A 65,227-nucleotide genomic window follows, 5' to 3' on the forward strand; every position below is an offset into this window, starting at 1 on the left:
TTGGACTCTCTGGACTTGGACCTAAAAAACAGTATTAGTAAATAAAAATAATAATATATAACATAATAATTATATACATAATATTATAATATATAGTATATATATAGACTATATAATATATAATATAAAATAATATATATAATATATACACTATATAATATACTATATAAAATAATAGATAATATGGTATAATAAAAAGAGATTCCGAACAAAATGGGTGTATACAACTATGTCGTTGGTATGCTGGAACTCAACACAAGGTTGAATTGTTGAAGAACAGGTTTGGGTTTGATGATGCTTTCAATTACAACGAGGAGCCTGATCTTAATGCAGTTTTGACAACGTAAAGAACAAGTGTCTGTCAAATGAGTTTTAATTCAGTTCAAATTTTGATTTAGATAATTTTCAGTTCAAGTTGAACGGCTTTAGATTGTTGTTTTGTTGTTGATGATATCAATACCTTTCGAAAACGTCGTGGGCAAATAGACGCAGTGCTTCTCAACATGAAGTCCATGGTCGCATTGCTGTTTGCGGGATGATCTAGCAGTACAATCGACCTCAACCGGAAGGGATACACAACCTGATGTCTATCGTTTACAAGAGAGGTTCGAATTGAAGGGTTCGCGGTATTCTATTACTATCCGAAATACTCTTGGACTTTATGTTACCCTGCATAAGAGAAGGGAAGATAAAGTATGTGGAAGACATTGTTGACGGCTTGGAGAACGGCCCCTCTGCTTAGTTGGACTGTTCAATGGTCGCAATGTGGACAAACAAGTTGTAGTTTCTCCGCAATGAAAATTTCTTAAATTGCAAAATCATGTATGCTCTAATTTAGTTTTAAATATGTCGAATGATATTTGTTAACGAATATTGATTTCGATCGTCATATTCATCATTCTCGTTATATTGAATTATTTCATCAGTTTTCTGCTACAAAGAATAAGAAAAAAATATAAAATATTGTTCCTCCTTGAGATATTCTTCGCATCTATATCAAACGGCACGTCAAACATAATCGAAGACAATTTTATTATTGTCCATATCGTTGTCTCCTAACAATTTAATTTTGTATAGCACTACCATTACATGATGATGGGTTGCGAGGGACATTGGTCATTATTTTGGTCATCTCGGTTAAAAGAACCAGCATCATTGTTTTCTTATTTGAAAAATAATCCCTCAACTTTTTTTTCCTGTTTTAATTATGAATATATATTTATAAGACATGTTTTAATTATGAATATATATTTATAAGACATGTTTTAATTATGATAATTTCACGTGATAAAATCCTAGAAGCTGTCCTATAAAATATCTTCAACTTTATTGTATTCTTCCTTCCCTTCCTGGCTATAAGATCGCCTTGTATGTGCAAGCTTTTCCACATTGAATCTCTTAGCTCTTGAACCTTGATGCTTTTGTTTCAAGCAACAGCAATGGCTACTGAAGAACCGGTGACCAACAAGCAGGTGCTTCTCAAGAACCAGGTGAGTGCTGGTTTGCCCAAAGAATCAGACATGGAGATAAAGGAACCAGCATCCAATTGAAAGTACCCGGAGGATATTAAAACGCGATTTTAGTCAAGAATCTCTACTTGTCTTGTGATCCTTACATGAGGAATCGTATGAAGAAGCTCGATGGTTCGTATGCTGCGCCTTCCAGATTGACTCGGTGAGTTAGATGATCGCAACTTAAAAAAAACTCCCCTTTTCTCATTTTTTTAAAAAATATTTTGATCTGTTTCTTTTTTTTTTTAGTAGTAATCATTGCATACATGTTTTGATGTTGACTTTTCTGGGAATTCTTGAGTCGATTAGGAGCTTGCTGGCTAAATTAAGTTAATGTATAGAGCTGTAGATAATATGTTCGTTAAAATGTTCATTCACTTTGAAATAAGTCGTGCTCAAATGGAAATTTCGGATTATGATTTTTGGGATGTGGGTTCTTTCAGATTAAGTTCATTGACTGTGAATAAGTCATAACTGGAATCATGGATGATAGATTAGAACTGCAACAACAGTGAATTAGATGTTCAAGACTCAAGAACAATGCTTAGATATAAGGTACTTGAATGTTCAGTGTTTCTGGAGAATAAATCATAGTTCAATCCATGGGTGAATCACAGCTGTTTAGCACTAAACCTATAACATCAGTACTTAAAAACTGAGGTCTCTCACATGCTCCTGATCCAAATGGAATGAGGTTTCTGATACTAACATTTACTTTACCTTCAAATGTGACATTGCACAGCCTATATCGGGTTATGGAGTGGCTAAAGTTGTGGATTCGACTCATTCGGAGTACAAAAAGGGCGATCTCATTTGGGGGACTGGTTGGGAAGAGTATACTCTCATAACAGCGCCCGGTAGTTTGTTCAAAATTCAGCACAGAGGTGCCTCTTACCTACTACACCGGACTTCTTGGTAAGTTCATTTCTAATTTGTGAAGATAACATCAAACTATGCAGAAAGGAATGCCACTTACTAGGCAGGCACTTATTGAATGTATTGTCGTTTGTTACTTGAACTCGAGTTTGTATCGGATATGGGTTATGTGTGTGACACGGGTATATTCGTTTTTATAAGTTGTTCGTGTGTCACAAATTCACAATGTTAAAGAAAAACGAAAAGCCGGAGCAATATTGTCGTAGCCACTGGCATTAGCCTTATGCTCAACTAATTGCTCTTCAATCTGTCATTATAGGCATGGCTGGTATGACCGCTTATGCTGGTTTTTACGAGGTTTGCTCCCCTAAGAAAGGGGAGTATGTCTATGTATCGGCTGCATCTGGAGCAGTCGGTCAACTTGTCGGGCAATTCGCAAAACTCTTAGGCTGCTATGTTGTTGGAAGTGCTGGAAGCAAAGAGAAAGTGAGTTTTTGGTTTCGTCATTTCTTCCTTCTTTTTCCACCCTTTTTTCTCTAAATATTGTGATAACTTCTGTATCGAAGATTGATTTGCTGAAAAATAAGTTCGGGTTTGATGCGGCCTTCAACTACAAGGAAGAACCAGACTTGGATGCTGCTTTAAAAAGGTCAGTAATATTTTAGTATAATTTTGAAAAACTAGGCTAACCAATCTTCATCCAATAATCAGCAATTCCGCTAATTCTGTATGATTTTGCCAGGTGCTTTCCAGAAGGCATCGATATTTACTTTGAAAACGTGGGGGGGAAGATGCTCGATGCAGTGCTGGCAAACATTAGGGTCCATGGTCGTATTGCTGCGTGTGGAATGATCTCGCAGTACAACAATGAGCAGATGCGGTGCACAACCTGATGTATACCGTGCCGAAACGGGTTAGGATGCAAGGGTTCTCGTCGGCGATTTCTATCATCTTTATCCAAAGTATCTAGAAATGATTATACCTTACATCAAAGAAGGGAAGATAACGTATGTCGAAGACATAGCAGAAGGCCTTGAGAGCGCTCCGCAGCTCTCATCGGCCTCTTCACGGTCGCAATGTCGGGAAACAGTTAGTTGTAATTTCCCAGGATTGATGCAACCATACCGAACAACTATTCAGAGGTAATCTGTGTAAATTAGTTGTGTTTCTTATTAAATGTTAACATAAATAAGGAAATGTCTTGAGTAATCGTATTTCGTTAATTGTGCTTATGGATTGTATTTGATAATTACCATGTTTTCTGTTGTGGTTGAATAAAATAATCTATGATTCCAATAACTTGAAAATTCTTCGAATAAGTATAAGATAATATTTGTTCAAAGATAAACTCTCAACCACTTGACATTGAATACTTATACCACGAGTTGTTAATGAGTTAAAGACGGTTCAAGAGAGTAATGCCCGTGAAGCTTAGGTGAAGAGTTTGAAAATTAAGTGAATGAGCTCAAGGAGCTAATAATATGCAAGGGAGTAACGAGTGAATGAGGTACGCTTAAGACCTTTTTGAAAGGACTTAGATCAGGGGTGAAGCTTGTAGAGGAGCATGGTGATGTTTAGAGACTTTCAGAAACCACAGTTGTAAATGAGAAGCTGACCGAGCTTGGAAGGGCCAGGCCAACTAGCATGGAATCGTCCGAACCCAAGCCGAGGGAAAGAGCCAATGGTGGGGAGATTATTTGACATTGAATACTCATACTATTGACATTTATGATGCTCGAACCCGAAATCTCAAAAATTAATAACAATTCTTTTACTATCGAAGTTGATTGATTCATGCAACTTGATGTTATCATGCTATCAAGTTTTTGCATGCAATACATGGAAGCCAGATTTTAATGAAAATGATGAGTAACCTACATGAATTTGGGCAATTCCAGCGGCATTACCCTAAATCCAACGCTAATGTATAAGCAGTCAGATATGAGAATATAGGATGAAGAGAATCATGGAGCTACAGGCTAAAGCTACTGCAAGTTGGTCATGGAAGTTACTCGATAATAAACAAAGAATACTAGAAGTATATGTATAAGCAGTCAATTATCTTATAAAAAAATAAAATATAAAGTTTAAATCTTCATTTTTGAAATAAAATAATGCACTTTGAAATATTCAAACAATTTACAACTCAATGATAGCAACAATAAATAAAAGGGATGGGCTGAAGATGAAAGAAAAGGGGATAAGAATTCCACATGTTAGCTTAAACGTGGTTTGTGGGGATATACCAATCCCCATGAGACCGACATTCATGGAGTTTTTTTGCAATTCAATTATTGATTCCTCCATTTCTACTTTTTCCACTTCACATGTGGCCTACATTTATCTAAATTATAAATTTAATTCAAATAAGTACGGTCAAGAGTTTGAATCTTGACGTTTGTGCATGTAGCAAACTGGGTTGGGAAGATGATCCCCATAATAGATATCTACAAAACTCGATCTAGTTAATCGATCAACATATCGAATACCAATGATTAAGTAAAAAGAAAGATTATAAATTTAAATATATCAAATACAATATTTTATATCAATCATTAACCACCGTTTCCTCCTATATGAAGCCAAATCAATTAAAGCAATGAAAGAAACGTTAGCTAAAGCATACAAAAGTTGATACAAAAGTTGATGTTCAAAAAAAAATACAATTAATTTATTTATTAGACTTTTCTAAGAGTTGGAGTCTAACTAAGTAGTCTTGATTAAATTTTATCAAATTATTCAAATGTAATAAGTTTTGATTAGATCTAATTTATTAGTTTTTCTTTTAGGTTAGGTTTAAATTAAATTAGATTTGAATTTAAGATGATTTTTTTTTATTGAAGATACTATTATATTTTTTATATTTAAGAATAATTATTATAATGTTCATCTCTGTATATTTTTAACCTTCTATTTTATAAAAAAATTAAAAAAAAAGTCGAATTCAAAACGGATACTATCAAAATACATATCAAATAAGTGTCGAGTGAAAGAGTATACTATTCGAGCCCATTCTAACTAAAAGCTTAATCTAACTCAAACTATAATTATTCCTAATTTTAATTCTATAAAAATGTCATTAACTTGAATGGACTCAATCAAATTTCATACTCAATAGTTTTTCACAGTATTAGTTGATACTTGAGAATCAACTCGGATAGAAGGATAGTTCAAGTATTGAAATAGACAAAACAAAGGTACTAAAATGGGAAATAGTATAACGTAGGGGCTAAACCGAGTATTAACCCTTTTATGTTAACGAACGCCATTTTCGGTGGTTTTCAGTTGAAACATGAACGAAAGACAGAGTATAGATAAAAGCCAAAGCTTTGTTGTCCATTGTTCCTCCTTTTTCTCTTTCTCCATTATTTCCATGCGCTTCCTTCGGATCTAAAGTCATCTTCTTTCGCTTACCATCTCCTCCTCCATTCGCTCACCATCACCGTAACATCATTTTTCCTTCCCTTGTTTCCATTATCGAGAGCCCCCCAAGCTTAATTCTTTCTCTCCCTTTGTGGCTCTCGATCTTAACCGGAATAAAAAAGAAGAACCCTTTTCACCATTCTCTAGAAACTAGAAAAAGAAGATGAAGATGAAGATGGACAGCTTAGCGTCGCAGCTAAAACGGGGGATCTCCCGCCAATTCTCGACGGATTCGTTTAAACGGACCTTGAGCCGTCAGTTCACACGGCAGTCGTCGCTTGAACCGTGGAGGAACAACCGACGGTTCAGCTTCGGCCGGCAATCGTCGTTGGACCCCGTTCGGAGGAAAAGCTTCGGGGATGAGACGACGGTGCCGCTCAACCTCGACTCGACCATGCAGCTGCTGTTCATGGCCTGCGGAGGAGATGTTAAAGGGGTTGAGGATTTGTTGAACGAAGGGATTGATGTTAACAGTATCGATCTTGATGGACGTACTGCTTTGCATATCGCTGCTTGTGAAGGTCACGTTGACGTTGTCAAGCTTCTTCTTAAAGGAAAGTTAATATCGATGCCCGTGATCGTTGGGGTAGTACGGTATATTTCTCGTTTAATAATGTTCATTTCAGTTATATATTTTTTTATTTTACCCTCTCTCTCTCTATATATATATCTGATAAAATTTACCAGGCAGCTGCTGATGCTAAATACTATGGCAATGTAGAAGTGTATGAATTTTGAAGGCCCGAGGAGCCAAAGTTCCTGTAAGATATTACATTTTCTTCATTTCTTCCATGATGTATCATTTTTGTTTGTGATTAAATGATTTATGTAATTATGCATGTATGAAGATTGTTATTTACATATCTGTCTTGATATTAGAAACCAGGAAGACGCCAATGACAGTTGCTAACCCTCAAGAGGTGCCGGAGTACGAGCTTAATCCATCAGAGCTTCAAATTCGGAAGTCCGACAGTATAACAAAGGTATGGTCCGATCCGAAAGACCAGTCGGTCGGTTTGCAGATAGTATTCTGCATATCGTCCCGGCGTTTCTTAACGTTAGAGTCGATTACAGGTTACTCTGGCTTATTACAATTGGCAGGGATCATATCAAGTGGCAAAATGGAATGGCACCAGAGTTTCAGTCAAGATATTAGATAAGGACAGCTATTCCGACCCCGAGAGCATGTATGAACTTGTCTTGTTTTCTTTTAGCCCCAATTTGTTGCGGAGCCTAATGCATAACTATATTTGTATCTCTTCTCTTAACAGAAATGCTTTCAAGTATGAGCTAACTTTACTAGAAAAGGTTCGACATCCGAATGTGATTCAATTTGTCGGAGCTGTTACGCAGAACATTCCCATGATGATTGTTTCAGAGTATCATCTGAATGTAAGCATGTGTTTTTGCTATGTTGATCTGTCCATTTTAACATCACTAAGGTGATGATGATCTTCATTTCAGGGTGACTTGGGAAGCAAGCTTCGAAAGAAAGGGCGTTTATCGCCGTCAAAAGTTTTAAGATTTGCCTTCGACATTGCCAGGGGAATGAATTACCTTCATGAATTTAAACCAGACCCTATCATCCACTGCAGTTTACAGCCAAAGTAAGGGAACCACTACAGAAGTTAACAAAATGCCTGCAGAATTTTAAGGTGATGAACTGTCCTTTAATATTTGAAATTTTAAGGTGCCAGAAATATTTTGCTGGATAGTGGTGGTCAGTTGAAGATAGCCGGATTTGGTTTGTTGAGATTGTCAAAATTATCCGCCGACAAGGTGAAATTAGCACGTCCAGACGAACAACTCGATCCACCGAGTATGTGATAAGAAATCTTCCTTCTGGATTTTCGGTACATTCATTACAAGTACAATACATGTAGTCTTCCAGCTAACAGTTGAACTACTAACGAGTTGTTGTTTTTTTTTTATTGTAGATATATATATGGCACCAGAAATTCGGAAAAATATGATATTTGATCGAAGTGTCGATGCATATTCTTTCGGTGTTATGCTATATGAGGTACATGGTATCCCAAAGAGTTCCATTCCTTGTGAATACCGGGATTTTCCAGGGTATTGACTGCTTTTCTTATATGTTCCTATATGAATTCAGATGACTGAAGGGGGAGTGCCTTTTCGATCTAAGCCTGTCGAAGAGGAAGTGAAATTGATGCGTTTCGAACAACAGAGACCGCCACTCAAGACCAAATCGAAAAGTTATCCTCCGGAATTAAGAGAGTAAGTCTAGGAGCTAATAGATAGTCTCTCGTCTAACCAGGAAAAAGTGCAGTTATCTTGTATAATAAATACTACATGCTTACAAATATTCTAAGCTTTACTCCTATTACCATATATGAACAGGCTTATTGAAGAATGCTGGGATCCAGAACCTCTTGTAAGACCGACATTTTCGGAAATCATCGTACGATTAGACAAAATAGTTTCGGGTTGCACGAAACAAGGGTGGTGGAAAGACACTTTCAAGCTTCCTTGGTATGCTCTGATCACCGAAGTTTTCGTTCACCGGTAGTTTGTACTTGTTACATATGAATGAAATGTTATTTGGAGTACCATGACATATCATGAACTCAAAATTTCCCTTTCAAATACTATTATAATCTATGTTGCTTGGACTCGGGTTTAAGGCGATGGTGGTAGACTTGGATTTATCCAAGAAACATAAATCAGAGTCTGTTGAAGACCTCCATTGCTCCTACTCTTCCGAGTTCTGAGTTCTAATGCATTCTTATCTTTGCAGGAAATAAGGGGAAGGATCATTAACTCTGAAACCGGACAAAGATTTCAAGTTCGAGTTCAAGCTCGAATTTTGGAAGCTTCATCTTAAAGAATGTATGATGTAGTAATACTTTCCAGCAGAGTACAAAACCACGTTGTCATTGAAAGAAAATGATGAACTCCCCCTCCCTGTCTCTTCTTTTTTTTGGTCCCTTTCTTTTTTGTGTACAACAGCTTGCATAATCATCTTTCCAATGGAATTATTAATCCCAAGTCCTTGGATTATCACAATATGATCCCTTTAATTAAATTATACTTCAAGAGCCAATAATGCAAAGCTATAACATTTCATTATATACTCGAATCAACAATTCAACCCTAAGAAGTCCTATTAATCGAGTATACACGAAATTGATTAAAAATATAGTTATTGCAAAGCTAAGCATGGGGTTTGCATGTAAGTTGAGCTGTAAACTCAATTATGTTGTTGTCGGAGCTTCCATCTTCACTGATAGCCTGTGTTGCTAATTTCTTCCAAATCATTGCATTCTTCTTTAGTTCTTCACTTGAATCTCCTTCCATGACTTCCCTTATACATCTCTCTATCTCTTCTTTGCCGATGATTCCTTTTCCATCAACCTCGACTCTGATCCCCACTCGCCGTACATCCCACAATGAATTTAGCATTCGTCATTTGATCCGACCATTGCGGCAGCGCCACCATAGGCACCCCCAAGCTCAATGCTTCCATCGTCGAGTTCCAACCGCAGTGACTCATAAAGCACCCCACAGATTTATGACTCAGCACTTCCAGTTGAGGGCTCCATGAAACTACAAGCCCCTTCTCTGAAGTTTCTTCCATGAAGTTGGCCGGAATCTTTCTCTGTTCAGATACTCTGACGACCCATAATAAGTTTCTTCCGCTTCTCTTTAACCCATTGCTAACTCCTCCATTTGATCCCCTCCTGGGGCCGCCAAGCTTCCGAATGATACATAAAAGACTGAGCCGGTTTGCTTAGAGTTCAACCAGTTGGCACAAATGTCTAACTCGGGCTTGAATAAGTGAATGCCGTAACGTTATCGTCATCAACTCTGTAGTCTAGGTACTTGGATGGAACCGTGGGTCCGGTTGTCTTGATCGGCCTCTGGTACGCCATTCACTTTACAACCTGTTCGACTAAACTTAATAAGCTCTAGTGCAATTAAACCCATTAGATTATAAAGTGATCAGTAAGTACAGATTACCTCATTTTCCAAGCTTGTGAACGTATTAAAGAAAACCCAGTCGGCTTTCTTGAAGCTGGAGAATTGATTAGTGAAAAGGTCCGTTAATGTCGGATAAGCTTTTATGTCAGAAACTAAAGATGGAAAGTCGTGAGGACGAAGCAAAGGCAAGCCCGCCATGGACAGACAAGCCTCAACAATGGGAACCTTAAGCAACCCTTGGTGGAGATTGTAGTAGATACTACTGACAGCACAAGAAAAAGTGAAGAATTCAGCTCCATAAACGCCTTGCTGCTTAGCTATATCCAGCGCCCATGGTAAGACCGAGTCGTAAACGAGGCAACTCGCTGCGTTCTCAGACTTTGACATGCCGAGTCTAGCCATGATTTGTGGTAATCTCAAGGTGACAACGGCTTCGAGGCGGCCGAGGTAATCGTCGATGCTTTTCTCCATAACGCTATCGGCTCCGAGGTCGTCGAATACGGGCTCGAGCTTAACGGAACCGTTGGCTTTGATTTCCATGGGTATGTTGCCACAGAAGGTAACGAGTGAGATTTGGAGTCCTTTTGGAAGCCAGGCGTTTTACGAATTGTAGCATCGGGTTGATGTGGCCTTGAGTTGGGAAAGGCAATACCAGGACCTGGGTTCCCCTAACATTTTCTTATTCATATCAGATACTCAGCTCTTTCCCTCAATATATATAGCACGAGACAACTTCATTATCTTTATAATTATATCTTGTTTAACCAAGTTAATCTTTATTTTAAATAGTTAGGGGCTCTTTGTTTGTCTCTTAATAGAATCATTCAGCGCTGAATGCTGAACGCGTTTGTTTTGTACCTTTGAATGATTCAGTACTGACTGATTCAGCAAAACAGTGTTGAATGATTCAGCAAAGAAGTACGTTCTGAATCATTCAGAGCCAGTTATCAAACAACATGTCACATTCAAAGCCAAACTATTCAGAGCCTCTGAATCATTCAATATTTAAATCATTCGACGCTTAATCATTCTGAAGTAAACAAACAACCCCTTAATCTTTTAAAAATATTGATATTGAATTGACCATTTACTTATTGCCTAACTCTCCTCCCTAATCTCGTACTAATGCAGTTTAAATATCTTGTAATAACAAAAAAGCCTAGTTTGTATATTTTTTTTTTGTCTTTTTTATCAGTGACAACATTAATTTTATTATTGATTGTCGACCGTTAATATTTTTTATTGTATTTTTCTTTTTATATCGTATCTTTATTTTATTTTCTTTTATTTTTTATTTTCGGTAAGTCTGTCTGTATCAAACGTTTTCATCTGTTTTTATGACACGTTTTCTTATGTTTTTTGATATGTTTTTCGGTTCTTTGGCCGATTTTTAGTTTATCTTTTTCCAATGATTGATTTGACATCGTCACAACTGATTAAGATGATGCTTATATGATATCTTGTTGATCTTCTTTGCTTTGGATCTCGGATTGGATTTTGATACCCGATTTACGTTCATGGATAGCTTTTCAAGTCGCTCGAGTTTGATTTAGGTTTGTCGGTGGTCTTTCAATAGTTTGATCTACTTTTGAGTTTCGTTTGCATATGCGATCAGATTTATTTGTATCTATTTTTTGAGTTTCTTGATTAAATTTTTAATCTTTTCTTGTATGGTGTTTATGTGATCTTAAGTTGCTAGTTTTGTTTCAATGATTATAGGAAATTTCCTAATTATATGCTTAATTTATCATTGTCATTGTAAATCTTATATGCATGCATGATATCTATAAAATTATTTAAACTCGTGATCAAATTTAGTATCAACTAATCACTAGTTCAATTTAAAATTATTAAAACTTTTTTTTTCATTTAAACAATTAATTTATTATAATATATTTATCAAATAGTTTACTTAAAAGATTATATAAAATATTATCTTTCACTTGTATTGAGGTGTGATGAAATCTAGTTTAAGTTAATAGTATGTCCATAAAATTTCTTATAGAAAAATTATTCGAGTTAATCAATCATCTGTTGATCTAATATGATAAGACATTAAGTCACTTAATAAGATTGTTATGATATTGTGAATAAAAAACCGAGTTGAGAGGGTTGTTTCCAAACACCGGTGGAAGATCAGAGCAATTTGTTATTTGTTTGCTAAGGCTTGGCCAAGTATCGGAGAAACTGGCGATGGTGTAGTGGTGTTAATCGTCGATGTTGATATTAGAGCTTTCATCTTCAAATTATTTGTGTTGACAAGCTTATGTTTGAACTGCCTGTGATTAGGCTTTGAAGGTAAGCTCTTAAAGAATTGCAGCATTTGGTATAGGCAAATTTTGTGTTGGAAATGCAATTTTAGAATGAACACTGAAGGCTTAATGATTTTTATTGTTGTAGACAGGGCATCCCTCTTTTCTGTTCAAAAAACTACGAGTATCGGAAACGATGATTGCATAAGTCGAATGAACAAAGTTCCGGAATTACCATTTTATGATCGCTTATATCGAATGAATGAAGTTCCTGATCTACCATTTTAAGAGTACTAACCCTATTTACATTGTGCCAGTATTGTAGAAACAAATACATCAATGTTCTTGTCTGAACTTCCACCTTCAGACACTGCTTCAACCGCCAATTCCTTCCATTTCTGAGCATTTCTTTCATTGCTTTCCCTTTCTCCCCTTCCATAACCTGTCTAATGCAACCCTCAATTTCATCTCGGCTCACAATACCATCCTCTCCGACCGCAACTCGAACCCCAACCTTCCATACGTCCTCAACCAGCTTAGCATCTGTGGTTTGGTCTGTCCATTGTGGCATTGCCACCATCGGCACACCCAAACACAGAGCTTCGATCGTCGAGTTCCACCCACAATGCGTGAAAAAGCACCCCACGGCCTCGTGTGCAAGCACTTTGGTTTGGGGAATCCAGTTAGCTATCAAGGCTTTATCACCCATTTCTTCGGCAAACCAGTCCGGGACTTTGGCCATCTCCGATAATCGAACCACCCACAAGAAATCAAACCCCGTTTGCTTTAAACCCCTTGACAATTCTTCCATTTGGTCAATGGATAGGTTGGCCATGCTGCCAAACGAGACGTAAACGACTGATCTTGGTTTCTTGGAGGTCAGCCAATGAGTACTGGTGGAGTCTAGTTTGAACAGATTAAGGTCATAATCGTTGTCGTTTCTGAGTCTTTGATCTAAATACATGGAGGGGATTGTCGGTCCGATCGTTAACAGTGACGGAGTCATCACTTTCGACATCGAGTCAACAACCTGTTCAACCAGATGGATCAAGGTAAATCAACCAGACTTTGCAACTATTAATATTGCTTACATATTTGCTTACGACAAGCCTGAGAAGTACAATGCCAGTTCATAGAAAATAAAACGTCATCATCGGTTTGGCCTTAAGTGAGCTCGAACATTAAAACTGAAACTCAGTTGAGTTCGAGCAGAGCTTTACGCCTCGAATTTGAACTTGAGTTCAACTTTTTTCGGCTCGGTTTGATTAAACCTTCTTACCATATACTTAATGTGATTAAATTAACTAACCTCTTGTTCTAACTTGTAGAAGGTGTTGACTAGAATGAAATCAGCTTGGTCTGCATTAGAGAACTGACTCAACACCATCTCAAAATAAGACGGATACGAGCCAGCGACGTAGATGAACGATGGCATGTCTCGAAGCTCAAGCAACGGCAAACCGGGGATGGTGATCGGCACCGCAGATGACGAAACCGGAAGACTCAAAAGCCCATGGTGAGCATAGTAATATATGTAATCCACGGCACATGCCTGCGTGAAAAAAGCAGCCCCGACGATGCCAAACTGCTTGGCAACATCGAGAGCCCATGGAAGGAAAGCGTCATAGATTATGCAGTCGATGGGATGGGGTGAGTTTCTGTATTTTACGACGAGTTCGGTTAACGTTCTTGACCCGGCATCTCGCAACCGTACGAGGTAATCGCCCACGCTCTTGGCTTCCGAGAATCCACCTTCATCGCAGCCATCCGATATAGTGTCGAAATCGATCTCGGAGCCGATTAACTCGGGTTTCATGGTTTGGGAGATGAAGATGGTGGTGACAAAGGTTGCTTTGAGTCCTTTGGAGGATAAGCGCTTGGAGAATTGGAGCATTGGGTTAATATGGCCTTGGCTTGGGTAAGGAATGGCCAATACATGGACTCTGTTAGTAGCTTTATTCTCCATTTCCCTCCTCATGATATTCAATGATATTGGAATAAGATATTTATAAAGGAAACAATGAATAATCAATACATATAGTACCGAAAATTAATGTAGTCGGTTGAATATTAATTGCATTAGGTTCACCATTATTTTTGGAGGAGATCTAATTTATAATTTTCGTCTCTATTATATTTTTGTATCAATTTAACTCTCAAAATTATTTAATTGTATCATTCTATATCATTCTTCTAACTTAAAATCTTAAATTATAAACTCTAAATTAATACAAAAATAAGATAATGTGAAAATGATAAAATACATCTATTACATAGGCAAAAATTACCGTTTTGCCAATATTAATTAACCTCGCCATGTAATGAGTGATTTGTAAAGTTTTTGGCTAATTATCTTATTAGTCACTAAATTATTAGGTGTGTTCTATTTTAGTTATCAAACTAAAAATATTGTAAATTTAGTCACTAACCTTCCACTTTAGTTTCAATTTGATCATTGACCATTAAATTGAAAACCGAAGTCATTTTTTAATTAAAATAATCAAACATTTAGTCTTAACACTTACATATCCTATATAATTATTTTTAATTTTAAATAATTTAATAAATCTAGTCTTTATGTTCATAAATTCTATCAATTTAGATCTCTACACTTACTAGTTTACCCTTCACGTTGATAATGCCCATTAATTTGATCCTAATCTAAAATGTTATAATTATAAAAGTTCAAAAAGCATAAAAGTTAAAATAAACATAAAATTACTACAATATTTTAAAACTTCAAAAATCAATTTGGTCCTTTAATTTATTTCTATTTTGAAAGTTCTTTGTACTATTATATAATATTTTAAACCTATCACCCAAAACCTCATGGATCTTACAGACCTAAATCAAAACCCTAATTGATGTCCAACGCTATAATATCAAACTATCTCTTTAAACAGAATCCATATCCATCACAAAACCTATCACCAAACTGCACACAAAAATTAATTAGGAAAAAAGGACATGTTAGAAGAATGAAGATCTAGGAGCCTTCAAAAGAGAGAGGGGCTAAATGCATAATTATACCAATTAAAAATTGACTCCGTTATCAATTTAATGGTTAATGGTTAAATTGAAACTAAAGTATAACATTGGTGACTAAATTTACAAGATCTTTTAGTTTGATGACTGAAATAGAACACACCCGATAATCAAATGAGTAACATAGTAGTTTACCCTAAATTCTATGGTTAATTCTTAAATTATGATATTATTTTTAAAAATGGTTTACGTTTATTAAGCATGATGTATTGGTATATTATATACCGTGGCGGAGCCGCACCTTAGTGAGGATGAGCTGAAATCCGAATTTTCTTCGATTAGTTACTTATTTTATTGATTGTGTCCACTTGAAATTTTTTGTGTCCATCTTGAAATTTGGGTTGTCTTCGATTATTTACTTATTTTACGAATGATACCCACCCTAGAATTTTATTTGTACCTATCTCATTTAAAAATTTTATGTTGTTATCATATGTGTGCTCACCCTAAAAGATATTTCTGGAACTGCATTGATTATTTTAGACAATACTTTTGAATAGTCCCCAGTGGGGTGATCTTCAATCCCACGAAATTGGAATCGGATAAAGAAATCATGTGTCCAACCTTTACACCAAACAGCAATACCGTGTGGTCCATTTATATGATATTTGCTTGGTCCTATTTTGGCCATGCAATATATAACAATTTTTTTTTTTGAAATTTTTTAAAATTTCAAGTGATTGGGAAAGATATGTTTTTAACGAAAAAGTTAGAATTTTGTTTAACATCTTTATAATTCCGTCCATTTCCGTGCAATACCTTTCATTTGTGCTGCGACTACTGACTAGTCTAGTGCATCCCTCTATCTCATATCGGCTCACAATCCCATCCTGGTCGACCTTAACTCTAAACTCGACCTTCCAAACATCTTGGACCAGCTTACCAACCGTGGCTTGGTGGTTCTGGGATGGGATTGTCAACAATGGGGGATTCATCACTTCCGACACCGCCTGTGTGTGTAAATCAGTTGGAACCAACGAAAAAGACTAAAACAGTCAATTAATTGCTTACATATTTGCTTACGCTAAACTTGAAAATTGCATGCCACTTCCTACAACACAAGTTCTCATCATCTCCATCACTTCCGTCTATATTTTAAATTTCCTTTTACAAGTTAATCCAGCGCAAGTGATTCAACTTACACTCCCCAAGATACTCTGCTGCAGGTGTGAACCTTGAGGCCCCATAATTCCTACTATATTACGTACAACAACAAATAATAAACTCCAACTCTACCTTAAATAAATCCATTTTTTTTATCTCTAATTAACTTCCAATGTCCAAAATTGAAAACAGCTCAAGTTTAAGCCAACCTTTTAGACTTGAACTTCAAGTAACTCGAGATTTTAACCACTTGAACTTGGTTAGAAACCATATTATACGTAGTTAAAAGTAAACTAACTTTCCACTTGTAGAAGGTAGTTACAAGAATGAAACCGGCTTTGTCTGCATTAGAGAACTGATTCAACACTAACTCCAAATAAGATGGATATAAGCTAGCGGCATGGATGAGCGACTAAATGTCTCGAGGCTCATGTAACGGCAAACCGGGGATACCGACGACAAAACCTGAGGACTCAAAAGCCCATGTGAGCATTGTAAAATATGTAATTCACGGCACATACATGCGTAAAAACCGGCTCCGATGATGCCGAATTACTTGGCAACATTGAGAGCCCATGGAAGGAAAGCGTAGTATATTGTGCAGTCAATGGGATGGGGTGAGTTTTGGTACTGTATGACGAGTTTGGTCCGTCCAACCACTTCAGGAATAGTAATAACTTTCCCAGGAAAGAGCCTTTGGTTCCTCGCCTTCCATATCATTGCTATATGATAGTTCCAAGCCAACTTCAGCACCCAAGCTCGAAACGACTTACCCTTCAAATTCCTACAAGCCCATCGGAGTTCACCCTCCCAGCTCATAACCGCCCTATTAACCTGGCAAAGGTCAAGGATATCCTGCTAAACCAAGCGAGACATCTCGCATTCAAAGAACAAATGATCTCTAGTTTCCTCATTATTCGCACATAGACCACAACCACCTTCAATGTCAAGGCCAAAGGAAATAAGTCTACTTCTAGTAGGCAACCTATTCAACACGGCCATCCAAGCAATGAGTTTTAGAGATATGTCCCAGATGCCAGATCAAACGCTCCCAAGGAACCTTTTACTTCTTATTCCGATTCTCCCTACATATCATCGATAACGACGGAAGAGTCAATAACCCTTGCACGGAACCCGCCTTGCCCCTAAGATGCAACAATGATCTCCAAGTCCAACTACAATGTTGAGGACAAGAGAGGTTCCAAAAGGAATTGTTCTTGATAATGTAAGAATGAATCCAAGCAACCCAAATTGAGCTATCCTTCAACAAAACCTTTCTAATAAGGGACAAAAAAACAACACAAAACCCTGTTAATGTGCACCCAGAGTATTTCTAATATTGTACCGCTCTATTTATATTTGTTTTATTTAGAAGCTTGTTTAAAAATATTTTATCATATTAAAGTTATTTGGATTATTTTAATTATAGTTGTAATTGTTTTCATGTAACACTATTTAATTATGTGATTAAATTTAATAAAAAATAATTATTTTATTGTTAAAATATGTGTAGGAGTTGGGCCTGGTGAACATGAATTGGCCTGACCCGAGCAAGTTGGATGGATAGTCCAAGTTTAAATTCGATTGATATTCCTTCTAATTTCTTTACTCATCGAATTTGTTTCCATAATTCTCCTTTCGACGGCTTCAATTGGGTATGTTTTTTTCCCTCTCAGCTCTACACTTCAATATATTTTCAATGGTTTTAGGGTTAATTGCACCATTTGTTCAAGTTGTTATTTGCTAGGGTTACGTTCAACTTTCTTCAATCTTATACAGGATCTGATTATAGGAGATTTAAATTAGGCGTATTCGAGGAGCGGGTAATTGATTTGGCTGATTTTAGCATCCCGAATCTGAAAACAGAATGGCGTTGAAGTTTCTGAACAAGAAAGGATGGCATACTGGAAGTTTGAGGAACATCGAAAACGTGTGGAAAGCGGAACAAAAGCATGAGGCTGAGCAGAAGAAATTGGAAGAGCTTCGCAAGCAGATTCATGAGGAGAGGGAACGCTCAGAGTTTCGTCTTCTCCAGGAACAAGCCGGCCTTGTCCCGTGCGTCCATTTCCCTGGTTTTCCCCGTTTTATCTTTCGAAATTAGGGTTAGGGTTTTAGTTTGAATTATTTTTTAATCCAATTCTGCAGGAAGCAGGAGAGGTTGGATTTCCTTTACGATTCTGGGCTTGCGGTTGGGAAAGGCGCCAGTAGCTCCGCAGCTGGAGGCAGCGGTGAAGGTTTTAAGGCTCTTGAAGAGGCTCTCCCTTCGTCTAAGGCTACGGATTCCTCAGCCAACCAGTCTTCTGCGCCGGGTGCCTTGTTCGAGGACAAGCCTCACTCGGCCAATGATGCCTGGCGCAAGCTCCATTCGGATCCCTTGCTTATGATTCGCCAGCGCGAGCAAGATGCCCTTGCCCGCATCAAGAACAACCCCGTCCAAATGGCAATGATTCGTAAATCAGTATGTTATCTATCTACTCTATTTCTCTAGCAGATTAAGTAGGGGTAGGGAATATGATTATATATTAAGTAGCGGTAGGGAACCCATCAATAGTTGCAATTACTTTTTGTATTGTATAATTCAATGAGATTAACCATTGCAATTACTAATCAGACTTCTGTTTCCGATTAATGGTTTAACAGGTTGTAGAAAAGAAGAAAAAGGAAAAATCCCCCGATCATAAGGAACACCGTAAGAAGCACCGGCAAAGTAGTTCCAAGCATAAAAAACATTCATCACGTCTTTCAGATTCTGAAGATCACATTTCTAAGGAGGACAAAAGAAATAGAGATCACCATCGCAAGAGGTCAGATAAAGAGGGCTGCTATCGCAGAACTGAGTCAGACTCAGAAGATGAATTGAAGGAAGCAGAAAGCCGAGAGAGGAGTTTCCACGGGAAGAAATATAGATATGAGGATCAAGATGATGTTAAGAGGAACCATGACAAATCTAAGCGTGATAAATATTCTACTCAAGCTCCACGAAGTCTTGATGCTGATAAAAATCATGAAAAAGTTGGACCAGCTTCTGACCATCTCAAGACGTCAGATAAAGAGGGCAACTATCGCAGAATTGAGTCAGACTCAGAAGATGAATTGAAGGAAGCAGAGAGTCGAGAGAAGAATCGCCGCAGGCAGAAATACAAATATGATGATCGTGATGATATTAAAAGGAACCATGATAAGTCTAAGCACAGTAAATATTCTTCTCAAGCTCCACGAAGGATTGAAGCAGATAAAAATCAAGAGAAAGATGGACCATCTTCTGACCATAGAGACATTGCAACTCGGGATAACAGACGCCGGGGTGGCACCTCTAAACTTTCTGAAGAGGAGAGAGCTGCCAGGCTTCGTGAGATGCTAGAGGATGCTGAGTTGCATGAAGAGCAAAGATGGAAGCGGTTGAAAAAGGCCGAGGAGAACGATACCCGAGAGGCTACAGTGTCCAGCACATCTATTGGCAGAAACTTCTTGGATGCTGCTCATAAAAGCATTTACGGTGCCGAGAAGGGAGGAAGTTCAACAATAGAAGAGAGTGTCCGTCGCAGAGCACATTATTCACAAGGCCGTTATGAATCAGAAAGAAACGCTTTTAGACGATGATGATATTCCTGATAAATCCAGGTATGCACTCCAGCAACTCTATTCATAGGCATGCATGGTTCATGCTATTGTTGATAGTGAATAGTAAGCCGAAATAGAGGTTTTTGGTCAAAAACTGAATTGTAATTATATGTTCAATTTTCAGCTCTCAGCGAGGTTTGAGTTCTTGTTGCACCATTGATTCTGCATGGACCAACATGCTGGTTATGGTCTCACGCGAGGACTAATGCATGAAACAATATCTTTCAGTGGAAGCTTATGTGAACGACTGGTATGTAATTACCCTTAATGTTCAATTATTCAATCGTATGTTTTGGACAAGTTTGAGTTGTGATTTCACAACATTTCCTTTGAAAATCATAGTGCGTCTCAGCAAGGTCCAGAGAGTAAGACTTGAGCGTTATTTTGCTACTCTTTTATCTTAATCGGCCACCTTGCTTTTTTTTTTGTTTGGATGCTTTGGATTTCATGTTTCATCTATGATAATGTAAGTTCTTTGGCTCATTACCATAAGGAAAAAGTTCGGTTGTTTATAGATCGGATAATTTAGAGAGTAACGGTGTACATGTTCGATGTACTTATTGTATACAGTCAATGATCTGGCAAGGACACATCAAAAATGAATTTAAATGACTTTTTTTTGGTAGTCTGGGTGATTACAAAGTAAAATATGTTCATGATCTTTTTTAATCATTGATAATGTACTCATATACCGTACACATAATTATTTGAACTCAAGATTTCATGGGATAAGTTTGAAAGAATGATAAAGAATATTCAGGCCAAATCAAAGGGATCGAAATATAAAAAACGGAAAATAACAAACCCCTAACAATGAAATCTATTAAATTGAGTGGACAGTAGGGTTGCACATAATTCGGATTTCAATCCGATCTGGATCGGTTTTTATCCGATCCGGATCGGTTTTTATCCGATCCGGTTTTTTCCCATAGAAAAAAAACCGGTTTATAAAATAACCGGTTCGGTTTCTAACCGGTTTGGAGGGCCGAATATCTTAACCGGTGTAACCGGTTTCGGTTTTAAAAAAACCGGTTTTTTTAAAAAACCGGTTATAAAAAAACCGATTTTAATATTCCATATTGCTCATAGGGAACCGATTCCCTCCAAGGGGGTACCGATTCCTCACTGAATGGTTTGGTTCCGAGATTTCCAGAATGCTCGGAGGGAACCGATTCCCCCTATTCAACGGTCGAAATATTTGAATTTTACACTTAGGGAACCGATTCCCTATGAGAGGGTACCGATTCCCCCACGCTCTAAGCATTTTTATTAAATGTTTTCACACTTAAACGGCTATATTATCTTCATTAATTATCACTAACGTTCAGAAGTGATTCAAGGTGTATTTAAGCAAGCTTAGAAGTCATTGATCAAAGACAAGAAACATCAAGCAACTAGAATCAAGAGAGAATAAAAGAGAAAGCATCAAACCTCAAGTTCGATAAATTCAAATACTTAATTGAAATACTTAATTAACTCAACATAATTGAAATACTTAAATACTTCCAAGTTTGATAAATTCAAATACTTAAAAACTTCGAAGTTCGATAAATTCAAATACTTAAAAACTTCAAGTTCGATAATTGAAACAAAGTTTACGATAATTGAAATAAAGTTATAAAATAAACTACATTGCCATCTCTTCTTCATCATCTTCGCCTTCTTCGTTTGGAGGGGATATTCCAAGTTCGACTTCTTCAATGTGTAAGTTTGCTTCCAAATCGGCATCAATTGCATCTTCTAGGGTGGTGATATGTTGCTTACGAGCCGCTCCATCCAAATAATCCTTTAAACAAATGCATACTTCCACCGACTCGGGACTTAGTCTTGATCTCCGTTGTGATATAACCCTGCCACTAACAGAAAAAGCGGATTCCGAAGCTACCGTAGAAGCTTGGACGGTTAGTAAATCACGGGCCATGGCGGCTAGAATCGGAAATTGTGCTTCCTTTTCTTTCCACCAAGCCAAAATATCCAAACTTTCAAACTCTTCAAATGTCATTTTTGATAGAAAATCGCATGACATGTAATTTCCCAACTCGCTACTTGGGGTGGTAGTACGTGATCGTTTGGATTGGGAATTTACAAGAGTGTTAAAAAGATTCAAATTTATGTTACTTGGACGTCTACTAGATGATTCCGCATTCATTCTCATTTGATCGTGTATTACACTACTTGATATGTATTTAGTTAAATAAATTGCAAACATGTCTCGAAAACATTTGTTAAAATAATTTATTTGGTTTTGGACAAAGTTGGGTTCATCATCGGTTAGATTAAAAGCAAACGCAATTTGTTCAATTAGTGTTTCAACCCCACCAACATTTAACGTTGGGTTTAAAGCGGCGGCACAAGTAAAAATGGGGGGAATCTCCTTAAAATATTTTAAAAGTTTTTCCTTCATTGCAAAGCCAATTTCTTGAAAAACTTCGGTTTCAAATTCAAAGTCATTTAGTCGGGTAGCCAACAAAAATATTTGATTAAGAACCAACGGGCTAGTAGGGTAATAAACACCGGATAAAAAAGTTGTTGCATTTTTAAAAACCTCAAGCAAATCGGTTATTTTGGCTATAGTTTCCCAACTCGAATCCGGATAAATGTCTGGGACATGACCCCTCTCGAAAAGCCGATCGTGAAATGTTTGCAATGTTTCCCTTTGCCTTAAGGCAGTATGCATCATCATCCAAGTTGAGTTCCAACGAGTTGGACAATCCAAATTAGGACCCAAAGCTTTTTTATTAACAGACTTACAAAATCGTTTATAATCATTTAGTCTTTTGTTGTTGTTACAAAGAATCGATTTTATCATTGTTTTAAATTCTAATCTAATTGGCTCAATAACCTCCAAACCGGCTTGCACGGATAAATTAATTATGTGTGCAACGCAACGGGTATGAAAAACGCACCGTCTAAAATCGGTGAAAGTAATATTTTCAATCTTGGAACCGCGTTTGTATTATTCGATGCATTATCAAAGGATATAGAAAAAATTTTATTTTCTAATTTATAAAGACAAATTACCCGTTTTAAAAGTGTAAATAAATTAGCACCGGTATGCGGCTCACCGAATAATTCAAACGCGATTGTTCTTTTCATCATTTGCCAATTATCTTGATCTAACCAATGTGACGTAACGGCTAAAAAGAATTTCCGGTATTATGAGGGGAACTCCAAACGTCACATGTAAGCGACACACCATAACGGTGTTCTTGGAATCCTAAAATCATTTTTTCCCTCGCCGTACGCCACATTTTTATAGCATCTCTTCTAAGGGTAGTACGACTTACTTGAGTATAACGTGGTTGCATTAGTTGTTGAATTGTTGTCGTGAAATCTTCATCATCAAAGTGGTCGAACGGCAATGCTTTTGTAATCACGAACTTTGTAAACGCTTCTCGTAATTTTTCGTTGTCGTAAACAAAAACACCACCTTGCGGTGTAAGATTCGATTGACTAGGATCCGATCTTGAGCGAAGTGCCTTGCATGATTTTGTCAAATGGTTCTTCAACGTTGTGTTTCCTTCCGATGCAAGAAACTTTAGACAAAGTTTACAACGCGCCCTCCTCGAGCCATTTGACATCTCACATAAATCGTAGTGATCCCAAATATCTTTGTTTCGAGTGTGTTCGATCACTCTCACGACTTCAAGGTTTCCCCCGACGGAAGATTCAGCAGTGTTACTCATGATGAATAAAAAATTACAAAACTAAGATTTGAGAGATGTTTAAGTGTTGTGTAATAAGATTTGAGAAAGTTGTAATCAACCAAATACATCCCCAACCTATTTATACATGTTTAGGATGGTAAAATAGTAATTTTTTAAAGAAAAAAACGGTCAAAAACGGTCACAAACGGCTATATTAACGGCTAGTTTTTTAAACCCAGACCGGTTTTTTTTTCCGGATAAAAACCGGTTTTTTAACCGGTTTTTTTCAAACCGGTTTTTTATTCGGTTAAAAAACCGGTCTGGGTTTTTTTCTCCAAACCGGTTAAAATAACCGGTTTAAAAAAATCCGATACGGTTAAAAAAAACCGGTTTTTCCCAAAACCGATTTCGAATATTTTTTTCGGATATTCGGATATTCGGATTTTTTGTGCACCCCTAGAAACTAGCATATCCTTGTCTTTCTTCAAACAGCCGAGCTTTCCACGCGATATCATCTATACACGTGTGCATGTAGTATTGGTCAGTTCATGTATGGTCGTGCGATGAATACGAGGTGGTCCCCACCTTCTATGAAACTAGTACATATGTCACACTCGCGTCCTATGTCTTCTCCTGATAAATTCAAAAGATTGTAAATTATAGGTAGGTCGAATTAATTGTTTTATTCGAATTTTAATACTAATATTTTAAAAAATATTTTTTAATAATTGAATTAACATTTGAATAGTTAGTAGCTCCAACTCTTAAATTATAATATAAATTTTAGCAGTGTGGTTTTTTAACTTCACAAATAGAATTAAAAATCATTATATATCTCATATTACAAATATTTTTACTCTCGCTTTTTCTTATATTTCGTTTTAGCTTCGCTAATTAAACTAATCGAACTATAATTTTTTTTATTTAATTGATTCATTTTAAATGATATTGATTAAATACTAATATCAAATTCTTTTTAAGAGGTCTAAAGTTTTGGCTTGAAAGGCAAAATAGTAAAGCTAATTGGGGGGGGGGGGAGTTTGCATCACAGTCGCTATTGTTTTGAGATAAAAGTTCACCGACATTACCAGTTTGAATGGCTCTGATTTTATCTCAGATCTAATATATATCTTCTTTTTTATTTATATTTGACGGGTTTAATCTTTGATTACTGAAATTAAATGTTATGATTATCTCTAGTTAAGTTTAATTCATAAGAAGTTTGAATTTGACTTGAAATTTCATTTAAAATGGATCAAATTTTACAAAGTTTAAGTGTTACGACTGAAATTTTTTATATTTTAGTAATTCGGATGGAAACATGATTAAAATTCAATGACTAAACATATGGTTTCTCATCAATTTTTATTACTGTAATATTTCAAAATAAAAGTACACTCTTAGTTCCTAAACTAGTACTTTTCTTCCGTTTTGGCACCTAAACTTTCAATTTTTTCAAAATCATACCTAACGTTTACTTTTGGTTTCATTTTAGTACCCCACCGTTAGATGTTCAGGTATTAAAATGAAACAAAAAGTTAACATCGTGATACTAAAATGAAACAAAAAGTTAACGACGTGTACTAAAATGAGACAAAAAGTAAACGTTAGGTACCGTTTTGTAAAAATTGGAAGTTTATGTACTAAACGGAACAAAAGTGATGTTTAGGTATTATACATGTAGTTTACCCATAAAAGTAACACATGATTTAAATATACCAATAGAAGCCTGATTTGTGAAGAAAAATGCTAATGTTTATACCTTACATTTCATAAAAATAATTAAAACGAAACATAAAATCCATGACACATCAACTTAAAGTTGAGATTTTTAAGTTTGGATCTTATTATTATAAGCGAATCAACCTTAGTCCTCAATGTTGAAAAGCTTTGTAGATCATTAAATACTCCGAAGAAGATCCGGAAAATCTAGACTGATTTTTCTTAGATCAATTACCAAATCTAGCCTTAAAGGTAGGCAACCGTTAAGAAATATTTATCAGTTGATGCTTTTCCTGTTTGATCTGTTAAGTTTTCAAGTTTAAACATTCCTTGTCGGATTAGATTTTGACATTAAACGGTGCAACCTTAAGATTCCATTTAATGAAATCCATATATTTGTATGAATTTGGTGTATATATACATACACATATATTCATCTCTCCAAGTTCATATTTATAAAGCTGATTAATTACTGAAGTTATTGCTCATTTTCGATTTTGTTTGATTTTTCTGTGCAGGTGTTCCGGTAAGAATTTATGTTTCATGGCTTCGGCAGCTATCGATTCTGCTCTGATGTCATCGCATATCCAGACCTTAACTTGGTCGTCGCCTGAACATGTAGAGGAAGCGAATCCGTCCGATACTTTACCCGTGCCGGAAGCTCCTGCGTGTTCTTTGGTGTCTAGTAGTTGCAACATCCCGAAACCGCCTCCTCCTCCGAGTAATATCGGTGCGAGAAGTAAGTATCCGAGAAGGCCGCTCGAGTGCTGCTTTGTCCCGAAGGAGACAACGGAGATGTGGGACAAGGTTTTCAAGGATGGTTATGGTGTAGATGTTTGCATCCTCGCCGAGGACAGATCATGTGTTCCTGCTCATTCTGTTGTTCTGGTCAGTTCAATCGTATTTGTGTTTAAATGTTTATCAAACTCAAACGGATTCGGAAACAGAAATTCGGGCTTTAATCGATTTATTTGTAAGTTGAAGCTATATGTATAATGGTTTTATGCAGAGAATTGCATCACCTGTGCTGGGTAGTATCATCGAGCAATCAAAAGTCAATCATGGTATGAGATACATCAAAATTCCCGGAGTAGCTCACGATGCGGTCCGAGTGTTCGTTCGTTTTTTATATTCATCCCGGTACGTTTGAAATCATTTTGATGGTAGTTTCATGTGTTTTCTAACCAGACATCGAAACTGAATACAGCAAGTTTGTGTATGTTTTGATGCTGTTATGTCATGATACTGCAATGAAATTTGTTGTCTCTTCTCTGTTCATTGCTTGATTGGGAAATTTTCGGTTTTCTCAGTTATCCGAGTTATAATCTGGTATGCTCATGTTTTTTCGATACGGAAATGCAGCTATGAAGAGAAAGAGCTGAAGAAGTTTGTTCTCCATCTATTAGTGTTGTCGCATGCCTACTCGGTTCTGCAACTGAAAAGAGTTTACATTAGCTTACTGGAGCAGGGCTGGCTTAACAGAGAAAACGTGATCGATGTACTTCAGTTGGCCCGGAATTGTGATGCACCTAGGCTCGCCTTTGTTTGCATTCGCATGGTCGTAAAGGATTTCAAGTCTGTATCATCGACTGAAGGGTGGAAAGTAATGAAACGTGCTAATCCGGCTCTCGAGCAAGAACTTGTAGAGTCCGTTGTTGAAGCCGATTCTGTAAGTCGAACGCTTCTCGGTTTACGCTTACGTTAGTAGACGGCTTGTTTTAAAAACCATCGGCTTTACTTATTGCTTTGTTTTCCTTGGAGAAAGCAAGAGAGGCAGAGGAAAATAGAAGAGAAAAAGGTCTACTTGCAATTACACGAGGCAATGGAGGCTCTCCTTCACATTTGCAAGGACGGTTGTCGAACTACCGGTCCTCGTGACAAAGTGCTGAAAGGAAACCATGTTACCCGCAATTTCCCAGCTTGTAAGGGACTCGAGGCTTTAGTTCGTCATTTCTCCGGTTGTAAGACTCGGGTCCCGGGAGGATGCAGTCATTGCAAGCGCATGTGGCAGCCTCTTGAATTGCATTCCCGCATTTGCAATGAACCGGATTATTGCAAGGTTCCTCTTTGCAGGTAAGTAACCGTTGATTCCGGTGATTGATCATTATAGTGCATGTCAACAATGACAAATGAATCGGACATCCGATTCCGGTGATTTGATCATCTCCTTCCCCTGTTTCATAGGCATTTTAAAGAGAAAATTCAGCAGCAATGCAAGAAAGACGAGACTAAGTGGAAGCTATTGGTTAGCAAAGTTATTGCAGCAAAAAATGCAGCCGGACCGTTCTTCTCTCAGAGGTCGGGTTTGTTGTGATATCTTTAATGTAATACATGTATACATATGTATATGGCATTACCATGTATTTTTATCAGAATGGTTAATGCCTCGTATCAATAACAAAGACTGAAAATTGAACAGTTCAGCTTTCTTAATTTAGAAGCGTCAATATCACCATTAATGTCTTATACATCAGAGTCTTTGTTTATCCGAGTTTACACATATTAGATCCCTCCGCGATGTATCGAAGTGTTTCTTGATCGTCGTCTCGGAATTCAATCCGTCCATCGTGACTTAGTCCTCGGTTAAGTAGCGAATCTAAGATATTAAACTCGTGACTTAGTCCTCGGTTAAGTAGCGAATCTAAGATATTAAACTCGTAATTAACTCTGAAGGACTTAACGTAAGGATGATTCCACTCCGACATGAATTCTTCAACCTGGTGATGTGAGAGTTGCCTTAGTGAGGCAATATCTTTGTTCCTTGCAAGCTCTCTGGCATTGCTCAACAGTGCAAATTTTTAATCATACATGCCATTCTGAATCAACAGAGAATCACGGAAATAAAAACGTTACGACGTAAAATCCGGAACTTAACTCGATTGATTCATATTATTATATATATATATTCTTAAAATCGGAAACTTAGCTCGGTACCATTTCATCAAATGTTTGCCTCAGACTCAAAATGCAACGTTGGGCTGCTTCCTTTTGCTTCAACATCTCCCAATGTTTGTCATAATTATAAAAAAAATCCTTTTCTTCCCAAAGATCAAGTTCTTTCGATAAACTCTCAATCTCCGATTCCACGCATCGTGTTGCTCGAGTCTTAGTTCCAGTGACATTTTGTTAATGTTAGTAATGCTCAATCCTACATAGAGTGGGAAATACTTTGGGATTGGGTATTTAAGGCTTTCATTTTCCACTCCCTTGTTGAGTGATAAAGAACAAGGGGGGTTCTTGTGCACTGTTGCTGTTGTTGTTTGTCTTGTGCTTGTAGCAACACATGTTTTCGACACGTCCGTGGAGATTTTATCTTTTCAGAGAAAATTCGTAAGGATTTTTCTCATGCATAAAAGGATTATGAAAGAATGTTTGTTTTGATATTTATAGGTTGATATCGTATGTTCGAATTTTATATTCAGGAGTTACAAATGTCTGAGAATTATACAATGTATTTGGACGTTTTAAGGGTCATATTCATCTGTTTAATTCAACAATTTCATATCATAAAAGATAGCAATTACAAAGTATTAATTTCGGAAAATAAAATCAGACTTTAATATGATTTTTTGGACGAATTTACCCCTTCATGAAGCCTATAAATAGAGAACTATTGTTAGCTTCTCAACTTACCAATTCATTTTCAACTCTCACATCTCTCTTAACTCTCTCAAAGCTTTCTAAGCTTCTGACTCTTTCCGGCGTGGAGCAGTATCAACAACAGTCCACTTCGTTTCAGGGTGTACGGTATTCGGAGAGACCGTGTTAACTTCAGGAGACAATCCGCCTATTGGAGCGATTACACACATTGGGGCTAATTCGTTTCTAAGATAGTGGTTTTACCACGACACGATTTACAATGATCAAATTATTTATTTTGTTTTTTCAGTCAATGCTAAAGGTGTGATTTTGCAGTCAATATTTCCAAAAATTTAGAAACGAATTCATATACTGCAAAAATGACATCACCTTTAAGCAAGTTGATTCCCGACCTTTCCAAGCTTGACGCACTCGATGGAAAGAATTAACGGAGGTGGTCCTAGCGGCTATTGATATTTTTTGAGCAGCTTGACCTGGATTATGTGTTGCTCAAGCTACAACCTACCATGCCGCCTACCACCCCAATTGCCGGAGACAATAATGATGTTGTTCTGACAGATGTCGCTTTAGCTGTTGCTGCTGCAGCTGTCGCTACCACCAAGAAATATGAGAAGAACAATAAGAAGAGAGATATTTCACTTGAGGAACTGGTGGGCCACATGTGATTCGAGGATACCTTCTCAGCCACATGTCTAACAAATTGTTTGATGTGTTTCTTAAGGAAAGAAGTGTCAAGGTGATCTGGGACACTCTGGAGAAGAAGTATGGTGCTGACGATGCGGTCATAAAGAAATACGTTGTCGGAGAATGACTCAAATTCCAGATGACAGATGATAAGCCCATAATGGATCAAGTACATGACTACGAGAATCTGGTTGCCGCGTCGTTGTCGAAAGAGTGCAAAAGTGTGTCGTTTTGGTCCGACTACCGCAACTCTCTCAAGAATAAGAAGAGAGATATTTCACTTGAGAAATTGGTGGGCCATATGAAAATCGAGGAGGCGAACTGTATAAAGGATAAGGTTGCAAGTTCCTTTAGTAATATGTCTTTTAAGTCTAACTTGGTTGAAACTGGTGGTGTCTCAGGGTCTAAGCTCAAAAAGATCGTGAAATGAAGGAATTCGAACAAAAAGATGAAACTTCATAAGGGCACCAATTTCAAGAAATCGGGAAAGACCAAAGCTGATGGAAAGGCACTCAAGTGCTATGTTTGTGGTCTACCCGGTCACAAAGCCTATTAATGGAAACATCGTTCAAACCGCCAGAATGACAACAAGCCACAGATACATGTTGCGGAGAACGATGATGACATCATTGCTACTATGGTTTCCGAAGTCAACCTGGCGGAGAACAATTTTGAGTGGGTGGTAGATATTGGCGCTTCCAAACACTTCTGCGCAATGAAATATTTTTCACCAACTTCGAGGATGGGAACAAAGGTGAACGAGTGTACATGGGGAACTCCAACAGTTTAGAAGTGTCGAGCAAAGGCAAGATTTTACTCAAGCTTGATCTTTGCTAGGCAGAAGTAATGGAGAAGAAGAGTCTAGAGAAGAAGAGAATAGAAAAATATTTTTGGGGAAGGTCTCACGTGAAAAACACTCAAGGTAACATGTTTTCATCCTTTAAAACCAGCTATGGGTAAACTACACTTTTGGTCCCTCACTCTTTTACCTCAAATTAAAGTCATCATTTGCCTTTAACTTTTAGGTCAACCTAAGCCCAAAACTCTTTTTGAACTGGTCCAAAATGATATAGGAAGTCTAACTGACTTGACTTAAGAGTCTCAGGTTGACTCGAACTATTAATCCGAGATTCGGGTATATTACACTTCATGAAATGATAATTTCTTGCGATTGAAATAGCAAGCAAAGCAAACCACGATAAGGAATTAAAGAATGGTAGGTGGCATTCATAAAGCAAAATGGAAATGATAAAATTTGCAGTATGGTGAGTCGGCAGAAATTTGAAGATGAATCTAACGTGGAGAATTAGGTGGCAATAAGGTGGCAGTAGTTTAGCAAAACTATTGACACATTGTTGAAGATTAAATTACGGAAAATAAGTGAAAAGTTTCACTAAGGCAAGCAAGTATTTTCGGGTAGCTACTAAAGGGTTCAGTTAGGCGGTTTGTTTAGTTTATATATATGTATGATTGGTTCTAATTTAGATGAATGTATGTGAGTTAAAAAAATCGAGAGACCACAAACTTAGAAAAGCTAGATATAGTGAAAGCTGAGTAAAACTATATTGGTAGTGTTTATAAACTAGTCGAAGTTAGTATTGTATGTGGTTGTATCGTATTTTGTTCGTATCAATAATATCGTACGAGCTATAAAAATTATCGAGTTCCCACTAACGCTTCCAACATAGGTCACTCTAATAGTACTATGAGGTCCTAAATCTATTTAAAAATTCAGTGATTATTAGTCAATTATATTGTTAAGCAAGATTGATTTGTAGCCCTGTAAAGTATATGTGTGACAAATTTATGTCATAAAAATGAGATAGTAGATTATGCACTCAGTGCTTCAAAAGCATCAACACAACATGGAAGACGATATCCTCTAAGGGTGCGTTTGGTTTACGGAATGTAAGATTACCAGGGAATAAGATTACTGGGAATATTGTATTTTGTGTTTGGTTGGTTTAGCAGGAATGTAAGATTACCGTGTTTGGTTAAATGAATAAAAGATTATTGGAATGTATATTTGACCAAATTGTCCTTATTATATATTTGTATAATATTACAAATTGTAAAATATTTATATATTTTTCTTTAAAAAATTAAATTCATAATATTTATATAATTTTTTTACAAAATTAAAAATATAAAAAAGGTTTAATGAAAGGGTAAATTTTTTTAATCCCTGAAATTCATATAAAATTTTAATTATAGACTTTTTTTTTGTAAATCTAAAATAATTTAAGGATAAATTTTTAATTTAACCTTCGTAGAATTTTTTATTATTCAATGACAGAATAAGGATATTTTTGAAAAATAAAATAAAAATTTAAGTGCATTTTAGTCCAAAACGCCGGTAATGTTACAATACTTAAAGAAAGGGAGGTAATGACATTCCCGGTAATATACCCCAAAAAATCTACTATTGATAATAAAACATTACCGGGAATGAGATTCCCGGCCAACCAAACATGGGAATGTGGATTCCATTCCCGGGGAATCCCACATTCCCCCATCCAAACGCCCCCTAAGAGTACAACGAAAACCAGATTCCAGGAAATATTTTGTCTACTTCCCTTTTGATGTCTCAGACATACTAATAAACACAATACCACAATTGATAAAATTCAACATATAAGATATTAAGAGTAATGTTAAGTATTAGGAAAGTAATATACTATTTCTGGGAAAAGTATAAGTAATTCAGGAGGAAAATAAAGATTAAATTGAACGAATTTCTAAATATGATGGTTAAATTTATTATATTGTTTTAAATTAAAATCAATTTGATAGAATGTATAGTTAATGTTGGAGAATAAAATTATATCAGACCATGTTAGTATAAATCATGCTGGTATAACACTATTTTATATATATATTATGTTAAGAAATAATTTCAAAATAATTAAAAAAATTAAGACTTTTTTAAAAAGTAAATTATATAAAAAATAAATAAAAAATAACATAAAGTAAACATGAAATGAAATCTTACACTGGTTCTAATTACATGGATTCAAACTCATATCCTGAAGGGTCTTGAATTGCGGCAAAGAGTAAAAATCATTTCAGCTGGGGTGTGAAGAGGATCTTCATGTTGAGAGAGGAGGCTTTTCCTTTGCTCGGGTCCGTTACTGTTTGGGGTGATTACTACTTCTTGAATATGGTCTGTGGTTCATTCTAAAGGGGAGGTTGTTTCGTGACAGAGGTCGATTCGGTTCCCCCTCCATGTTCCTAGACATGCTATTATTGCTTGGCTTATTATCCGGGGAAGGGTTTCCACTAAGGATCAGTTATTGCAGTGGGGTGTTGCTGTGGATGGTCATTGTGTTTTCTGCGGCCATTTAGGGACGAGGGACCACCTTTTATTCTCTTGCTCTTTTTCGAAGGATGTCTGAGAGGGTGTCTTGCGTCAGTGTAATTTGACTCAGAATGTCATGGCTTGGGATCAAGAAGTACAGTGGGATCTATCTTTGCTTAAAGGTAAGACCTTTAAACTTAATAAGGGAAGTAGTTAGTATTCAATTGTATATTTTGAGCACACCGCACACAAATCCATATCATTTATTCACGTATCGAAAGTACACGAGATTACTGATAAATAATGAAAAACACACAAGCACACATTGGTTTTCGACGGAGGAAGTAGGGTTTTATTATAGTAGATGCACACAAACAAGCACACACTGCCTGACTCGGACTCTACGGTGCCCAAGTAGCTGTTCAGATCGAAGGGCTGAGCGACTCCTGTTTGGTTTGGGAGTCGGTGCTGTAGTAATTAGAACCTGTGTAACTGTTACCTTGCACTTCATATACAATACCACTCCCATTATAAAGACTGTCCTTTTGCAAGAACGTGAAAGGAACATCGCACTTGCCTCTTTTCGCAACCAAATCCACCGTCACCTTTGTCATCGGAGGCACTTTAACTTGGTGTACAACTTCCACGACCTTGCTTGTCGTCGTGGTCTGTCCCCAATCAGATCCAGTCTGAACTTCGCCGGATAACTCGATCTTCCCATCTAAAATGATTGGAATGTTAAATTGCAGGGTGGTTTTGGCTGCTACCTTAAGTGAAGCCATCCACTTCCAATACCCACTCCATGTGTCTGTATAAGAAAGCTTCACGTTTAATGTATCGGCTTGGTCGGTATAGTTACTAGCAGAATTCCTGGCCACAACAAGGACGGTTTCGTCGTAGACCCTGGCGTTATCCAGATCGTACTTGACGCCGAAAATTTTCCTTCCCAAGACAGGCTCTTCCACCTTCAGCTGGACATCCTTGGTAATGGAGGAGACTTGTGCAGCAAGGCAACTCGTGTTTGCATCGCGGATGCAGAATTTGTTGTTGCCCAAGTTGAGAAGAGCTATTGAGTCGTCGTTAACTTTGACAGGGCGGAACACGGTGTCCATGTTGTTAATGCTGCTAGTGTAATCAGAATCCACCACAATCGAATCCGCATTATGCCTCCAAAATTTAGTGGAAGAATTGGGCTTGATGCGAATGTTACCGTCATTAGTCACGAAAATCTCCATTGCCACATCTGATTCACCAATATCTTTCGATGCAAACTGCAAAGACGGTTGGCCGTTGACATCACGAAGACACAGATACTGACCATCAGTTCCTTTGAACGCCACATACTTTGGAAGAATCACGGATGTCTCCCAATCAATGACCATGAATAAATCATGGTGTAAATAATCAAAACCTTCTGAATCTGCAGACGCACGCCAAGTTCCGTCTAGTATCCTTAAATATCGTTTCGATTGCACATGCCTGATTCGGACTTCAGATGCCGCATCATCTACAGAGACAATCTTGAACAATGTGCACAACTCGTTGGATCGGTCTTCCTCCAGCTTCTTCGCGGTCACAGTAATCCCGCTGTTGGTGCCGGCAACCCAATATTTGTTAGTTTGACAGCTCCTTATGTGCACCAAGCCATCCGTGCCAGGACTTGTAGCCATCTCCACCTCGAATTTGGCATTTGGGCTCAGAATTTGAGTTTCTGAACAGTTGAGACAGCCGTAGGACTCTCCCTTCTCACGGATAAACCCCAAATATTCGTTCTTCACATCGTATTTCAGCACGATAAAGCTTGGCGACAAGAATGACCAGTTGGCAAGCAACTCCCAGTCGAAGACCGTGAAAACAGAATAGGCGTCAGCAGTGGTTCTGCTGGATCCAAAGTCGTCTAAGTACTCCTGTGATTGCACATGCTGAAATCGAAACTTATTTGTTGCAGTGTCAACTGAGATAAACTTGAATAACGTGCATGCCGTCTTGGATCGATCCTCCTCCGGCTTGTCAGCGGTTGCAGCATAATAATAAAAATAACCACTCCATGGATTAAAATCGAAGAGTCGTTCACAGTATTTGTTGATGTAACAGTTTTTTATGTGCACCAACCCGTCTTCGCCGCTAGAGTTAGCTCTCTGCACCTCAAACTTTGTGCATGGAGTGCGCAAAGCCAGAGTTTCAAGACCAACAACTTGCGCATTTAAACCACTGCTCAAATATCGGTTAGTCCTCTCGGATTTGAGCACGATGAACTTCGGCCAAGTAAATGCCATTTTCACAACCTCTCTCTTTTTTTACTCTTTGGTTTGAAAGATGATTTCTACCAATTAGCTATGTATTTGCTCTCTATTTATACCCGTTTTCTTGATTTCCCTGTTGTGTAAAGATTGTTCCTCCGAATCAGAGATGAATCTAGAGATGCTGACAGTCGTATTTCTTGAAAAAAATTAAATTTATATATAGTCTTTGAATTTTCTTTATATTTTATATTGATGATTTAATTTTGTATCCTCTCAAACTTTATAATTCACTATCCTAAATTTTTAGTATGATTTTTTAAAAGTTTATACCCATAATATAAAATTATACGTATGTTCCTGCTCCCGGATAGTAGGTAGAATAAACTAAATCATTCAGCTGCCAACCTTAATGACAAAATTATTAACAAACGTAGATGATTAGCATAATTAGGATTTATATCAACTTGTATTAGGTTTAATTGTATATTATATTTTCTTTACATCAAATTGATTCACTCAACCAATCAATTTAGTTAGCTTGCAACATTGTTTACTTTTGAATACACCCTCCATCCCACTCCATTGTTTCCCACTCTTGGAAGGTAATTAAAATTCATGACGATGGGTTGCAACTAGGAATGTCCATTTTACCTCGACTCACGAGTTCTGATTCGATCCTATTCGATTCGACATAATATTATAATTATTCTTTATATATTTACAAATAATTACAATAATACACATTTTTATTTAATTTTTTATAATTACAATAATACCTATTTTGTTTGTTTTCCCTCTTTCTGTCACCTTTTTTCTAGACAAAGTCGATAAAAACCACAAAACAAAAACTGTTCGATACAGTGCAGAATCAAATAAAACAATCGAAAAAATTGAAATTGTTCGAACAACAGAAAAACAGTGCAGAAATTGAGCACAAAAAAATTTGAAAATTGCAATTTTGGCTTGATTGAGCAAAAATATATAGTGCAGAAAAACAGTTTTGGTCAGAAAAACAGTTTTGGTTAAAAAAACATTGAAAGTTTTCTAAGAAAGAAGAAAAAAAGGAGAAAAGAAAAAAAAGCGAATAAAGCTTTGATTGTTTGATCTCCTGTTTTACTTTCTTTGATTTTATCTTCCCTTGATTTTATCTTCCCTTGATTAATCCTTTGGAATTATCTTCTCTTTGTCTTGAAATTTTCACTCAATTTTTTGCCTTTATCCTACCTGAACCTTAACCTTGTTACAACCCTTTTTAAAGACATCTTGACTAATATATCGTGTACATATTTGGTAGTGGATATTAGATTTAGTTAAAAGCCAATGGTAATGTTTTGATTAGTTTGGATTGAGCAATTTTTTACCTGAAACACTTGAGCGGAATGAGTGAACCAATGTGAGGTACTAAATCTTGCTTCTTTGAGATTAATGAATAATTGAAATGTCATGCTTTGATTTAACCTTCTTTTATTTATGCCTTTGCTTGATTGCTCTTGGATTTTATCATTTGCTTGGAAGCCTTGGGAATTTTGTGAAATTGTGATAGCAACTTGAGATTTATAATGCATTGATTGAAAATGCTTGAGGACAATCATTGAATAAATGAGGGGGAATTTGATGAGTGCATAATTTCATTATTGTTTTATTGTTAATTACTCTTTTATTTGTCGGTTTATGTTGCTAAGTTGGGTGTTTTCTCTTATTTTCGATGCATGACATTGGATTCTAGAAACTATGCTAAAAAAGACGAATTCTGCTAGTTTTAATTTTTCTGGAATCATGGTTGGACCAGTGGGAATGACTTAGGGCATGAATTTGTTGACGTGTAGACGAGTCAACATCTTCTAGAAGGTCCAGTCAAAATTTTCGTGAAAACAAAACACTCAGCCGAAAATTCATACGTGAATTTAGGATTTATCTTTATTTTTGGGATTTATTTCAAACAATTAAGGGAATTATCTTTTGCAATTTATTAGGAATTATCTTTTGTAATTTTTTTTACAATTTATCTTTGATTTATTGGGAATTATCTCTTTGAATTTTTAGGGTTTTGAGGAGACTATAAATACCCCTTGGGGTAAGCCTCAAAACACATCTGGAATTGTCTCGTTTTTCTTTCTTCTTGTTTTCTTTATTTTATAAAAGTTTTTACTTTCAAGTTTTTATTTTATTTTTCTTTTAACATTCTAAGTATGATTTCTATCATACTTAGCTAAGTTCTTCATAGACAAAGGCTGAAGCGATGACTCAATTTCGATCGTGAGAATTGAAAAGCACTACAAACCACTTCGGGTTACAATCTCAGTTTTTTGAAATCAAAGATCTATAATCGACCATCCTTTTATAATCAAAATGCTTTCAAATCAAAAAGATCTCGTTGGCTTGTTAGTTGTTTCAGTTAACAATTGGGAGGAAGGATCAACTTGTAGCACATTCGACTTTATACGAACACACTTAGCGGAGGTCCGCTATTGGGACCTGAGATCGAATTCGATTCTCAGCGAGACACTGTCCCAGTTAGGGTTTTCCAAAGCTTTAAAATCGAGTGACGCTAATAACGATTGTCGTGATTAGACCTCATAAGGACTTACAATCAATGATTATTTTGTATTGCCGATTCAATTGAGAGAAAAACAAGTTGTAGGGGTTGGGCCCTATAGACTGTAACCGACATGAATCCAAGGTGAAAAAATCTATTTCGATGATCGGCAAAATTTAAGACAAAGTGAAAGCAGGAGGCTAATTTTTATAATTAGAATTTTAATTCAACTTTATTTCCTTTCAATTTAAGGCTAAATTATTTGACATCAAAATGACGCGTTGTCAGTATCTGACTATCACAATACCAAACATAACATATGCTGTGAGATTGGTAAGTAGATTTATAGAGAAGCCAAAACAAGATCATTGGATTGCATTCAAGAGAATTTTAAGATATGTCAAAAGTACAATTGATCACGGTTTATTTTACAAACACTCAAAAAAAATCAAAGTTAATTGGTTATTTTGACAATGATTATAGGGGAGACTTAGATGACCAAAAGCGTACTTATGGTTATCTATTTCATATCGGCTTTACAACATTTTCATGGTCTCCAAAGAAGCAACAAACATAGCTCTTTTGACATGTGAAGCAGAATATATAGCAGCAACAACGTGCACTTACCACGCAATTTGGTTAAAGAATATTTTGAGCGAGCAAGACTTTGCACAAGAAGAACCGACTATAATTTATGTCGACAAAAAATCTAAAATTTCGGTTACCAAGAATCTCGTCTCCTATAGCCGAAACATTCACATGATACAAAGTATCATTTTATATGAGAGCAGGTGAAGAACAAAAATGTTGAATTAATCTACTATCGAACCGAATATCGACTAGCAGACATTTTCACTAAGCCATTGAAAATAGATATATTCAGAAGACTAAAAAAAGGCTCGGAATGAAAAATCAAGTTTGGTGGGCAATGTTAGAATTTAAACTTGACACTTACAAAGAAAAAACAAGTCATCAGCAACAAATGAAGGTCAACATCTCAAACATGTGGCAATCAAATTGATGATAAAGCTGGAAACTTCATGTAACACCCTAGACCAGTACGACACACAGTCGTCCGACTAGGATGCTGTACAGAGCCACCGGAGTAGCTGACCAACTTTTACTTCTACTTCTCTTGCTTTAAAAGACTATTTTTAAAAACCATTTCCATATAAAGCATCCATAAAAAGAATTAAAAAGATTTACATTGGAGAGTTCTCAAAATAAATAAATACATTTCAAAATTAATTACAGACCAACTCTTATATGACTTTACAACTTAATACAACTGGGTTTATAAATATAAATGCTCTTCAAAAACTTGATGATGTACTCTGATTTCCACTGGATTTGGACCCTGGTCTCTCTAAGGCTTCTCGAACTGCTCGATATACTAATCTGTCAACGGAAACATCTGAAGGCTGATATAACTAGCTCAGTTCCACACTAACAACTAAAACATACTAAGAGTGCATCACTGAAAGGCTCATGCTATCAAGTTTACTACTTTTCTATCAAGTCTATTGCTATTCTCTGCTATGCTTTAGTAAGTATACTTGTATACTCGCTCTCTACTCTATGGTAGACATCATGGTTCAGCTGAGGGGTTACATCTCGGAGCTCACACACCCCTCTAGTCTACCGAGGTTATGGCCCTCGGAATCTCTGCATCGGACACCATACCCTCGACTAACCCACCCCTTACGAGTGTTAGGCCTCGGCCTTAGTTAATCAGCTTAAAGTGCCTCGCGCACTCCCTAAGGATATATCCGAAATGAAACTATACTTTCGACTCCGCTAGCTTTTCTAAAGGAACTTGGGTGTCCTGATCATTTTCTGAGCATTCAAACAAGGCTAGTATTATTTAATCCTGATTATTATCGTTTCTATGTTTGAATTAAACTTTATTATTGTTCTCACTTGTAGTCTTATTTGGGGAGTAATTATAAGCTTTTGGGAAAAACCTCAACTCTTCTTAAACCTCTCTTGACTTACAGCCCAAAAACACATCTTGGTATCGATACTAGCCTCTTAGTATCGATACCACCCCTTTAGTATCGATACCCTCTTAAAGGTATCAATATTCTAGCTATTTTGCCTTGCAACAAAGCTGAAGTATCGATACTCCTATAGGGAATATCAGTACTGGAACCTTGGGTATCGATACTCCTTTGAGAACCGATACAAAATGGTATACTAAAATCTGAAAATGCCTTCTCGGTATTGATACCAACCCTGTAGTATCAATACTCATGCGTGAGTATCGATACTCACTTGAAGACTAAAGCTTCATATGCTCTGCTGAAGAACAGTATTGGTACTGACTCATATAGTACCAATACCCCTGCTCGAGAATGCCCTATTTGGGCTCAAAAATACCACTCAAACCCACTAATTTTCCTACTTTGAGGTTTCTTAATCCTTATTAAGTTTTATTTGAATCTTACGGGCATAAAGAAGGCTTTAAAACATGTTAATAACATAAATTATGAAATCTATCATGGAAACTTACTAACATGCTTCAAACTTAACTTTCTAGTTATCTTGCATTTCTAATGACCCACTAAGGGTATGAAAGAGTTGTGAGTATGTTACCTAGCCTCCTTGGTTGCTAAAGCTTCTCTCAATCTAACTAGAGATCAATGTTTTTCTTATCATCTGCTTTAGAACTCTCTTCAATCTCTTTCACTAAAAAAATATAAAAATGTGTTATTTACTCAACTAGGTGATGGATAAAACTTAGATACACTCCCTATAACTCAAATCTACCCAAACTAACTTGAATCACTTGGTTTCCTAAAAACTCCTAGAAACCCATTTTCTAAACTCTTGACCAAAACTAGAGAATGAGGGCTTGAAATGAAGCTTAAATAATGGGAATTAAGATTCTTATGTTGGTTTCTTCAATCTAGGTTTGGGATTCCTTAAAGCTTGATCTTTGCTAGGGAGAAGGAATGGAGAAGAATGGTCTAGAGAAGAAGACGATAGGAAGATATTTTTGGGGGAGGTCTCACGTGAAAAACACTTAAGGTAACATGTTTTTATCCTTTAAAACTAGCTATGGGTAAACTACACTTTTGGTCCCTCACTCTTTTACCCCAAATTAAAGTCATCACTTGCCTTTAACTTTTAGGCCAACATAATCCCAAAACCCTTCTTGAACTGATCCAAAATGATCTAGGAAGTCTAACTGGCTTAACATAAAAGTCTCGGGTTGAATCGAACTATGACCTGGGATTCGGGGTATTACACTTCGTGAAATGATAATTTCATGTGATTGAAATAGCAAGCAAAGCAAACCACGACAAGGAATTAAAGAATGATAGGTGACATTCATAAAGCAAAATGGAAATGATAAATTTGCAGTATGGTGAGTCGGCAGAAATTTGAAGATGAATCTAAAATGTGGAGAATTATATGGCAATAAGGTGGCAATTGCTAGAGTATGCCCAAAGACCAATCATATAATGATTATAATAATACTTTTATTTACCGATTTTATTGAATAAAGGCATTACCGCTATTATTTTCAGTTATATATATGTGTTTAACATAAACTGGAAGATAATAAAGTCCATATAATGACATAATTGTTATTATTAAAAGATCCATAGTCAAGTATTATTATGGGCATGGACAATAATAATACATTTAAGACTAACATGTTATTGATTGATGACAACGAGTTGTCATTGACATAGAGATGTCAGAATTGATACATGATTATATTGTTAGAGAACAATGTATTGGATTGACCCACCATGAGCATATGTCTTGTATTATTATATAACAGTCATAACATTGCTCATGGTGATGACTATATGTATGATCCTCAGACTTGAGATCAATACTATCCCAACATATATTGTTGTATGTTTTGATGCAGCTAAACAAGCTCCGTAACTGGTTGCTCTATAAAGACTGTTATTGAATATATATCTCAATATATGTAGTGGGTGTGTATGATTAAGATAGGATATGTCCTTCCTACATAATAGGAAATATATCACAGGCCACTTGATTGAGTAAGACTAGAAACGCATGGCCATGCTCGAATAAGTTGATATGAGATATCATAAACTATTCGTTAATTAAAGTCTACTCTAGATATCAAGAAACAATAGATGGGCTATACAAGTGTGACTATTCCAAGACTTGTGCCTATTCTAGTTATAAAGGACATAAGGATATAATACATAAAAGAGTTAATCACCAAGATGATATGTCGAATCATATTTTCTTGTAACTTCGGTGACAATGATATATTGCTAGATGTCACTCATTGTATGTAATATAGAATTGTTCTAATAATTACTTCTAATGTTACAAGAATCTACAGGGTCACACCCTAGGATTGAAACGAGCAAAGATGTACAATTTGTTGTACGTTACTAAAATATATCTAGAGTTAATTAAGTATATATTTTAGTAATCCCAAATATTTAATTTCAATTAATTAAATATAGATTTAATTAATTTGAAATAATAAAATCCCTGATATGATTAGGGTAACTTGGATATAAAAGGATTATTAAATTCCAATTAATTAAATATAGATTTAATTAATTTGAAATAATAAATATGACTAGGGTAACTTGGCTATAAAAGGGTGTGTTAGGTCTAGCAGCCGTTTTTAGTGAGAACACACACAAAACCTTCAGCCATTTTCTCTCAAAACAGTTTTGGGGAAAACAAAATTGCTCTCAATCGGGTGAACTGAGTAGAGGCCGAGACGTGATTTCGTGGAGGCTTACCATTCGAAACGATCTACACCACCAGTATTCACTGTTGTCTTTGTTGTTTTTCGAGGAACCCGCTGTAAGTATTCACATCTCTTCATCCCGATTTCAGTTTTTCGTACTTGGATCGCTGGTGAGACTGTCGAGTTTTGTTTCCGCTGCGCCATAGGGTGCGCCAACGGTCCCAATAGTGGCATTAGAGCCACTTGTACGATCTGGATTTAGGTTAAATTTTTTGTTGATGCGATATGTATGAGATGCATGTTCTAGTTTTATCGATTTCGGTAAATATACTGATATTATTGTTCGAATCGATATCCACAACGATTAATATATTACTTTATTAATATGTTTTTCAATCGATTTGTTGTTGGATGATCTGTGGGAGTGCGATAGCAGATCACGTTTGGAAGTGAAACAATAGTTGTTTCGATGTAGAAAACCTTCGGGATTGAAAATTCCAAAAGCACGATTCTGTTGATAATTGTTATCAAATCGTGAAGTTTTTCCATGGAAACAGAACTACTGTTTTCTGCCTCTTGACCCCGCAAAGGGCTTCGCCCCTTGACCCTCATCAGCAGTACAAATTGAAGGCCCATATTAATATTTTTAACAAAGGTGTAACAACGTGTATATATATGATATGTTTGTTTTGCACGGTGTTTGATATACATGGTTATAACCCTTGTTCAATTTACAATGGTTTATTTTGAAATACGGTCTGCGAGCCGTGGCTTTCTATATCTCTGTTGTATTTCTCTTCTCATCTTACTCCCTCGTATGTAAAATGAGTTTCTTTTAAAATTGTAATCCTATGAAGAATCACAAGGAGTAGAAGAATGGCGAGAAGATGCCTAGAGAGCAGTCTTAGGCTTTAGAGTTCTTGGTTCTCCCATTGGCTTGGGATGGGCCACCTTAGTCATTGTTTTGGGCTATAATCATTGCATCTTATTTATTGCTATATTTGTTATGTATACAATGCATCAAATGATAAAATAGGAATAAATATTGATGAGATCAATAAGGACCTAATATTAAAACGAACAATGATGAGATAATTACGCAAATCCCTCTTTATAATCTAAGTTAACTTAACCGTCCAATATTTACCCTCGTTAAGGCTTTGATCGATATTGTGTGGGCTTTGCCAAAGCATTGGCACATAAATCTATCTTGGTTAAACGCGAAGAATAAGTAAGTGATATTCACCGGTTGAAATATTGGTAATAACTTAGCTAGGTTATTCTAATAGGATTAGAAACCTAGAGGTTAAATATTTGGATAAGTCATGAGATGACTTGAACAAAAGTTGTTCACCAAAATGAGGAGTTACATGAGATGTAATTAGTCAATTGTTACTTACCTAAATAATCACTATCCTAAAAGAAAAGCCAAAGCTGATTTAGGAAATTGATGTTTTATGGATCTTCACCCACTAGAAAAATTTTCGATGAATTTTTCTGAAATTAAAACAAAGAGGGTTTTTAATTTTGAATAAAATAGTGGGAGTAATTTGTAAATAAAGTCCTATTTATAAATTTTAATTCGGTAAATTTACTTACTTTAATATTTCCATTGTTGTAGATTTAATGGCAAACAACACTTTATCACTGCGATCACTCCTTGAGAATGATAAACTTAATGACATAAACTTCCTTGACTGGTTTCGTAATTTGAGAATTGTTCTCAAACAGGAAAGGAAGGAATATGTCATTGAGGAACCTGTTCCTGATGAATCGGCAGCTAATGCTTCAAAAGCTGAAAAATACAAATTCAAGAAACATATGGATGATATGTTAGATGTTGGATGTCCAATGCTTGCCACCATGACTCCTGAGCTTCAAAAGCAACATGAGGACATGGTTGCATATAAGATGATTCAAAATCTCAAAGAAATATATGAAGGGCAAGCACGTCAAGAGAGATATGAGACCTATAAATCTCTATTTCAATGCAAAATGGCAGAGGGAACTCCTGTATGAGCTCATGTCATCAAGATGATGGGCTACATCCAAACGTTGGAAAAGTTGGGATTTCCTCTCAAAGATGAATTGGCTACCGATGTTATCCTGCAATCGTTGCTAGATAGATTTAGCCAATTTGTCCTTAATTTCAACATGAATGAAATTAACAAGATCTTGCCACAGTTACTTGGCATGTTACGAACTGCTGAAAGTAACATGAAAAAGGTTGGACCTAAGCCCATTCTGATGGTCCACAAGGACAAAGGAAAGAAAAAAAAAAAGGTAGTGGCAAAGTCTAAGGGCAATGGTAAGACCAAACCAAGAGGGAAAATGCATTGAAACCCAAAGAGGGAGTTAGCAAAGAAGGAAAATGTTTCCATTGCGATAAGACTGGACACTGGAAGAGAAACTGCCCTGTTTACCTTGAAGAGGTCAAGAAGGCAAAAGCAAACAAAACGTTTGTTTTAGGTATTTATGTTATTGATGTTAATTTGTCAACATCTACTTCTTGGGTATTAGATACCGGTTGTGGTTCTCATATTTGTACTTCTGTACAGGGACTGCAAAAGAGAAGGAATCTGGCTAAAGGAGACGTGGACCTACGAGTGGGAAATGGAGCAAGAGTTGTTGCATTAGCTATAGGGACATATGTTTTATCTTTGCCTAGTGGACTTGATTTAAATTTAGAGGGTTGTTATTATGTGTCTAGTTTGACTAAGAACATTATTTCTATTTCTTGTTTGGACAAGATTGGTTTTGAGATTATTATTAAGAAAAATTGTTGTTCTTTTTATCTCGATAGTGTTTTTTATGGTTCTGCACAATTGGTTAATGGTCTCTATATTTTGGATCAAGAAAACACCATTTATAATATAAATACTAAGAGATCAAAAACAAATGACTCAAATCAAACTTATCTTTGGCATTGTTGTTTAGGCCATATAAGTGAGAAACACATATCAAAACTCCATAAAGATGGATTCTTAGATTCATTTGTTTTCAAACAATATGATGTATGCGAATCTTGCTTGTTGGGAAAAATGACTAAAGCTCCTTTTAATAGTAAAGGTGAGCGAGCAAGTGATTTATTGAGGTTAATACATAGCGATGTATATGGACCAATGAATACACAAGCCAGAGGTGGATTTCATTACTTTATTACTTTTACCGATGACTTCAGTCGGTATGGGTATATTTATCTTATGCGCCATAAATCTGAAGCCCTTGAAAAGTTTAAGGAATTTAAAAATGAAGTACAAAATCAACTAGGCAAGAGTATTAAGGAACTTCGATCAGATTGAGGTGGAGAATACTTAAGCATAGAGATTAATGAACTCCTAAAAGAATGTGGGATTGTCTCACAGCTTACACCACCTGGTACACCACAGTGGAATGGAGTTTCTGAAAGAAGGAATCGAACACTGTTAGACATGGTTCGATCGATGATGAGTCATAGTGATCTTCTGACTTCTTTTTAGGGACATACACTTGAAACAGCCGCTTTCACACTAAATCATATTCTATCTAAATCGATTCAAAAGACACCATACGAGATATGGACCGGGAAACATCCCAGTATGTCTTTTATGAAGATTTGGGGTTGTAAAGCTTGTGTAAAACATCATATGTCTACAAAGCTCGAACCTAAATCTCATAAGTGTATATTTGTTGGATATCCTAAAGAAACTAAGGGATACTATTTCTTCAACCCTAATGAGAACAAAGTGTTTGTTGCTCGAACAGGAGTTTTTCTCGAAAGAGAATTTCTCTCAAAGAAAGGGAATGGTAGAAATATTGAACTTGGATAAGTTCAAGAGCAACAGATAAATGAACCTGAAGTTGAGCATGTTTCACAAGTTGTTGAGGAGATTCAACAGATTTAGAAACTCAATCACTGCGTAGATCCACAAGAGAACATTGTGCACCTGAGAGATTTGGATTTCTCGTTACGACACATGGAGATGTTCTTCTTATGGATCAAGATGAGCCCAGGACTTATCAAGAGGCAGTGTCTAGCCCAGACTCTGAGAAATGGCTTGAAGCCATGAGATCTTAGATGGATTCCATGTCAGTAAACCAAGTATGGACTTTGGTTGAACCACTTGAAGCGGTCAAACCTATAGGGTGTAAATGGGTTTTCAAGAAGAAAACTGACATAGATGATAATGTACAAATATACAAGGGGCAATTAGTCGCTAAAGGTTTTCGAAAAGTTCATGGTGTAGACTATGACGAAACATTCTCCCCTGTAGCTATGTTTAAGTCCATCCGGATCTTGCTCGCAATAGATGCATTCCATGATTATGAAATTTGGCAAATGGACGTCAAAACCGCCTTCCTTAATGGAAAACTTGAAGAGGATGTGTATATGACACAACCAGAAGGTTTTGTCTTTCTAGGAAATACTGGAAAGGTTTGTAAGCTACAGAGGTCTATTTATGGACTAAAACAAGCTTCTCGAAGCTAGAATCTTCGTTTCAATGATTCAATCAAAGAGTTTGGTTTTATCAGAAATGAAGATGAGCCTTGTGTTTATAAGAAGGCTAGTGGGAGCATTATTTCTTTTCTAATCTTGTATGTAGATGATATACTCATCATAGGAAATGATATACCTACTTTACAGTCTGTTAAGACTTGGTTAAGTAGTTGTTTTTCTATGAAAGATTTGGGTGAGGCAGCGTATATCTTAGGAGTTAAGATCTATAGAGATAGATCAAGACGACTTCTAAGTCTAAGTCAAAGTACATATATAGACAAAGTGTTGAAAAGGTTTAGTATGAAAGAATCCAATAAAGGATTTTTGCCTATGAGACATGGCATTTCTCTTTCGAAGGAAATGTGTCCTTCAACTCCACAAGAAAGAGAATGGATGAATAAGATTCCATATGCTTCGGCTATTGGTTCTATCATGTATGCCATGATATGTACTCGACCAGATGTATCGTATGCTTTAAGCATGACAAGTCGGTATGAAGTGAACCCTGGTCAAAATCATTGGGTTGCGGTTAAAAATATCCTTAAGTACTTAAGAAGAACTAAGGATAAATTTCTTGTCTATGGAGGGGAGGAAGAGCTTTATATAAAAGGTTATACTGATGCCAGCTTCCAAACTGACAAGGATGACTCACGATCGCAATCAGGTTTTGTGTTTTGTCTTAATGGAGGTGCTGTGAGCTGGAAAAGTTAGAAGCAAGACATAGTAGTTGATTCTACAACAGAGGCTGAAAACATTGCAGCCAGTGAAGCAGTAAAAGAGGCTGTTTGGATCAAGAAATTTATAATGGAATTAGGGGTTGTTCCCAGCATATCATATACTGTAGAACTCCGTTGTGACAATAATAGAGCCATTGTACAAGCAAAGGAACCCAGATCTCATCAACGATCCAAACATATTCTTAGGATCTTTCATCTCATTCGAGAGATCATTGATCGAGGAGATGTGGAAATATGTAGAGTACACACGGATGACAACATTATTGATCCCTTGACGAAGCCTCTTACACAACAGAGGCATGATCGTCACACTGAGTCACTCGGTATTAGATATGTGAGTGATTGGTCTTAGTGCTAGTGGGAGATTGCTAAAGTATGCCCAAAGACCAATCATATGATGATTATAATAATACTTTTATTTACCGATTTTATTGAATAAAGGCATTGCCGCTATTATTTTCAGTTATATATATGTGTTTAACATAAACTGGAAGATAATAAAGTCCATATAATGACATAATTGTTATTATTAAAAGATCCATAGTCAAGTATTATTATGGGCATGGACAATAATAATACATTTAAGACTAACATGTTATTGATTGATGACAACGAGTTGTCATTGACATAGAGATGTCAGAATTGATACATGATTATATTGTTAGAGAACAATGTATTGGATTGACCCACCATGAGCATATGTCTTGGATTATTATGTAACAATCATAACATTGCTCATGGTGATGACTATATGTATGATCCTCAAACTTGAGATCAATACTATCCCAACATATATTGTTGTATGTTTTGATGCAACTGAACAAGCTCTGTAACTGGTTGCTCTATAAAGACTGTTATTGAATATATATCTCAATATATGTAGTGGGTGTGTATGATTAAGATAGGATATGTCTTTCCTACATAATAGGAAATATATCACAGACCACTTGATTAAGTAAGACTAGAAACGCATGGCCATGCTCGAATAAGTTGATACGAGATATCATAAACTATTCGTTAATTAAAGTCTACTCTAGATATCAAGAAACAATAGATGGGCTATACAAGTGTGACTATTCCAAGACTTGTGCCTATTCTAGATATAAAGGACATAAGGATATAATACATAAAAGAGTTAATCACCAAGATGATATGTCGAATCATATTTTCTTGTAACTTCGGTGACAATGATATATTGCTAGATGTCACTCATTGTATGTAATATTAGAATTGTTCTAATAATTACTTTTAATGTTACAAGAACCTACAGGGTCACACCCTAGGATTGAAACGAGCAAAGATGTACAATTTGTTGTACGTTACTAAAATATATCTAGAGTTAATTAAGTATATATTTTAGTAATCTCGAATATTTAATTTCAATTAATTAAATATAGATTTAATTAATTTGAAATAATAAAATCCCTGATATGATTAGGGTAACTTGGATATAAAAGGATTATTAAATTCCAATTAATTAAATATAGATTTAATTAATTTGAAATAATAAAAACCCTAATATGACTAGGGTAACTTGGCTATAAAAGGGTGTGTTAGGTCTAGCAGTCGTTTTTAGTGAGAACACACACAAAACCTTCAGCCATTTTCTCTCAAAACAGTTTTGGGGGAAAATAAAATTTCTCTCAATCGGGTGAACTGAGTAGAGGCCAAGACGTGATTTCGTGGAGGCTTACGATTCGAACCGATCTACACCACCAGTATTCAATGCTATCCTTGCTGTTTTTCAAGGAACCCGCTGTAAGTATTCGTATCTCTTCCTCCCGATTTCAGTTTTTCGTACTTGGATCGTTGGTGAGACCGTCGAGTTTTGTTTCCGCTGCGCCATGGGGTGCGCCGACGGTCCCAACAGCAATAAGGTGGCAGTAGTTTAGCAAAACTATTGACACATTGTTGAAGATTAAATTACGGAAAATAAGTGAAAAGTTTCACTAAGGCAAGAAAGTATTTTCGGGAAGCTAGTAAAGGGTTCAGATAGGCGGTTTGTTTTGTTTATATATATATATATATATATATATATATATATATATATATATATATATATATATGTATATATGTATATATGTATGATTGGTTCTAATTTAGATGAATGTATGTGAGTTAAAAAATCGAGACCACAAGCTTAGAAAAGCTAGATATAGTGAAAGCTTAGAAATCTAGATATAGTGAAAGCTTAGTAAAGCTATATTGGTAGTGTTTATAAACTAGCCGAAGTTAGTGTTGTATGTAGTTGTATTGTATTTTGCTCGTATTAATAATATCGTACGAGCTATAAAAATTATCGAGTGCCCACTAACGCTTCCAACATAGGTCACACCAATAGTAAAATGAGGTCCTAAATCTATTTTAAAAATTCAATGATTATTAGTCAATTATATTGTTAAGCAAGAATGATTTGTAGCCCTGTAAAGTATATGTGTGACAAAATTATGTCATAAAAATGAGATCAGTAGATTATGCACTCAGTGCTTCAAAAGCATCAACACAACATGGAAGATGGTATCCTCTAAGAGTACAACGAAAACCAGATTCCATAGGAAATATTTTGTCAACTTCCCTTTTGATGTCTCTGTTGAATCAAAATAGAGTAAAAACTCTAATTGATCCAAAAAAAAACTCTCTTTAGAATAATCTCACAAAATTGCAACAGGGAAGAACTCTTAAGAAAGCTTTCAAATGCTTATAATTAAGCTTTGATTGTTGGATGATAAAACTCAAATACAAGTAGGGTATTTATAGGTTACAAGAAACAATCTAAACCACTCATTAAAATAAACACTAAATAATCTAAACCATTGAAATTAAAACATGAGAAAAATACTTAATTTTCACCTAACTAAATTGATGTAAGCAATGACATCAAAACTAAATTGATGTAAGCAATGACATCAAATTAATTTAGGTGTGAACATATAGGCTAATATTGAATTTTCAACACTCCCCCTCAATGTTAGCCTCCATTCTTTGAATCACGCCATGCTGACGACGGAAATGTTCAAACTTTCCAACACTCAAGCTTTTTGTAAACAAGTCAGCAATTTGCTCATCTGTCTTGATTTGCCTCATCTCAATCTCTTCTTGCAAAACTTTTTCCCTAACAAAGTGGTAATGTACTTCCACATGTTTAGTTCTTGCATGAAAGACAGGATTCTCCGCTAGCCGAATTGCCGATTGGTTGTCACAATACAGCGGAATTGCATAATCTACTGGTTGATGTAGATTATTCATCAACTGTATCAACCATGTACTCTCTTGAGCTGCCATTGCTGCTGCTCGATACTCAGCTTCAGTGGTTGACAATGATACCGTTGGTTGTCTTTTGCTACACCAAGAAATTGTTCCGGAGCCAAGCTTAAACACATACCCAGTTGTTGATCTCCTGGTGTCATGATCTCCTGCATAATCAGCATCACAATAACCAACTAACTTGCAGTCTTCACCTTTCTTGTACAAAATACCATAGTCAATTGTATTCTTCACATATCTCAGTATTCGTCGAACTGCTTCCAAATGAGACTTCTTTGGATTTTGCATATACCGACTCATCACACCAACTGCATAAGAAATGTCAGGTCGGGTCAAGGTTAAGTAGATCAGACTACCTACCAATTGTCGATACATTGTTGCATCTTCCAAATCTTTTCCTTCATGTGCACACATTTTGATATTTGGTTCCATTGGCGTTGAAGTTGACTTGCATTCGAGCATTCCAAACCTCTTCAGCAAATCTTTAGCATATTTCTGTTGACATAGAAATATTCCTTCGTGTGTAGGATCAACCTCTAGACCAAGGAAGTGCTTAAGTTGTCCAAGTTCCTTCATCTGGAAACGAACTGATAAATTCTCCTTCGTCTGAAGAATTTCTGCCTCATCATCACCGGTTATGATTAAGTCATCCACGTACACTAGCACGATAGCTAGCTTACCTTCATTGGCTTTGACAAACAAGCTAGAATCTGCAGGTGTTACTGAATAACCACTTTTCGTTAGAAATTCAGCAATCTTACCATACCACGCCCTAGGTGCTTGTTTCAATCTGTAGAGTGCTTTTCGCAGCTTACACACATATTCAGGATGATCTTGACTCTGAAAACCCATTGGTTGGGTCATGTAGATCTCTCGATCTAGCTCTCCATGAAGAAAAGCATTCTTTACATCCATCTGCCACAAGTTCCAGTCTTTGTTGGCTGCAAGTGCAAGTAAGACTCGTACGGTTGTAAGTTTCGCAACTGGACTAAATGTTTCATCATAGTCTAATCCATACTGTTGAGAGAAACCACGAGCTACCAATCGCGCTTTGTACCTCTCGATTGACCCATCTGGATGGCGCTTTATCTTGTAAACCCATTTGCAAGATATGGGTTTCACATCTTTTATCTTTGGTACAATATCCCAAGTTTGATTTTGCTGAAGTGCATCGATCTCTTCTTTCATAGCTGTCATCCACTCAGAACTCTTCGATGCTTCTTCGAACGTCTCAGGCTCCGTTGCTTCTTCAATAATGGCTGCATTGGCATATTTGGGATTTGGCCTTCGTATTCTTGTTGACCTACGAAGTTGAGATTGTGGAATTGATTCTTCTGTTTCACTAGGCCCACCTTCTTCGTTTGGTTGTTGATACACGCCAGTTTGCCACGGATTCTGAGTCACTCTTTGTTCGACATCATCGCCATTTGGATCTTCTGATTCATCTGAACTTGTTTGAAGTTGAACATCATGCTCCCCCATCTTTTGTTGTAGTTTGTCTCCAAATTCTCTCGAATCTGGCAACACCTCCTTCTCTGAGGACCACCAAGAAGATGCTTCATCAAATACCACATTTCGTGACGTGTAGCATCTTCCACTAATTGGATCACAACATTTCCACCCCTTTCTCTGGCTGTCATATCCCACAAAGATACATCTAACAGCTTTCTTGTCAAATTTGCTCCGTAAATGATCAGGAACAAACACATAACATACACAGCCAAATACTCGAAGTAGCTAACTGTAGGTTTTATGTTCCATAGTTTCTCAAAGGGTGAAACAAATCCTAACCTTGGTTGAGGAAGTCTGTTGATCACAAAGGCTGCAGTCCTCATTGCTTCAGCCCAAAACCTTCCAGATACGTTCTTTGCATGTAGCATACTTTGACAAATTTCTGCAAGATGCCGGTTTTTTCTTTCCGCTACACCATTCTGTTGTGGCGTGTTGGCACAAGTGTACTGATGACGTATTCGACATTCCCTTAGGTATTGAGAGAACTCGTTTGATCTATATTCTCCTCCGTTGTCTGTGCGCAAGCAGCATATCTTCTTTCCCACTTCTCCTTCAGCTGAGTCTCTGAACTCTTTAAACTTGAGAAAGTATCAGATTTTTCTTTCATAAAGAAAACCCACACATACCTGGAGAAGTCATCAATGAATGTTACCATGTACCGCATACCGCTAATTGACTGTTGTTTAACCGGTCCGAACACATCAGAGTGAACCAACTCCAAAGGTTCTTTTGCTTTAAACTTCGACTCGTCATATGGTAATTGGTGTGCTTTACCATACTGGCATCCCGCACAGACCGTGTCTGTTCTCACGTCTAGTTGAGGAAGCCCCTTAAGCATCGACTTTTTCACCATCACACTTAGCTTGGAATAGCTAACGTGACCTAACCGCATGTGACATAGATCTGATGTCTCATTTTCCTTGTCCTGTCCACATATGCAGACTCTGCTGACATCACGTAAATTGATTCCAAACGTCGTCCCTCCATTGTTGGTGTTTCTGTGATTTTGACATCACGATAACCTTCACGTCTTGGGGACCAAATAAGACATAATGGCCTGATGATGTTAGTTGAGCCACAGATAGCAAATTTTTCTTCATTCCTGGGACATGGTAAACATCTTGGAGTTGCACCTGGTTAGTATTATATCGAGGAGTAACTATTGTCTTACCGATGTGAGTTATCGGTAACCTTGAGTTGTCAGCTGTCACCACCACACGACCTCCATTGTACTCAGACAGGTTTGCAACTTCTGTTTGTCACCCGTCATATGATTTGAGCAGCCAGAATCTACGATCCAATCATTCTTGTAGTCAATCCGTTCTGGTGTTGTTACCGTGAGAGCTAATTCTTCTTCCTCCGTAGCAAATAACGCTTCAGCATCCCAACCATCTTCACTATTCTCCTTCGAACAAGAAGTAGCAATATTACTTTCAACAGGCTTTTTCTTGGTCCAACAGTCTTTTGCCATGTGGCCCATCTTCCCACAATTGTAACACTTGCCATCGAACTTTCTACTATTACCGCGATTCTTGGAAGCTCCCCCTGAATGAGGGCCTCCCTTTCCTTGGTAATTTTTCACCTTGTCACCATCCTTTTTAGATCCATTGCCAGTATACCGCTGAAAAGTGCCTCTGCTTTTGCTGGTGTAGAGCGCTTCCTCTTCACCCTTCAACGAGACTCCTCCCATTTGCTTGGCCATGGCTTCTTGACCTGCAAGCAAATTTTCGAACTCAACAAGCGATGGTTGTGTCGGCCATCCCTGTACAGCGGCAACAAACCCTCGATATTCGGGTCTCAAACCATGGACAATTATTCTTTTTATCCTGGCTTCCCCAATAGCAGCTGTCGGATCTAATTCTGAAATTTCACGGCATATCGACTTCACCTTGTGAAAGTATTGGGCAACCGCCATGTCGCGTTGCGCCATTGATAGAAGTTCATTCTCGAGAAGTTGCAATTTTGTATCGTTCCTCTTCGAAAAGAGTGTAACAAAAGTGTCCCATGCTTCCTTTGGTGTTTTAGCATCCCGGATGTGCTCCAACATTTCTTCTTCAATTGTGGTCTTTAAAGCAAACATTGCTTTGCCTGCTTTAATTTTCCACTTTCGCAAGATTCCATTGGCATCTTCTGTCGCCGGTTGTGTAACTTCACCACCACCGACAACCTCCCAAAGGTCTTGACCTTGTAAGTATGACTCCATACATGTTGCCCACGTGTTGTAGTTTTTGTTGTTGAGCTTCTTGATTCCTCCAACTACTTGAAGATCACCATCTTAACGGCAAGGCTTTGACTACACCGAACAAGCTTGAGTAACAAACGTGCAGAGTACTAAATTACTCTAAACACAAAGAAGCTCCACAAGGTTTGTAATAACCTCGACAATAACTCAAGAAATATTTTCTGATGTGGAAGATCAGTTAAAAACTGCAGCCACAGAGCATACTCAGAATTTCAAGAGATCTTAAAAAACGTGGCTCGGATACCAATTGTTGAATCAAAATAGAGTAAAAACTCTAATTGATCCAAAAAAAAACTCTCTTTAGAATAATCTCACAAAATTGCAAAAGGGAAGAACTCTTAAGAAAGCTTTCAAATGTTTATAATTAAGCTTTGATTGTTGGATGATAAAACTCAAATACAAGTAGGGTATTTATAGGTTACAAGAAACAATCTAAACCACTCATTAAAATAAACACTAAATAATCTAAACCATTGAAATTAAAACATGAGAAAAATACTTAATTTTCACCTAACTAAATTGATGTAAGCAATGACATCAAAACTAAATTGATGTAAGCAATGACATCAAATTAATTTAGGTGTGAACATATAGGCTAATATTGAATTTTCAACAGTCTCACACATACTAATAAACACAATACCACAATTGATAAAATTCAACCTATAAGATATTAAGAGTAATGTTAAGTATTAGAAAAATAATATAATATTTGTGGGAAAAGTATAAGTAATTAAGGAGGAAAATAAAGATTTAATTGATCGAATTTTTAAATATGATGGTTAAATTTATTGTATTATTTTAAATTAAAATCAATTTGATAGAATGTATAGTTAATGTTGGAAAATAAAATTATATCAGACCATGTTAGTATAAATCATGCTGACATAACACTATTATATATATATATATATTATGTTAAGAAATAATTTCAAAATATTTTTAAAAATTAAGACTTTTTTAAAAAGTAAATTATATAAAAATAAATAAAAAAATAGATAAAGTAAACATGAAATGAAGTCTTACACTGGTTCTAATTACTTGGATTCAAACTCATATCCTGAAGGGTGTTGAATTGTGGCAAAGAGTAAAAATCATTTCAGCTGGGGGGTGAAGAGGATCTTCATGTTGAGAGAGGAGGCTTTTCCTTTGCTCGGGTCCGTGACTGATTGGGGGTGATTACTACTTCTTGATTATGGTCTGTGGTTCATTCTAAAGGGGAGGTGGTTTCGTGACAGAGGTCGATTCGGTTCCCCCTTCATGTTCCTAGACATGCTATTATTGCTTGGCTTATTATCCGGGGAAGGGTTTCCTTTCCACTAAGGATCAGTTGCTGCAGTGGGGTGTTACTGTGGATGGTCATTGTGTTTTCTGTGGCCATTTAGGGACGAGGGACCACCTTTTCTTCTCTTACTCTTTTTCGAAGGATGTCTGAGAGGGTGTCTTGCGTCAGTGTAATTTGACTCGGAATGTCATGGCTTGGGATCAAGAAGTACAGTGGGATCTATCTTTGCTTAAAGGTAAGACCTTTAAACTTAATAAGGGAAGTAGTTAGTATTCAATTGTATATTTTGAGCACACCACACACAAATCCATATCATTTACTCACGTATCGAAAGTACACGAGATTAGTGATACATAATGAAAAACACGCAAGCACACATTGGTTTTCGACGGAGGAAGCAGGGTTTTATTATAGTAGATGCACACAAACAAGCACACACTGCCTGACTCGGACTCTGCGGTGCCCAAGTAGCTATTCAGATCGAAGAGCTGAGTGACTCTTGTTTGGTTTGGAAGTCGGTGCTGTAGTAATTAGAACCTGTGTAAGTGTTACCTTGCACTTCATATACAATACCACTCCCATTATAAAGACTGTCCTTTTGCAAGAACGTGAAAGGAACATCGCACTTGCCTCTTTTCGCAACCAAATCCACCGTCACCTTTGTCATCGGAGGCACTTTAACTTGGTGTACAACTTCCACGACCTTGCTTGTCGTCGTGGTCTGTCCCCAATCAGATCCAGTCTGAACTTCACCAGATAACTCGATCTTCCCATCTAAAATGATTGGAATGTTAAATTGCAGGGTGGTTTTGGCTCCTACCTTAAGTGAAGCCATCCACTTCCAATACCCACTCCATGTAAAGCTTCACGTTTAATGTATCGGCTTGGCCGGTATAGTTACTAGCAGAATTCCTGGCCACAACAAGGACGGTTTCGTCGTAGACCTGGCGTTATCGAGATCGTACTTGACGCCGAAAATTTTCCTTCCCAAGACAGGCTCTTCCACCTTCAGCTGGACATCCTTGGTAATGGAGGAGACTTGTGCAGCAAGACAACTCGTGTTTGCGTCGCGGATGCAGAATTTGTTGTTGCCCAAGTTGAGAAGAGCTATTGAGTCGTCGTTAACTTTGACAGGGCGGAACACGGTGTCCATGTTGTTAATGCTGCTAGTGTAATCAGAATCCACCACAATCGAATCCGAATTATGCCTCCAAAATTTAGTGGAAGAATCGGGCTTGATGCGAATGTTACCGTCATTAGTCACGAAAATCTCCATTGTCACATCTGATTCACCAATATCTTTCGATGCAAACTGCAAAGACGGTTGGCCGTTGACATCACGAAGACACAGATACTGACCATCAGTTCCTTTGAACGCACATACTTTGGAAGAATTACGGATGTGTCCCAATCAATGAGCACGAACAAATCATTGTGAGAATAATCGAAATCTTCAGACACTGCAGACGCTCGCCAAGTTCCGTCTAGTATCCTTAAATATCGTTTCGATTGCACATGCCTGATTCGGACTTCAGATGCCGCATCATCTACAGAGACAATCTTGAACAATGTGCACAACTCGTTGGATCGGTCTTCCTCCGGCTTCTTCGCGGTCACAGTAATCTCGCTGTTGGTGCCAGCAACCCAATATTTGTTAGTTTGACAGCTCTTATGTGCACTAAGCCATCCGTGCCAGGACTTGTAGCCATCTCCACCTCGAATTTGGCATATGGGCTCAAAATCTGAGTTTCCGAACTTTTGACACACCCGTAGGACTCTCCCTTCTCACGGATAAACCCCAAATATTGGTTGTTCACATTGGATTTCAGCACGATAAAGCTTGCCGAAAAAAAAAACAGTTGGCAAGCAACTCCCAGTCGAAGACCGTGAAACAGAATAGGCGTCAGCAGTGGTTCTGCTGGATCCCGTGTCGTCTAAGTACTCCTGTGATTGCACATGCTGAAATCGAAACTTATTTGTTGCAGTGTCAACTGAGATAAACTTGAATAACGTGCATGCCTTCTTCGATCGATCCTCCTCCGGCTTGTCAGCGTTTGCACCATAATAATAAAAACCTTGAGTCTCAGTCCCCGGCCATAAGGGAATAGGAGCATAAAAGAGTCGTTCACAGTATTTGTTGATGTAACAGTTTTTTATGTGCACCAACCGTCTTGGGCGCTAGAGTTAGCTCTCTGCACCTCAAACTTTGTGCATGGAGTGCGCAAAGCCTGAGTTTCAAAACATTCGGCTCGCCCATTTAAACTCGAAACTCGACAGCTCAAATATTGGTTAGCCCTCTCGGATTTAAGCACGATAAACTTTGGCCAAGTAAATGCCATTTTCACAACCTCTCTCTCTCTCTCTCTTTTACTCTTTAGTTTGAAAGATGATTTCTACCAATTAGCTATGTATTTGCTCTCTATTTATACCCATTTTCTTGATTGCCCTGTTGTGTAAAGATTGTTCCTCCGAATCAGAGATGGATGCTGACAGTAGTATTTCTTGAAAAAATTAAATTTATACATAGTATATGAATTTTCTTTATATTTTATATTGATGATTTAATTTTGTATCCTCTCAAACTTTATAATTCACTATCCTAAATTTTTAGTATGATTTTTTAAAAGTTTATACCCATAATATAAAATTATACGTATGTTCCTGCTCCCGGATAGTAGGTAGAATAAACTAAATCATTCAGCTGCCAACCTTAATGACAAAATTATTAACAAACGTCGATGATTAGCATAATTAGGATTTATATCAACTTGTATTAGGTTTAATTATTTATTATATTGTCTTTACATCAAAGTGGTTCACTCAACCAATCAATTTAGTTACCTTGCAACATTGTTTACTTTTGAATACACCCTGCATCCCACTCCATTGTTTCCCACTCTTGGAAGGTAATTAAAATTCATGACGATGGGTTGCAACTAGGGATGTCCATTTTACCTAGACTCACGAGTTATTATTCGATCCTATTCGATTCGATATAATATTATAATTATTTTATATATTTAAGGATATTACAATAATACACTTTTTTTATTTTTTATTTTTATTTTTATTTTTTATAATTACAATAATACCTATTTTGTTTGTTTTCCCTCTTTTTGTCACCCTTTTTCAGGACAAAGTCGAAAAACCAAAAAAAAAACTTTTCGATACAGTGCATAATCAAATAAAACAATCAAAAAAATTGAAATTGTTCGAACAACAAAAAATGCAGTTTGGTTCGAACAGTGCAGAAATTGAGCACAAAAAAATTTGAACATTGCAATTTTGGTTTGGATGAGCAAAAATATATAGTGCAGAAAACCAGTTTGGTTAAAAAAACATTGAAAGTTTCCAAACAAAGAAGAAAAAAATGAGAAAAGAAAAAAAAAAGTGAATAAAGCTTCGATGTTTGCTCTTGTTTTACTTTCTTTAATTTTATCTTCCCTTGATTTTATCTTCCCTTTATTAATCCTTTGGAATGATCTTCTCTTGTCTTGAATTTTTCACCCAATTTTTGGCCTTTATCCTACCGAACCTTAACCCCATTACAACCCTTTTTAAAGACTCTTGACTAATATATCGTGTTCATATTTGGTAGTGGATATTAGATTTAGTTAAAAGCCAATGGTAATGCTTTGATTAGTTTGGCTTGAGCGATTCTTTTACCTGAAACACTTGAGCGGAATGAGTGAACCAATGTGAGGTACTAAATCTTGCTTCTTTGAGATTAATGAATAATTGGAATGTCATGCTTTGATTTAACCTTCTTTTATTTATGTCTTTGCTTGATTGCTGTTGGATTTTATCATTTGCTTGATTTTGATTTGCTTGGAAGCCGTGGGAATTTTGTGAAATTGAGATAGCAACTTGAGATTTATAATGCATTGATTGAAATGCTTGAGGACAAGCATTGAATAAGTGAGGAGGAATTTGATGAGTGCTTAAATTCGTTATTGTTTTATTGTTAATTACTCATTTGTCGGTTTATGTTGCTAAGTTGGGTGTTTTCTCTTATTTACGATGTAGGACATAGGATTCTAGAAACTATGCTAAAAAGGATGAATTCTGCAAGTTTTAATTTTTCTGGAATCATGGTTGGACCGGTGGACATGATTTGGGGCATGACTTTGCTGACGTGTATATGAGTTAACATCTTCTAGAAGGTACAATCAACATTTTCGTGAAAACAAAACACTCAGCCGAAAATTCAGACGTGAATTTAGGATTTATCTTTATTTTTAGGATTTATTTCAAACAATTAAGGGAATTATCTTTTGCAATTTATTAGGAATTATCTTTTGCAATTTCTTTACAATTTATCTTTGCATTTATTAGGAATTATCTCTTTGGATTTTTAGGGTTTTGAGGAGACTATAAACACCCCTTGGGGTAAGCCTCAAAACACATATGGAATTCTCTCGTTTTTCTTTCTTCTTGTTTTCTTTATTTTATAAAAGTTTTTACTTTCAAGTTTTTATTTTATTTTTCTTTTAACATGCTAAGTATGATTTCTATCATACTTAGCTAAGTTCTTCATAGCCAAAGGCTGAAGCGATGACTCAATTCCGATCGTGAGAATTGAAAAGCACTACAAACCACTTCGAGTTACATTCTCAGTTTTTTGGAATCAAGGATCTGTAATCGATCATCCTTATATAATCAAAATGCTTTCAAATCAAAAAGTCCTCGTTGGCTTGTTAGTTGTTTCAGTTAACAACTGGGAGGAAGGATCGACTTGTAGCACATTCGACTTTATATGAACACACTTAGCGGAGGTCCGCTATTGGACCTGAGATCGAATTCGATTCTCAACGAGACACTGTCCCAGTTGGGGTTTTCCAAAGCTTTAAAATTGAGTGACGCTAATACGATTGTCGTGATTAGACCTCTTAAGGACTTACAATCAAAGATTGTTTTGGATTGTTGGTTTAATTGAGAGAAAACAAGTTGTAGGGGTTGGGCCCTATAGATTGTAACCGACATGAATCCAATGTGAAAAAATTTATTTCGATGATCGATGAAATTTAAGACAAAGCGAAAGCCGGGGGCTAATTTTTATAATTAGAATTTTAATTCAATTTATTTCCTTTCAATTTAAGGCTAAATTATTGACATCAAAATGACGCGTTGTCAGTATCTGACTATCACAGTACCAGACAACATACGTTGTGGGATTGGTAAGCAGATTTATAGAGAAACCAAAACAAGATCATTGGATTGCATTCAGAGAATTTTAAGATATGTCAAAAGTACAACTGATCATGTTTATTTTACAAACACTAAAAAATCGAAGTTAGTTGGTTATTTTGACAGTGATTATAGGGGAGACTTAGATGATCGAAAGAGTACTTCCGGTTATCTATTTCATATCGGCTTTACAACATTTTCATGATCTTCAAAGAAGCAACAAATGTAGCTCTTTTGACATGTGAAACATAATATATAGCAGCAGCAACATGCACTTGCCAAGCAATTTGGTTAAAGAATATTTTGAGCGAGCAAGACTTTCACAAGAAGAACCGATAATAATTTATGTCGACAACAAATCTACAATTTCGGTTGCCAAGAATCCGTCTCCTATAGCGAACATACACATTGATACAAAGTATCATTTTATATAGAGCAGGTGAAGAACAAAAATGTTGAATTAATCTACTATCGAAACGAAGATCAACTAGCAGACATTTCACTAAGCCATTGAAAGTAGAAATATTCAAAGACTATCGGAATGAAAATTCAAGTTTGATGGGCAATGATAGAATTTAAACTTGACACTTACCAAGAAAAAAAACAAGTCGTCAGCAACAAATGAAGGTCAACAGCTCAAACATGTGGCAATCAAATTGACGATAAAGCTGGAAATTCATGTAACACCTAGACCAATACGACACACAGTCGTCCAACTAGGATGCTACACGGAGCCACCGGAGTAACTGACCAACTTTTACATCTACTTATCTTGCTTTAAAGATTATTTTTAAAACCATTTCCATATAAAACATCCATAAAAGAAATTAAAAAGCTTATTAGAGAGCTCTCAAAATAAATAAATACATTTCAAAATTAATTACAGACTCTTATAGACTTACAACTTGATACAACTGAGTTTATAAATATACATGCACTTCAAAAACTCGATGATGTACTCTGATCTGCACTGGATCTGGATCCTGGTCTCTTTATGTCTTCTTGAACTGCTCGATCTAACCTGTATACGCTATGCTGTCTACTGCTCTTCTCTGCTATGCTTTAGTGAGTATACTTGTATACTCGCTCTCTACTCTATGGTAGACTCATGGTGCAGCTGAGGGCTATATCTCGGAGCTCACACACCCCTCTAGTCTACTGAGGTTATGGCCCTCGGAATCTTTGCATCGGACACCATACCCTCGACTAACTCACCCCTTGCGAGTGTCAGGCCTCGGCCTTAGTTAATCAGCTTAAAGTGCCTTGCGCACTCCCTAAGGATATATCCGAACTGAAACTATAGTTTCGAATCCGCTAGCTTTTTAAAGAAACTTGGGTGTCCTGATCATTTTTGTGCATTCAAACAAGGCTAGTATTATTAATCCTAATTATTCTCGTTTCTATGCTTGAATTAAACTTTATTATTGTTCTCACTTGTAGTCTTATTTGGAGAGTAATTATAAGCTTTTGGGTAAAACCTCAACTCTTCTTAAAGCTCTCTTGACTTACAGCCCAAAAACACACCTTGGTATCGATACTAGCCTCTCAGAATCGATACCACCCCTTTAGTATCGATACCCTCTTAAAGGTATCGATAATCTAGCTATTTGCCTTGCAACAAAGATGAAGTATTGATACTCCTATAGGGAATATCGGTATTGGAACTGAGTGTCGATACTCCCTTGGTACCGTACAAATGGTATACTGAAATCTGAAAATGCATTCTCGGTATTGATACCAACCCTGTAGTATCGATACTCAAGCGTGAGTATCGATACTCCCTTGAAGACTAAAGCTTTCTATGCTCTGCTGAGAACAATATTGGTACTGACCATATAGTACTGCTACCCCTTCTCGAGAATGCCCTATTTGGGCTAAAAAATACCACTCAAACCCACTAATTTTCCTACTTTGAGGTTTCTCAATTCTTATTAAGTTTTATATATAGTCTATGAATTTTCTTTATATTTTATATTTTATATTTTATATTGATGATTTAATTTTGTATCCTCTCAAACTTTATAATTCACTATCCTAAATTTTTAGTATGATTTTTTAAAAGTTTATACCCATAATATAAAATTATACGTATGTTCCTGCTCCCGGATAGTAGGTAGAATAAACTAAATCATTCAGCTGCCAACCTTAATGACAAAATTATTAACAAACGTAGATGATTAGCATAATTAGGATTTATATCAACTTGTATTAGGTTTAATTGTATTATATTTTTTTACATCAATTGATTCACTCAACCAATCAATAGTTACCTTGCAACATTGTTTACTTTTGAATACACCCTCCATCCCACTCCATTGTTTCCACTCTTTGAAGGTAATTAAAATTCATGACGATGGGTTGCAACTAGGGATGTCCATTTACCTAGACTCACGAGTTCTGATTCGATCCTATTCGATTCGATATAATTATAATTATTTTTATATATTTAAAGAATTACAATAATACACCTTTTTTTTTTTTTTTAGGCTCGTATACATCTATGTTTAGATCGGATCTTATCCATATTTAACCTAAAAATGGGTCATTTTGGGTTGACTTCAGCTCTCCAAATTATTTTGTCAAGATTCGCCGAAATCGAAGATAAATGAAGCCCGGTAACTATTTTTTATTTTACACCAACAAAAATAGTAGATGGTCCGTTGATTAATGAATATCAAGAAATGTAACTATTTTTATGTTTAAGCCCTTCATCGAGCTTAAGCATATTATGGACCATTATAGCTCAGGTTATTCGGGTTATGAGTCGTGACGAAATGTAAAAAATTACACCTGATTAACGTTCTAGATTGATAATATTTACTTATTAATTTTCTTGTATTATGAAATATTACTACTAATTTGGTTTGTTTTGCTTATTTCATCCAGTGGTCTATATTCCAGATCAGTAGTAAAAGGTTGTTGTTTGCATTTTTTTATTATCCGATCATAGTCGAAGACATGGACACGACACTGGGTATGATGTGGTCTGACGTGACAGTTTCTAGAAGGTCACGTCAGCATGGGAAAGTTTCTGGAAACAACTAAGTCAGCACAATCTGATGAGAACTTTTATGAAATTTAGTTTTAAGTTTGAAATCAAAATACTTGTAATTATCTTTCAATTTTTAGGATTATTTTGCATTTCAATTTTCATGTTATTTTTAGGATTTGGAAGCCTATAAATACCCAAGGTATGACATGATATCTTGAATTTTTACTTTGCTACTTTATTTTTATTTTTATAAAAAGCTTTCTTCCTTTTTCATTTCCACTCTACTTTACACTTTTATGTTTTCGCAAAATATGCTAAGTATGTTTTATAATGCTTAGCTAATTTTCTTATTTAGTCAAGAGCTAAGAATTACTCAATTCCAAACATGAGAATTCAAAAAGTACATAATAATTTCGGGTTACATTCTCAATTTTATGGAAATTAGTTGGTAATTGACCTTACTTTTAAAAGTCTTAACATTTTTCGTTCACAATTCGATGGTGTCTTGATATTGTTCTGATTTAAAGTTGGGAGTAACAATCTACTGGTAGTCAGTTCGACTTCTGGTAACACACTTAGTGGCGGTCCATTCAAGAAACGAATTTTGAAAAGTGACTTGGGAAGATCGGATACCAAAGAGAAAGCAAGTTATAAGGGTAAGTCCTGCAGACTGTAACATGCATGAATCCCGAAGTAAAATTCATTTTGATGATCAAATGGAATCGAAGCAAGGCTAAGCTCAAGGCTTTTTTCTCCATTATTGTTTTCGAATCATTACTTTTATTGTTTTTTATTATTTAATTTCTTTAATTCTTATTTACCGAACCTTTTTATTATTTATTTTTATTACAGTTTATCTTAATCAAAATCAACGCAACTCTAAATCAGAATTTCTACTCTTGTGGATAGACCTTTTCTCCTCTAATACTACTCCATTCATATTTACTTTATTTAACAGTTCACGACTCCTATCAACACCACACGCGAATCCATATTAATTATTCATGTATCGAAAGTACATGAGATTATCAATATATAATCAATAATAAAAAGCACACAAGCACACACTGACTGACTCGGACTCTGCAATGCCCAAAGTAGTTGCTCAAGTCGAAGAGCTGAGTGATTCTTCTTGGTTTGAAAGTCGGTGTTGTAGTTAGGGTGTGCAAAAATACTCGACCCGACAACCCAACCTAAAAATTGGGTAATTTCAAAAAAAATTATTCGGCTGAGTCGGGTACCCGATCCGACATTTCCCGGTCGGACCCGGGTCACAAAATTGAATTTTTCCGGGTACCCGGTTAGGGATTTTTTAGGGTAAA

The 65,227-nt window shown here is 36.4% G+C and overlaps 4 protein-coding genes and 3 pseudogenes across 8 annotated transcripts; 4 read left to right on the plus strand and 3 right to left on the minus strand.

Moving 5' to 3' along the window:
* Nucleotides 1–1,340: 1,340 nt before the first annotated feature.
* LOC120185196 lies at nucleotides 1,341–3,619 on the plus strand (annotated as a pseudogene).
* Nucleotides 3,620–5,734: 2,115 nt separating this feature from the next.
* Nucleotides 5,735–8,840, plus strand: LOC120185194 (annotated as a pseudogene).
* Nucleotides 8,841–8,987: 147 nt separating this feature from the next.
* LOC120185197 lies at nucleotides 8,988–10,436 on the minus strand (annotated as a pseudogene).
* Nucleotides 10,437–12,221: 1,785 nt separating this feature from the next.
* LOC120185193 (UDP-glycosyltransferase 74F2-like) lies at nucleotides 12,222–13,996 on the minus strand. Its single transcript, XM_039189483.1, is given in 3 exon segments — nucleotides 12,222–12,416; nucleotides 12,419–13,037; nucleotides 13,317–13,996. Coding segments are annotated over 3 exon segments (1,398 nt in total). The 5' UTR covers nucleotides 13,986–13,996; the 3' UTR covers nucleotides 12,222–12,306.
* Nucleotides 13,997–17,692: 3,696 nt separating this feature from the next.
* Nucleotides 17,693–20,077, plus strand: LOC120185199 (pre-mRNA-splicing factor CWC25 homolog). Of its 5 annotated transcripts, none has more exons than XM_039189488.1 (5): nucleotides 17,693–17,811; nucleotides 17,904–18,211; nucleotides 18,302–18,614; nucleotides 18,797–19,777; nucleotides 19,902–20,077. In XM_039189488.1, the coding sequence occupies exons 2-4, from the start codon at nucleotides 18,024–18,026 to the stop codon at nucleotides 19,754–19,756; spliced, it is 1,461 nt and encodes a 486-aa protein (XP_039045419.1). In that variant the 5' UTR covers nucleotides 17,693–17,811; nucleotides 17,904–18,023; the 3' UTR covers nucleotides 19,757–19,777; nucleotides 19,902–20,077. The 5 variants fall into 5 exon arrangements, with proteins under 5 accessions (XP_039045419.1, XP_039045422.1, XP_039045418.1 ...); XM_039189491.1 differs by having other exon boundaries at nucleotides 18,797–19,027; nucleotides 19,265–20,077; XM_039189487.1 differs by having other exon boundaries at nucleotides 18,797–20,077.
* Nucleotides 20,078–25,653: 5,576 nt separating this feature from the next.
* LOC120185195 (BTB/POZ and TAZ domain-containing protein 3-like) lies at nucleotides 25,654–27,642 on the plus strand. Its single transcript, XM_039189485.1, has 5 exons — nucleotides 25,654–26,034; nucleotides 26,156–26,286; nucleotides 26,509–26,815; nucleotides 26,906–27,219; nucleotides 27,331–27,642. Exons 1-5 carry the CDS (start codon nucleotides 25,690–25,692, stop codon nucleotides 27,458–27,460), a joined length of 1,227 nt encoding a protein of 408 aa, XP_039045416.1. The 5' UTR covers nucleotides 25,654–25,689; the 3' UTR covers nucleotides 27,461–27,642.
* Nucleotides 27,643–56,201: 28,559 nt separating this feature from the next.
* On the minus strand, nucleotides 56,202–58,065 carry LOC120185198. The gene is made up of 4 exons (XM_039189486.1): nucleotides 57,894–58,065; nucleotides 57,086–57,507; nucleotides 56,628–57,038; nucleotides 56,202–56,546 (listed from the first exon to the last, which is right to left on the minus strand). Exons 1-4 carry the CDS (start codon nucleotides 58,063–58,065, stop codon nucleotides 56,202–56,204), a joined length of 1,350 nt encoding a protein of 449 aa, XP_039045417.1.
* Nucleotides 58,066–65,227: the final 7,162 nt, after the last annotated feature.

The sequence above is a fragment of the Hibiscus syriacus genome, unplaced genomic scaffold (assembly GCF_006381635.1).
Source record: "Hibiscus syriacus cultivar Baekdansim isolate YM2019G1 unplaced genomic scaffold, ASM638163v2 tig00113002_pilon, whole genome shotgun sequence".
NCBI classification, from domain to species: Eukaryota; Viridiplantae; Streptophyta; class Magnoliopsida; order Malvales; family Malvaceae; genus Hibiscus; species Hibiscus syriacus.

Excerpts from the sequence above, each read along its gene's own strand:
- LOC120185198 (XM_039189486.1), bottom strand. The coding sequence starts at position 58,065 with ATGGCATTTACTTGGCCAAAGTTTATCGTGCTTAAATCCGAGAGGGCT. Across the intron at positions 57,039-57,085 it reads TGCGTTCAAAGGAACTGATG|TTTGCATCGAAAGATATTGG; the intron begins GTCAGTATCTGT and ends CCGTCTTTGCAG. Across the intron at positions 56,547-56,627 it reads TGTGGCCAGGAATTCTGCTA|GTAGGAGCCAAAACCACCCT; the intron begins GTAACTATACCG and ends GCTTCACTTAAG.
- LOC120185199 (XM_039189487.1), top strand. The coding sequence starts at position 18,024 with ATGGCGTTGAAGTTTCTGAACAAGAAAGGATGGCATACTGGAAGTTTG. Across the intron at positions 18,212-18,301 it reads GAACAAGCCGGCCTTGTCCC|GAAGCAGGAGAGGTTGGATT; the intron begins GTGCGTCCATTT and ends CCAATTCTGCAG. Across the intron at positions 18,615-18,796 it reads TGGCAATGATTCGTAAATCA|GTTGTAGAAAAGAAGAAAAA; the intron begins GTATGTTATCTA and ends ATGGTTTAACAG.
- LOC120185195 (XM_039189485.1), top strand. The coding sequence starts at position 25,690 with ATGGCTTCGGCAGCTATCGATTCTGCTCTGATGTCATCGCATATCCAG. Across the intron at positions 26,035-26,155 it reads CTGCTCATTCTGTTGTTCTG|AGAATTGCATCACCTGTGCT; the intron begins GTCAGTTCAATC and ends GGTTTTATGCAG. Across the intron at positions 27,220-27,330 it reads TGCAAGGTTCCTCTTTGCAG|GCATTTTAAAGAGAAAATTC; the intron begins GTAAGTAACCGT and ends CCTGTTTCATAG.